This window comes from Spermophilus citellus (assembly GCF_964194105.1).
Source record: "Spermophilus citellus genome assembly, chromosome: 3".
Taxonomy (NCBI): Eukaryota; Metazoa; Chordata; class Mammalia; order Rodentia; family Sciuridae; genus Spermophilus; species Spermophilus citellus.
Window position 1 is genome coordinate 30,713,108 of NC_138184.1, and position 72,089 is coordinate 30,785,196.

General features: G+C 43.3%; 1 protein-coding gene across 2 annotated transcripts; it reads right to left on the bottom strand.

Moving 5' to 3' along the window:
- Positions 1 to 5,935: 5,935 nt before the first annotated feature.
- On the bottom strand, positions 5,936 to 56,431 carry GPD1L (glycerol-3-phosphate dehydrogenase 1 like). Of its 2 annotated transcripts, none has more exons than XM_081284011.1 (8): positions 56,234 to 56,431; positions 37,719 to 37,896; positions 27,423 to 27,563; positions 25,673 to 25,811; positions 18,599 to 18,711; positions 8,784 to 9,017; positions 8,432 to 8,538; positions 5,936 to 6,224 (listed from the first exon to the last, which is right to left on the bottom strand). In XM_081284011.1, exons 1-8 carry the CDS (start codon positions 56,278 to 56,280, stop codon positions 6,128 to 6,130), a joined length of 1,056 nt encoding a protein of 351 aa, XP_081140137.1. In that variant the 5' UTR covers positions 56,281 to 56,431; the 3' UTR covers positions 5,936 to 6,127. The 2 variants fall into 2 exon arrangements, with proteins under 2 accessions (XP_081140137.1, XP_081140138.1); XM_081284012.1 differs by lacking the exon at positions 56,234 to 56,431 and adding an exon at positions 39,570 to 39,676.
- Between the last annotated feature and the right edge of the window lie 15,658 nt (positions 56,432 to 72,089).

Here is a 72,089-nt window from a genome sequence, read left to right on the forward strand (position 1 = left end):
GTTTGCTGATCCTTATTATCCAATCCTCTACTTACCTCTTAAATTCTAAATATTTTCTTTGCTACTTTATTAACACCTTCACATCCATTTGTCAGTTTGCTAATTCCATCTCTACCTCCAACAGACCCATGTTTTTAATTTATTTACCCAGCGATTTTTTTAAAACCCAACTGATTATTTAATTCCTACATGTTCTAATTGGTTCTTTTCCAAATCTGTCTGATTAGGTTTCCCCCTCCACAGTATTTTGCTGTATGCACGTATGCATTTATATTAAAACTCTTATTTTAAAATCTCATTTTAACCAACAAGAAAAAACTATACATATTAATGAGGTATCATGTGATGTATATACCGTGTAATGTTCAAATAAGAGTAGAAATAGCTATCTCCTCAAACATTGATCATTTATGGTGAAAACATTCAAAACCCTTTCTTCAGGCTTTCAAAAAACATTATAATCTTCAGCCAGCCTGCTGTGTAATATGACACAGGAACCTCTTTCCCCTATAATTTAGTACCTGCAAATTCACCTCTCTCCAACTGCCCCCACTGTCCCCATCATCTACTAGTTACCATTCTAGTCTGTTTTTTATAAGATCCAATTTTTTAGATTCTACATACAAATGAGGTCATATGGTATTTGTATTTCTTTCCCTTATTTCACTTTAACATAATGACCTCCAGTTGTATACGTGTTATTAAAAATTACAGGATTTCATTCTGTTTTGTAGCCAAATAGTACTTCACAGTGTGTGGTGCATTTTCTTTATCCATCTATCAGACAATGGACACTTAGGTTGTTTCCATTTCTTGGCTATTGTGAATAGTGCTGCAATCAACACGAGAGTGCAGAGCTGGGGATATAGCTCAGTGTGCTTGCCTAGCATGCACAAGGCCCTGGGTTAAATCCCCAGCACCACAAACAAAAAAACGAGAATGCAGAAGATATCTCTTCCATATACTGGGTTTGGGAATGGTATCATAGTTTGGATGTGAAGTGTCCCCAAAACACTCATTAATGCAGGAGTATGCAGAGGGAAAGGAATTGGATTGTGAGAAACTGTAACCTAATCAGTGCATCCTAGTCTGAATGGACTAACTGTGGCCACATTGGCTTCTTAACTCCTTCAAGAGCTAAGTGGCTTTCTGACACTCAACCCTTCCTCACTGATGTCCTGCCTCACTTTGAGCCCAAAACAATGGAGTTGGCCATCTACAGGCTAAGACTTCTGAAACCATGATAAACTTTTCCACCTTTAAGTTGTGCTTGTTGGGTGGGTTGATCACAAAACACAAAAGTTAACTCAAAACACAAAAGTTAACTATATGATGATTGCTCTATAGTAGATTCATTTTATATTTTTTAGAAACCTCCATATTGTTTTCCATAATAGCTGAACTAATAATTCACATTCCCAACACCATGGAAGGCTTCCATTTTCTCTACCTCCTCCCCAGCACTTGTTATCTTTTTGATAACAGCCATTCTTACTGGAGTGAGGTGATATCTCATGGTTTGATTTGCATGTTTCCTGTGATTAGTGATGTTGTACCGTTTTTTCATACCTGTATGGAAAAATCTGTATGTTTCCATTGAAGAAAGGTCTATTTAGATGTACTGCCCATTTTTCAATTGGGCTATGTTTCTTTGCTATCAAGTTTTCTGAGTTTCTTACATCTTCTGGATAGCAATCCTTTGTATTGTCTCTTCATTCTGTCATTGAGATTACAGATGCACACCATGGTATCTGGCTCTATATGAATCTTAGGACTGTTTTTCTAGTTTTGTCAATAATGTCTTTGGTATTTTAATAGGGATTACATTGAATCTGCAGATCATTTTCAGTAGCAGGGACATTTTAACAATATTGATTTCTTCATTAATATTTTTAAATCTTTATGTCTTTAGTTTAAAAAATACCTTCCAAAGCATCTATCATGTTATTAAATTATCTGAAACCCTAGGAGTCTAAGTCTTTTGTTTTAGAACATAGACTGACTTTCACTCACAAAGAATTACTGTGTCATTATTTTACAATTTATTGGGGATTTTATTTATGGGAAACCCAGGCAGCCTGGATGGGGAGTAGATTTCCACAGTGGTCTGTGCTTGCTTTTTCCAGGTACCTACTGGGATTACGACTCAAGTTCTAATTTCTACGCAATCTTTTGCTTATGGTTTCCTAGTTTTAAAAATTCAAACCCCAATCATGATTGTTGTGCTGTATTCCTGATTAAAATTTTTCAGCAGAAACATTTTTCTCCTCCTGAAGCTCAGCTTGTTTGTGTCTAGAGTTTGTGTTTCTTAGTCCATTCACTGGCAGCATGGCCTTTGGAGGATTCCATTGCCAGCAAAAGATCTGCAACTCAAGCCTCAGGACTCTATTAGCCCTTGTTTGCTTCAGGCTCCTGAACTTCCCTCACATTTTTGTGAGATTGGCCAGGTGCGGTGGGGCATGCTTGCAATCTCAGTTGCTCAGGAGGCTGAGGCAGGAGGATGGTGCGTTCAAAGGCAGCCTTAGCAACAGTGAGACACCAAGCTACTCAGTGAGATCCTGTCTCTAAATAAAATACAAAAATAGGGCTGGGGATGTGGCTCAGTGGTTGAGTGCCCATGAGTTCAATCCTCAGTACCTCCCTGCCCCACCCCCCACCCCCCCAAAAAGAAGATACTTGTTACATCTTGCTAGTTTTTCTAGGTATTTGGGGTGGAGAGGATGGAATTTCAAGTTCATCCATTCACTGTGTAACCAGAACTAAAAGGTCTCTGCCCAGAACTGTAAGTATGTAAAAACATCAGCAAGTTTACACCTGTAAACCCAGCTACCTGGGAGATTGAGGCAAGAGAATCACTCGAGCCCACAAGTTTGAGGCAAGTGTAGGCAACCTGCCTCAACCTGCCTCAAACAAACAAACAAACAAACAAAAATCAGCAAGCAATGAAAACTGAGATCAGAGATGAAGCCTCTGAATAATGATAATGCAGCAAAATTCTGATTTTAGCAAAAAGCTGACCTACATAAATCTATGAACTCCGATGACAAAAAAGAATAACAGAACCCATAACACAAGTTTGGAGGGGTTAAATGTTTATTAAACCAAGCTTTAAATCATACATCCACCTACTGTCTGTAAACAAATACAGTCCACGTGTAAGTAAATGGGCAGCAGATCAGAACCAGTGGGAATACTCAAGTTCCCTTTGCACACTAGCACCTCCCCAGAACACCCTCCGCAGGCCGACCCCTCAGGTAAGGGCGAGAGAAAAGGACCAGAGAGGGAGCTCCACTCCATCCCGAGGGTGAGGGTCAAGAGAGGCATCTGTTCCACACCAGGCAGGGTGGACCACAGCAAGGCCACAGGGTAGTTTTTACATTCACAGATTGGCTGAAATAGTACAAATGAACTTTCCTCATCTCGGTGTCTCCCTTCCTATCACCATCATTAGTAAGAAGTGTGAATTAAAATAAAGGACGGACCACAGGTGGTTACAAAAATAGATGATTCGTAGAGTAATAAATATCTATAAGTAGCAGAGCATAAACTTATATAAAATTTACCTTTTCCCATAATGTGCAGATTATCATAAGTATGTTCGAGAGGTATGGTCAGCAGAATTCAGAGCGGTAAGAAGGGATTTTTTTTTTTTGATACCAGGGAGTATATCCAGAGGCACTTAACCACTGAGCCACATCCCCAGCCCTTTTTATACATTTTATTTAGAGACAGGGTCTTGCTAAGTTGCTTAGGGCCTTGCTAAGTGCTGAGGCTGGCTTTGAACTCATGACTCTCCTGCCTCAGCCTCCCAAGCCGCAGGGATGATAGGCATGTGCCACAATGCCCAGCTCCAGTAAGAGGGGATTTGGAAAGAAAAAAAACATTCAGGTTCAAAACCCAGAGGAGGCCGGATGCAGATGGGAAAACACAAAATCCCAAATCTTCCCAGCACATGATCCTACTTAGTAGACACCACAATTAGCTTACAGCCCTTTTTATATCTTAAAAAGTAACTCTTTGTTACCTATGTACAAACTTTAAAAAAGATTTATCAGGAGACCCCAAAATTGATTTAACAGCGGCATTAAAACTGCTGAAACCTGTAGCATTGTGTGCGCTTCCATGTACTTCTGTGTATGAGGCTGAAAAAGGCCCCAGAAGTGTTTTAGATAGCTTTTAGAATTCCCACAGAAATCAATTCTACAATCATTTCAGTTATAGAAGAACAAAAGGAAGAAGGGAAAAATAACCCCTCAAACTAGGGTTGGGGTTGGGTGGGGTGGGGCAAAAAAAAAAAATCTCACAAAGTAACTAAAAATTCATGAATATATAAATGACATTCATAGGTTCTTTTAATACTTATGGAATGCTATATAAGGTAACTGTGGAATGGTATTCTGAAACCAATCTCATTTTGAGGGGTACAGTCATTCCATTCTAATTCTAAAATTAAAAGCACTTATCCCACATGATGTGCGTTTCAGCGAGGCTGACAAGTAGACTTGGTTGTACTCGACAGTGTCACCTTAAAGCTCCATAAAAGATTCATGGCTGACCTGAACTGCAAAAGTTCAGAACTCACAATTCCACAGGTAGATAGCTATTCATGCTCATTGCTTGCAGAGAGCAAAGGATCCACTCGAGCTGTCCTAAAGTCACCTCAGCCTATAACAGTGTTCCCTGGAAACTTTGGCTAGTTTCCTTTGCTAAAGCATCTCCCTAAGCCTAACGTGTTTGGGACTCGCCGGGATAAGCCGGGATAAGCAAACAGCTTCCCCTGACACTAACATACATTCTACACCTTCAAGAGGGATGGACGTATGCAGCTTCCCCCAGGTCTCCTGTACTCCTGGAACAACCCTTGGAGTCCAGGATGCTTGCTTCCTGTGGAACACAATGTGTGACAGGCCAGGATGAAATAAATTTTTGAAAGTAGTGGTTCTCAAATTAGAGTAAGCATCAGAAACACACAGAGGTGTACTGAAGCAGAGACAGCACTCAGGGGTCCAGGGCAGGGCCTGGGAAACTGGATTCCAAAGAGTGAAGCAGATACTATCCGACCGTGGACCATACCTGGTGTGGCAATCATCAAGACCCTGACCCCCACACATCTCAGTGTCAGGATGTCCTCCTGTGACCTCAGGAAAGGTTGCATGGGACACTTGCCACAACCAAGTAGCTGGAGGCCAGAAAAGCCTAGTAATATCTTAAAAGGTCCCACATGTTGGCAGGTAGAGAGTGCCGCACTCCATTCCTGGCTCTGTTCCCACACACCCAGATGACCAGGTATAGCAACTGCATCTTACAAGAGGAATAATAGCAGCACCCTCTCAGAGGATCTGGGGGGACTTAAGAAATGTTTGCAAAAAAGCACCACCTAGCACAGAGTAGGTAGTGTCTGTTAATCAGAAGAATGTCAGTCACGGCAGGAAAATCCTGATGAATTTTCTGTCTTCTCCCACTGCTGAAATCTTTACAAAAGCACATTCTGGCAGCCAACAAAGAGAAAGAAGGCTAAAAATTCAGAAAACTGCAGCAAGAGGGGAAGTATATAAGTGGATTATGTAATTGAAAGTACCTAATTGTAAAAAAAAAAAAAAACCACCACCAACCCACAATCAAAGTAAGTTAATTATGCTGGTTTGAGATAGTGTTTAAATGTTAAATACGGTGATCTTTGAACACATTCCCTTCCTCATCCTACCAACCATTTTAATGCTGGTTAAATTTATCATCAAAAGAAGGAGAAAAAAAAATAATTCATCCACTCAAATACATATGAAGTACATCTAAAAAATTTAGCTGAGATAGTCCCAATCTTATAGAGTACCACAGTGGGGAAATTTCAAATGTGATCTTTAAAAAGGATGTATAATATTGATTAGTAGAAACACCCACACAATGAGAAATGAACACACATGCCCACATGTGTGTTTAGTTGTTGCCCTGTACAGTTGAGCCAACGAACTGCCTCTCGTAATTCAAAAACGAACCTGTAACAATTCATACATGTCCATGTTGGGAGCATGATCGGGCAAATCTCTTGTTGCCAAGTGTTGGTTTCCACAAGAACCCAAAAGACTGATGGGAGAGGCAGGACTTTCCCCAGCCCCTTATGTGATTCCCATTAGATGTGCTCTGGATGGCTCTGGAGACAGGACAGCATCTCTGAGACAGGTCGGCCTTCGTAGCAGATCTGATACACGGCAGTAAACAATGGGAACCTGAGTAAGAGGAAATGTGGAAAGGCAAGCTTAGGCCGTCTGGTTTACCTCCTAGAACAAATTTGTTTTTCTGTCCTGCTTACTAGCCTGCAGATCGATATGCCATTCTGGAAAACACAGTCCTCACTTTCCACATTGCTTTATTCTTTGGTCTCAAGAATGCAGAGCCCCTGCACTGCAGCTACAAGATCTCAGGACCATGAGACTTTTCTCTGCCTAACAAGCTGGGTTGTACTGTTGATAAGCAACTCACGTGGTTATCCTCCTGGGGTAAATGGTGGTCATTTACAGAAAAGAGTTGTAGCTCAGGATCTTGGCCCACATCTGGAGTGAGTCCAAGTTCCTGTCACTGTTTAAAGTTTATTCTCCAATCTTTTCAAATTGCAAGGAGATATTGTTCTCCCTTCTCCCCAAAGGATCATCCCAAGATGACAATGAGGCTGCCCACACATCACCATAAATAAATCAGGCCTGGAACACTCCTGCAAGAATCCAAGTGAGGACCCACAATTAGCCAAGCCCCGATCTCATGCTGGAAGCTTGATTTATTTTGCTGTTTCCTCCAAGATGTGAACACATATAAGTGAAAGTATGAAATGGATGAGGGCATAAAGGAGCAACCTAATAATCCTGTGGAAAAACTGGTTCTATTTACTTAAGAAAAGGTAACATGGGGCTGGGGATGTGGCTCAAGCGGTAGCGCGCTCGCCTGGCATGCGTGCGGCCCGGGTTCGATCCTCAGCACCACATACAAAGTTGTTGTGTCCGCCGAGAACTAAAAAAATAAATATTAAAAAATTCTCTCTCTCTCTCTCTCTCTCTCTCTCTCTCTCTCTCTCTCTCTCTCTCTCTCTCCTCTCTCTTAAAAAAAAAAAGAAAAGGTAACATCATCTCAGGGTGTGCATACGCATGCGCGCTCGCACACACACTCTCAGCTTCAAGTGAGCTTAACAGAATCAATAGAGTTTTAAAGGCCATTCTGAAAATTACCTGGCTAGAATCCTATAATGGCAATATTTAATTTAAGAAGAGCAAACAGTACTGGGGCATCACAGGTCCTTATGAGAGTCATTACTGTAGGTTTTGGAAGGTATGGAAGCCTGCGCTATTTTTTTGGAGTCAGGTAAACTTTGTCAAATCTGACTCTATAGCCTATGGACTCTGGGCAAGTTTCACAAACCCTGACTCAGTTTGCTCATCTGTAAAATGGAGCTGGAGACATAGGCCTATTGTAAGAATCAGGTGAGTTATTCACTGATGAATAAAGTGTTGTAGTTGGTGTCATAATTACAGGGAAGCACAGTAACTCAGCGAGATAAAGAGCTGTATGGCCAGTGGGGCCAGGCAGTGGTCCTGGAGAGGCTGGGCAGCTTATGTGCTACAGGACTTCCTCCCTCAGTCAGGTGGCCAATCAGCTGACCCTAGCTCAACCTTAACACAGGTCTGGCTGGAAGGGGAGGGGAGGAGGGAAGCAGGCAACCAGTCACAAGACAAGGACACTGCAAGGCTGTGCATGCACTTTCACATGGGTCCTTTCTGGTGGCACAATGCTGGGACAACTTGTCCTTCCATTTTTTCTGAATTCTTTGATATTTTATTCATATGACTGTATCTATCTTTGTCTATCTATATCCCATGATTATATTGATCTGTATCTATATATATAGTTGTTTTTTTTGTACTGGGGATTGAACCCAGTACAAATGGCTTAACCACTGAGCCATCTCCAGCCCTTTTTATATTTTAGTTAGAGACAGGGTCTTACTGAGTTGCTTAGGGCCTCCCTAAGTTGCTGAGTCTGGCTTTGAACTCACAATCCTCCGGCCTCAGGAGGATTGTGAGTTCAATTCCTGAGCTACTGCGATTACAGGCATGCACCACTACAACCAACTATCTATTTATTTTTTAAAACAAGTAATCATTGTTGAAAAATTTAAAACTTACGGCAGGCAGTTCTTTCTGATCACCCTGCAGGACAAACCAGAATCTAAACCTTCCTATTCTGTCCTATGCCTTATAGAATTGAGGTCTCGTGGAAGTTGAGTTGGTTTTGTGCGAACACTCATTTTGGGGGCAGGTAGGTGTTTCCTGCCCCCACACAAAGGACTAACTAATCCAGTACAGTCCTGGGTTCACTTGTCAAATGGGCTCATCTGCCAGGGGCTGGCTGTCATGAGAGCTAGTGTCACAGACCATGGGAGACTTACTTATCCATGAGTCCCTTCTGTTTGAGGATGCGGTATACTTCAGCAGAGGTCTGAGGTCCTTGGAGCTTCTGCCCATTCAGCATCTCCTTCTCCAATTCTTCAATGGTCTTAAAAGCAAAGGATTAAAAAAAAAAAAAAAAAAAAAAACTATGGCAAAGACTAGAGAGAATTAATTTCAAGAGGAGAGTGCGGAGGAGAGTTATCATCCCCTGCTGTAAGCCCAGAGAGACTCTCTTGGCTACAGGTGTCAAGTGACAGTGGCCAGGGCACACAGAATGCAGCAGGGGCTGACACAGCTTTCTGCAGGGTGGTGCGGGGAACCAGTGGGAGTGGGAGGACATGGAGGGGCTACCTTCCCGGTTCTGGCGAATGCCTCTGCCACCCTGCGGTTCCGCCCTCCGTAGCAGGTGGTTATCAGGTCGGCCACCCCGCAGCTCTCCAGGAAGGTGGCTGTGGACACCTGGCCCTTGCAGAAGATCCTGGCGAAAGCAATCATTTCCATGAGGCCGAGGCGGATGACGGCGGCTTTGGTGTTGTCTCCACAGAGAAGGCCATCGCAGAACCCAGCTCCCACGGCGACAATGTTCTGCAAAGGACACAACAAAGCCAGGCTGCTGTTAGTATATCCCTGCAGATGAGGCTGCACAGGGGGACAGTGGAGACCCTGGATCCACCTCAAAATGCTCAGCCCTGCTTCTCCTGCACAAAGGGTGAGGGGAGGGTGAAGGAGGAAACAGCAGCTTCTATATCCCCCTTACAGGACAAGGAGCCCACAGGTGGGGACGAAGCGCAGTCAGTAGTATCCATCAGGCAGAAATCAGAATGGTTGAGAGCAGTCTGTGCTTAAAGTCTGTTTGACAAACTACTTGGCCTTTTGAGTTCTTTTTATTAAAACTGAATGCTTTATCCAATTATCACACACAGAAAAGTGTACAAATCCTATGTGTATAATTTGACGAATTTTCACAAACTGGACACACCATCTAGCCAGACCCTGATCCAGAATCAGTGCAACCTGAGCCATAGAGAGAGCCCTCTGCCAGCTCTCCTCCACTCTTACTTCTCACAGCATTGACTCCTGTTACCTGTCTTTTTATTCTATGAGCTGGGTATAGTAGTGAACACGGGTAACCCCAGTGGCTAGGGAGGCTGAGGCAGGAGGAGCCCAAGTTCAGAGCCAGCCTTAGCAACTTAGCAAGGCCCTAAGCAACTTATCCAGACTCGGTCTCAAAATGTTTAAAAAAGGGCTGGGATGTGGCTCAGTGGTTAAGCACCCCTGGTACCAATAAAAAAATAAATAAGTTTAAAACTGTTCTATGAATGGAATCATATAGAATCCAGTCTTGTACATCTGGATTCATTGTCTCAATTCCGCACCACGGTTGTGAAATTCATTCATATTTTCACATAGCATACTTATCTTAATTGTTACATCACATTCCATTGTTTGAGAGTACTGTAATTTATTCTTTCTTCTGTCAGTGGGCACTGGAGTAAGTTGCAGCTTGGGGCCATTACAAGTGTTGCCACTAGGGACACACACTGTGGTACGCATCCTTTGGTAGCTACACACAGGAATTCTCTTGGTATGGCATGGAAATCGACCAGGTCCACATAAGTGGAGCTGGAGTTTCGGTGTTTTGTTTCATTTAATAATCTCTAAACAAAGACTCATGTAACATTCGATCTCTGCATGCCTGACAGACACAGGACAAATCAGACACAAGCCCTCCTCTTCCAAAGTTGATAATCTGGTTTGGGGGTTGGCAACCTAAGAGCCAACTGCTAGTGTTTTGTTTTTGTTTTAAGTTTTTCAATTTTTTTTTTTAGTTGTAGATGGACAAAATACCTTTATTTTATTTTTATGTGGTGCTGAGGATCCAACCCAGTGCCTCACATATGCAAGGCAAACACTCTGCCATAGAGCTACAACCCCAGCCCTAACTGCTAGTGTTTGCAAACACTGATCCCCAGGCAACACAGTCACCCCCCTCATCCACACACTGCCTGTGGTTGTTTGTGCTGCCAGAGCACATGCGAAGTCACGACAGAGCCCCAGAGACCAAGGTCCACAACGCTTAGACATCTTCTATCTGGCCCTTATGGAAAATGTTTGCCAACCCTTGACAACACAGGAAAAATACCGCATGTGCAAAGTCTCGCTCCCTGGCTCCCAGCCCCACCCACTTTCCTACTTCCTTTTTCCTTGCCAGGAAAAGACAAGCATTTTTGACTCTATCTAACTGCACTCGTGTTTCTCAGTAATTCCTCATGATTATTTAGGTATTTGTGCCTTAGGAGATCTTAAAATATAAGGCAAGCTGGGTGTTCAGTGGTGCTGTCTGCAATCGCTGCTACTCAGGAGGCTAAAGCAAGAGAACTGTAAGTTTGAGGTCAGCCGCAGCAATTTATCGAGAGACCCTATCTCAAAATGAAAAGGGTTGGGGATATAGCTCAGTGGTAGGGCAGTTGCCCAGCATGCGGGCACCCAGTACTGCAGACAAAACGAATCAACCGAAAACAAAAACTACGAAGTAAGTTGCTAACTAAAGGAAAATAAATAAAAATGTGTGCTTTTTTTTCCTTCAAAGAACCTATATTTTATTAACAAAAGAATACTTTTTTTTTTTTTTAATTTGGGGATTGAACCCAGGAGGTGCTTTACCCGTGAACTACATCCCTGGCCCTTTTTATTTTTTATTTTGGGATAGAGTCTTGCTAAGTTCCTTGGGACCTTGATAAGTTGCTGAGGCTGGCCTCGAACTTGCAATGCTTTTGCCTCAGCCTCTGAATTTACTGGGATTACAGGTGTGTGCCACTGGACCTGGTAAAAATAACATTTTCTTAAACACGTGACCCATTGATTCTGAGTGATGAGGTGAAAAATGGGGAGAACTAAAGCACTTGTAGCCTACCCCGGGGCTGCAGGCAGTGGGAGAACACTGGAGCAATGAGGTGACACTAGGACAGGCAGGGGCACTCACAGCAGAAGCTCCAAGGCCAGTGTGGATAGGCAGGCCCAATGGCTTTATTAAAGTTATCAAGGCAATGGGCTGAGGCTTAGGATAGGGGTAGTTAGCCTAGTGGTTAGACCACAGAAACTATTCTGAGATGCTTCCTGCACCACATCTCAATCACTGGAACCCATTCTGTCACGGATATCTGACAAACCCACCCTAGGAAACATTGATGGGCTGAATGGAAGGTAGGAGAGACTTCATCTAACCCAGGGCTCCTGCAGACAGGAGGGCAGGGGAATTATTTATGGAGTGCCTACAGCGAGCTGCACCGGGCCCTTTGCCTGCAGTCTCATCTTAACTTCCCTGATGACTCTGAAGTGTGTACCTATCCTCCTCCCATTTCCTGTCTGCCACAACCCAGGCTCAGAGAGGCTCCCTAGCTTGCCCAGAATACCTCCCTGGCAAGAGAAGGAGTCAGAGCACGCTCCAGGGACCTGGTCCACTCTGTCCCCTCTGCCTCACTGCTTCCACAGCGTGGGACACTCCCTCCTTCCAGGGTCAGAGAGACCTTTCTCCCCCTCTGCACTTCCGTGTCTAGGGGGAGTTGCCCCCGCACCCTGCTTAGGACACCTCAGGAGAAAAGACCAGGAAAAACAGAAAGAATGGCAACTGCTAACCTTACTGACGTGTTAGAGCTTCCCACATTATTAACCCCTCTAAATCTAACAGCCCTGCAAGACAGGTCCTATTATCATGCTCAGTGAGAGCTGAAGCAACTGAGGCCCATGGCAAGCAGCTATCAGGAGGAGACACAGGAGATGCCCTGCCCAGGAGCCAGTGAGTGAAAGGAACAGAGAGGCCACCTAGGAGTTCAGGTAAGAACTTTCTAACAGGAAGAGCTGGCCCACTCAACCGAAAAGACTTGGCAGGAGTCTCCATCACTGGGAGAGCTCTTTCCAAGCAGCATTGTATGGGCAGACGCTGAGCCCAACCAGTCTAACCGCACTAGGAGAACAAGCAGATGAGGGGACCTGGGGGCCTGCAGCCCCTCTGTGACCCCTTCACCACAGGGCACATGGGTCTGGACCATCTAGAAGATTCCACTAGATAACTAACCTTCCCATCAAGGGAAGCAGGGGACCTGGGCTCCCACCCACTTTAATTGCTTTATGAGGCCTCTTGAAATCTTTGCCCTCTCCCTCCACCACTTATCACAAGAAAAATAAACACACTGAACCAGTGAGAGCAGGTGTTTGAATAGCATGAGAGCAGATGTCCTCCAAGATCGTTCAGCTGTGAAAGTTATCATTACCCACTGTGCATTTAAATCTGCTTTAAACTATCGGCTGCTAAAAATACCAGGACTTTCAGAAGACAGACGGGCTGAAGCCCGTCTCTGTTTCCTGGGTTTTGGCAGAACTCGGGCAATCATTCACCTTGAAGTGCAGTTTTTGCAATTCTGAATTGGGGTAGGTTGGACAGGCCCTGGGCTCTCTTCCATGGCCATCGTCCCACAAAAAAAAATGGAAAACCAGAGAGCTGGTCAGATGCCTGCAGCTTTGCAGACACTCTCCCACCTAGGAAGAATCACACCACGGAAAGCCGGATCAGTATCCACTATTTTCTGTAAGTCCAACAATCCATCTGATTCTTCCTGAGGCTAGTTCCTGAAGCACTTGACCTCCGGAGGACCCCACTGGCAGAGTGTGGGCTTATTAAACGCAAGCTGCTTTCAGGTTGGGCCCTGTATAAGGCAGCCAGGCCAAGGTGTCAAGGAAGGCCAAGGTTAGCCCCATGCTTAGCCAGGGCCAAGGCAAGCATCCTGAGATGAAGCTGCCTTAGCTAGAGAAGCAGTGTCCAAGAGAAGTTTCAGCAATGACATCACGTTTTATATCTGCTCTACCCAATACAGTCACCACTAGCCACGCGGGGCCACTGAGCCTTTTAAGTGGAGGAATGAGGATGGTGAGCCGCTGTTGGAGTTCTGAGTGCAGTGCACCCCCACAGAAGGAAGGCCAGAGATATAGTTGCAACTCACAGAGACTTGTGCCCAGTCTAAGGTGGCTGGAGAAGTTCCAGGGCACCTCATTAGCTGCAGCTCCTGGGCTGAGTAGAGATCATCTCCCAGAGAAGGAATGTTATGGGGTTGGCTATCAACATCAGGCCTTCCATGCTCGGTGGGGCACGGACTGATGTGGACGAGACCTATGTTTGGGAGACATGGGCCATGGCATCGCCTCAGAACAGGTCCTGTGGTGCTCGTATGCACACTCTGCCGTGAACAGCTCTGTAATGCGGACAGGAAGTTCAAATCCCTGCCAAGCACCTGCACCTGGAGCTCGTTCAAGCTGTCTTGCCACTGTACCCTGAGAATTCAGAGGAGTTGTAGCTGATGACAACCCAGGTCACGCAGAAGGGCTTCACCTGTAACATGGTGCTGGACCCCCCCACAGCGCCAAAGCAGAAGGTTCTACCGCTGCCTATTTCTGGGCCTTCACCCTTTCTGCCCGAGGAGCTGAATGGAGATGGAGGCCAGGGGAGGATGGCAGGCAGTGGGTGGTGAAAAGGAGTCCAGAGTAGGTGCTAGACAGGGAACTCCAAGGCAAGGAAGGCACACCTGACAGCTGTCAGCCACCAGCAAAAGCCCTGCTGCAAGGCAGTACCCGGGCCAGAGGGACCGCTGACCACACAGCTGTGACCCCTGCCATCCAGCCCAGGAACTCGCCTCTGGGTAGTTTTCTATACCGAATGCTTACTTCCTCAGCTGACAAAATAATATTTTACCACTAGGCAAGTGCATCTTAATTACTTGTTAAAATTTTATTTTGCAACAGGGTCTTGCTAAGTTCCCCAGGTTGCTCTCCAGCCTCAGTTTCCTCAGTTAGCTGGGAATATAGGTATGCATCCATATGCCTTGCCAAAAGCACTTTCTTCACCAAAAAAATAAAAAAGAAAAGCTACGACAGCATCTTTATTTGTTCTAAAAGCAACAAATAAGTTGCTTTCTGTGGAAAGAATTATTACTACTTAATTTGAATATAAACCTAAATCTCCACATACGGCTAGCAGCCACGCTGTTGAACTGTGCAGATTTTGCTCATTCACACAAAGGCCTGGCTGGGTCTAGAGGGCCCTGACTGGAGACCAGGCACAAGGCCGAGGACGGTGCGTCATGGCCAGTGCCCTGGAGCAACCTCCATGCCCCACAGTCAGAACCACAGAAGAGCCACAAGGAGGAACCCACGAATCCGTGGCACAGTTGGCTGGCTTATCCCAATCTATTCTCTTCTTCCAGAGTAACAGAGTCACCCTTTTAGAACATGAAGACAAAGGCCATACGCCAGGGAGGCTGAAAGAGCCTGGGTCCCTTAGGATTCTATGGAGAGAGCTGGTCATGTGAATTCTAGATGTTTATATTAAGAAAGAAAGAAAACCTTCTACCTTGCTCAGCCACTATTATTTTGCGTCTTTTATAAGTTTCATCTGCGTCCTGATAAAGCGGCTACACACTTTGAGTTTTGTACTTCTCTGTATTAGTACTTCTTATAATTTACACCCCACGAAAAGAAGAAGAATAAATACTGTATGACTCAATTTATAAAAATTCTAGAAAATGTAAAACTATAGTGTATAAAAGCAGATTAGTGGTGCCTGGCGGGAAGTGTGGCAGTGGGAACTACACATGGTATTGTCTGGGGTGAATGGAAATGCTCTGTTGTGTACAAATCTAACATAAAAATAGTCAGGAGAGGCCATGGTTTTGGACTGATCTCCTGCACTAGGTCCCCAAAGACCAGAGCAAACCTAAACAGAGTCACTCATGCTAAATGCCACTTCATCAAACTGAAACAAAAAGTTTCCCCCCTGAAAACAGGGGATTTCTCAGCTTTAACTTTTTTCTGGGGGGGGGGTGTGGTAACCAGGGATTGAACCCAGAGGCATTTAACCATTGAACCACATCCCCGGCCCTTTTTACATTTTTAATTTTTTTTTTTATTTTGAGACAGGGTCTCACTAAGTTGCTTAGAGCCTCATTAAGTTGCAAGGGTTGGTTTTGAACCTGTGATCCTCCTGCCTCAGCCTCCCAAGCCGTTGGGATTACAGGCATGTGCCATCATACCTGGCCTCTGCTTTGACTCTTAAGAAACCTGAAGTCACCTGATGTTAACCAATCAGGTTTCTCTCTGTTGATCTATTTTTTTTTTTTTGACCTATAAAACGCACTGTCCTGCCTCTGGAATCTCTCATGGTATTTTGTCGAATGGAGGCTGCCCATATTCATGAATCACAAAAGAAAGCCAATTAGACCTATAACTAAATTTGTTGTCATTTTGTCTTTTGATAATATTTACTGTCAAAACAAATGCCATTTATATAAAGTTAATTAAAACAAAAAAAGAATATGTTCTGGGGCTGGGGTTGTGGCTCAGCGGTAGAGCACTTGCCTCTCATGTGTGAGACTCTGGGTTTGATCCTCAGCACCACATAAAAATAAACAAAATAAAGATATTGTATAACTAAAAAAATTTTAAAAAAGAATATGTTCTTTTCTGATTAAAAGATTAACATAGCTCAGAGGTGAAAGATATTCTGAAGGTAGTAAGATGCATTGGTATAAAATGATTATGCATAACCCCCTTGAACTTTCTTTTCATTTTATCCACATAGGGAGTGCTTTTAACGTTTCTATTTTTATTTTTCAGTAAGTTAAATGACCTCAAGGTTTTGTGTACAAAAATGATTAGGTACTGCCGGGTCCAATGGTACACATATGTAATTCCAGCTACTCAGAAGACTGAAGCAGGGGGATTTCAACTTTCTTCTCTCTACCTATCTGTTGTATGAGACAGAATGAATACGACTACTTTCATCATCAGGAAAACCCAAGAGAACTATTTGCACAATAAGAGCAACACATGGTCATCATTTTGCTTTGGCACGTTCTGATGGAGGAGGGCTTCATTTTATTTACAGTCCTTAGATACGAATCAGAAAAGTCAAGTTGTACATAGTAACCAGAGAACACAGGACTACGGTTCTCAAAACCTATGTTGACTCCAACTGTGCCAATATTTGCCACCCTCCAGTCATTCACTCCTTGGATCTTGATCTCCTTATCTGTATGACACAATGGTTAGACGCAATAACTGCCAGAGGATCTATTTTTCATTAAAAAAAAAAAAAACAAACAACTTTAATGTAGGACCATAGGAATGAGGGTAGCTAATCTCCTTTCAAAGAGTACGACAGGAACACCAGTAAGTGGCCCTCAAGCTCTGCCTGCCTCCACCCCATCAATCACCTTCTGTCATGGTAACAAGAACAAATCCACTTATAGGCTTCCTGCCAGGAAAAATGAAAAGGCATTCTAAGTTCACACACAAGGCCAGCAAGGCCTCCCATTAGCAGAAGCTTTTCCAGAACCCTCAATCTAGAATCTTTTCATCCAGCACTCTTTGTACTGATTAGGATTTCACAGCTTCTCCATTGACCACCAAAAACATCCAGTCACTCAAAAACAGCTCTGGAACTCTGGCCAGTGCTGAGTAATTAGGCATTCACGATGCCCCCTGCTGCTGTCAAGTGGTCATTAGCTTAATGGGGGACTATTAAAAACACATAAAAATCCCAAGCAACAAAAATAAACAAAGCATCTGAAGCCAGCATCTTAAATGCATAACAGGGACTGCACATAATGGGAAGAATATCCACACATTCATTTAGAAATATGGACACATTTAGAAATGTGTAAGTGTGCTGCCTGGGAGCCCAAGTCTGTAATTGGTTTTAATGTTTTAAATGCTCATTGGATATCATGACGATGCAGACACACACAATATTCATTCTAGAAAGAAAGAGACGACTTGGAAGCAAGCTGGGCATGGTAGTGCACACCTCTAATCCCAGCAACCAGGGAGGCTGAGGCATGAGAATGGCAAGTTTGAGTCCAGCCTCAGCAACCTGGGGAGACCCATGTGTCCAAAAAATAAAAAAGAAAGAAAAAATCCTGGAAGGATTGGTGATGTAGCTCGGTGGTAGAGTGACCTCTGGGTTCAATCAATTACCAGTACTGCAAGAAAAAGAAAAAAAAAAAGTGAACCAAATAGGGTTCATACTGAGAACTCTTTTTTTTTTTTTTTTCCTTTTTCTTTTGGTATAACCTGAAGTGTTAGCTGACTCCTAGCTGTTTCCTAAGGTCAGGACAGAGAGAGATCATGACCTAGGTTTCAAAGGCAGTAGTGGGCTAGTCGGGAGCCCAGGTGTGGACATTTTTTCCTTTACCTTTTTTTACTTAAAAATTATTGTGGACTGAACTTCTGCACTAGGCCCCACAGACCAGGCCAAACTAAAATGGAAATCCTGTTTCACAACAAAAAGGGCTGGGGATGTGTTAAATGCCACATCAAACTGAAACTTGAAGGAGAGAGATCCCAAAACAGACCCATTTTTCTCCCACTGAAAATACGAGGAAGCCATCTCTGTTTTAAAACTTACAAAAAGAAACCTAAAGTAACCTGATGTTGTTCAACCTAACTTTTTTCCTATTGTTCTGTATCCACCTTACAAAAGCCCACTGTTCCACCGTGGCTCCGTGGGAGCACTTGCTATTTTGTAGAATATTGTTGGCTGCCCCAATGCATGACTCAAACATAACCCCATGGGTCTATCACTGAATTTGTTGTAATTTTTGTCTCTAACACTCCCTAGTCACTGGCCAATTGAGGTTGTTTCTTTAACCGGGATCTTTTCTCTCGCAAGAGCAATGATAAAACTATTCTGAGAAAAAAACTTCTCAATAGCAGACTATTTTTTTCTCCCTTGGAAAAGAACAACCAGCCAAACCACCAAACCAGTAGAGCCCAGAATTCAGGGGAGCAAGTTCCATTTCCTGCTTAAGGTAACAGGCAAAACAGAGGAATGAATAGAATCACCTGCTCCTGGGTGAGACCCCAGGAAAGCCAAAGGGGAATTCAACCAACCCAAACAATAAAGCATCCCAATTCCCCATATACACAAGTAAAAGAAAACCCTGAATAAGTGAGGAACAGGAACAGCAAAACAGGAAGTTATAAACAAGGCTCTCAATTCACCATTCTTCACCGAAGAATGCACAAACACAGAGCCCTTTCTTCAGGGTGAGATTCCATAATGCAAACCTGGGCAAATAACTCCCTCTCCTTGGGGTGAATGACAAGGCTGACTTTACCTTAAGAGCACCACAAAGTTCAACCGTGTCTGCATCATCAACCACAGTTATTCGGAAATTGGGGGTTTGCAGAAGTTCTTTGAAGAGAAGGCCATTCTCCATGATTTTGCTGCCTATTGAAAAGTTGGGGAAAAAAATAAATTAGGAACAATCTCCAATCTTCATCTTCACACCTGATAGTGGTTAAAACCCTGTTAATATAAAAGCAACATGTTGATCACAAAACAATTTAGAAAATGCATAGGAGCAGAAATAGAAAATAGACATTCCATAATTCCCCAGCATCATTTACAATTTGACATACAACTTTAATTTATTGAATGTGAATAGAGTTTTTCTCAAAATTGGGTATGTAGCTGGGCAGAGTGGCGCATGTCTGTAATCCCAGTGGATTGGGAAGCTGAGGCAGGAGGATTGTGAGTTCAAAGCCAGCCTCAGCAAAAAAGTGAGGTGCTAAGCAACTCAGTAAAACCTCATCTCTAAATAAAATACAAAATAGGGCTGGGAAGGTGTCTCAGTGGTTGAGTGCCCCTGAGCTCAATCCCCAGTACTGTCCCCCAATCCTCCCCCCCAAAAAAAATTGGGTTTGAAACATTTATGGGTTTTAAAATCTGCTTTCCCTGCTGGATATGGTGGCGCATGCCAGAGATTTGGGAGACTGAGGCAGGAGGATGGAAATTTGGAGGACAATCTCAGCAATTTAGAGAAATCTTGTCTCACAACAAAAAGGGCTGGGGATGTAGCTCAGTGATAAAGCACCCCTGGGTTCAATTCTTAGTATCAAATGAGGGTACATGCGTATGTGCGCGCACACACACATACAAATGCTTCCCCTAAATTTTGGATGATGGGAATGCAGTCAAAGAGTACTTGTTTTTGTTCCTGCTATACTCTCTTCCTTTGGGATAGTTCCTGGACCATGCAGAAAGTTCAGTGGTTTTCATATACTTATCTTTATTTACTTGTTTTGGAGACCCATGAGTAAAAAGCAAAACAAAACTAAAATCTTACACCTAAAGCTTCATGTGAAACCTGTTCTGGCTGGTGGGGTGCAGGTGGGACTCACTAAATCCACCCTCCCCTGGGCTCTGAAATCAGGATCAAAAGACTTGCCAATCAAGTTCCAGTTCCCAAGTCAAAGACTCCACACAGTTGGCAGAAAGCATGCTGAGGACTTGGGCTCTGCCTGCCTCCAGCCAGGAGCCCAGCAGTTCCCAAGCTTGCTTGCACATTATAGTCACCTGGGGATCTTTAATAACTCCAGCACCCAGGCCACATCTTAGACCAATTAAATCACAATCTCTGGGGCTGGAGATGTGGCTCAAGCGGTAGCGCGCTCGCCTGGCATGCGTGCGGCCCGGGTTCGATCCTCAGCACCACATACAAACAAAGATGTTGTGTCCGCCAATAACTAAAAAAAATAAATAAATATTAAAAAATTCTCTCTCACTCTCTCTTTAAAAAAAAAAAAATCACAATCTCTGGAGTGGAGCAGGCATCCATAATTTTTGAGGCTCCCTAGATAATTCCAATAGGAAAACAAGTTTGCAAACCTTTGATCTAGCCTCTTCTAGCTTCAGTTTCCTCGTGAGTAAAAATGCTATGGCACTCTCAGGATGGTGGCGAAGAATCACATATGAAAACTGCCATGGTTGTAACAACACTCAAAGATCACATAAGATGATTATGGAGTCAGCTGACTTTGCATGGTTATGATTATGCTCTTCTACATTGACAGACAGGGAAACAAAGGCCCAAAGGGGGTTTACCAACTTGCCATGGTCACCCAGCTAATAGGAGACAGCCTAAATTCTAACCCATATGCTGCTTCAGTTCCGGGGCCCAAGCTCCAACTCTATGCTATGCCACATCTGAGGTGTGGGAAGAGAGAAGATGAGCGACAAACACCACAATCAGATTTCTACACCTCCAAGGCAGGAAAAAAAAAAAAAAAGCAGGTGTCAAACAATTAAAATTACAGTCAGAAGGGATACAATGTAAAAATCATCCAGGGGAGGTAGAAAGAGAGGATAGGATGTAGATGAAATAAGACTGGCCAGGAATCAATCATTTTGAAGATGAGTGATGGGTACATTGGGTTCATGGTATTGTTCTTCCTATTTTTTTTAATGTTCCATAATAAAACATTTAAAATGCCGACATCTAATAGATGGAAATCCATTTCCTATTCTACAGGCATTACAGTTATCGATTATTCAGCCAGTTTTACCTTTTTCATATATTGTCACTGTGCCAGTTTGAGCAAGCTGTCCTCTTCCTCTTTTTGGACAGTCCACCAGGCCTTGTAGATGATTCTGTGCAACACTATTTCATTATGTGGTTGGTAAACCAACCCTGGCACCATAGCACATTACCTCCGTACCATACCTCTCCACCACCTCACCATACACCTCTGCTCAATGGGAGGGATGCTCATGAGCACCACAGATGAGCCCTTCTCAAGTCACTTTCATCCAGCTCTCTGCAGCTGGAAGCCTGAGTTGCGGCTGAGAGCAACCTGAGGAATGGGCAGAAAGAAGTGAGCTCTCTGTTTGCCATGCATATGGGCAGGGGCTGTGGGCTCCTCTGTGGCTATGGGTAAAGGTATCTATCAGAGATGGGCTTGACTTACGGCACCCTCACATTTTCTCAAATGTACATTTTAAAATTTATTATTTTAATTGTGAATAAGGGAGCACTAACTTTATTATTATTACCAGTCACATGTGGCAAGCAGGGACCCAGGCCACCTACACGGTACAGGCAGTACCCAAGAGCCATGTGAGGGGCTGCCCCAAAATTGAACATAAACCAAAAGACAGGAAAATCCTCGGTCACACCAAGTTGTAGAGATCATCCACTGATTTAATAAAACTCCCTCCAAACCCTCATTTCTGCCTACAATTTCAGGTTTGTTTGCTGGGAAGTTCCTGTTTCCTGGATATATTCCTGGGCCTGATACATAATAGGCTTTGAAAAACCTTTGTGGAATGAGAAGTATCAAATTTTAAAGGTAAACCCCCAAGAGCAAAGGGAGCTCTTACCACAAGGGGGCACCATCACTCACCACGACAGAACATCTAAAACTAAAAGACACTCAAAATCGTGCCATTTGTCTTCTTCCTGATAGAAGACACAGTGGGTCAAGATTTCTGAATCTACCATATTTAAAAATTAGCTGGTCCCAAAGGTCATCAAGAAAGGATATCTGGAGAATCACAGTGCAATTATCAGGTACGTGGAAGTCACTGTTGATACGATACTATCTAATCCGAATTCAAGTCTCACCAACCACTCAGTGCTTTTTCTTTTTTTCTTTTGGTACCAGGAGTTGAACCTAGAGGCACTTAACCACTGAGCCACATCCCCCCTTTTTTATATTTTATTTTGAGGCAGGGTCTCGCTGAGTAGCTTAGGGCCTCACTTAATTGCTGGGGCTGGCTTTGAATGGATGATCCTCCTGCCTTAGTCTCCTGGGCTGCTGGGATTACAGGTGTGTGCCACCGCACCCAGTGCTGTCTTTTTATTTTTTTAATTTAAATGTTTATTTTTTAGTTGTAGTTAGACACAATACCTTTATCTTATTTATTTTTATGTGGTGCTGAGGATCAAACCCAGGGCCTCACACATACTAGGTGAACGCTCTACCACTGAGCCACAACCCCAGCCCCACCAGTGCTATTTTTTAAAGCAACCATCCCTCCCAGCCCAGGGTCCCACTCAGGATCCTGCACTGCAGCTAGTGGTTGTCATGGCTCTCTAGTGTCTTAATCTGGGACACTCCATTAGCTCTTCATTGTCTTTGATGACATTGACATTTTTAAAATTAATTAATTAATTTTAATTAGGTATATATGACAGCAGAATGCATTTTTAATTCATTGTACAAAATTGTACTAAACTTTTCATTTCTCTGGTTGTACATGGTGTAGCATCACACCATATGTACAGCCATACATGGACCTTGAGTAACGATGTCCATCTCATCACCATCTTTCCTGCTCCCATGTCCCACCATCCCTCCCTTTTGCCCAAAATTCCTCCATTTTTCCCATCCCCACCCCACCCCCCATTATAGATTAGCATCCACTTATCAGAAAGAGCATTCAGCCTTTGGTTTTTGGGATTGACTTACTTTGCTTAGCATGATATTCTCCATCCATTTACCTGCAATATTGACATTATTTTTATACCTTTATTTATTTTCTGTGGTTCTGAGGATCGAACCCAGTGCCTCACACATGCTAGGCAAGCGCTCTGCCACTGAGCTACAGTCCCAGTCTCGACACTGACATTTTGAACAGTGTGGGCTGGTTGTTTTGTAACTCATCGCTTACTTTGGGCTTGTCTGATATTTCCTCATTTTAAAATCTAGGTTATATAAAGCAATTTTTTAAATATCACCTTCCTGTTCTACCTCACTGCCAACGTTTTGCTTAGCTGAGCTCAGACTGGTTGGTAACTGGGTCACTAGTGTCAGGCACAGTCTAACCCGCAGGGAAGACAGAAGCCTTAGGCAAATAAAAAACAAAGGCAAAGAGATGTGACTTCTGAGCATTTGTCTGTCTTGACAAACCAAAAGTCCTCATGCACCCAGCCAGAAACTTTCCTCCAGCTGACAGGGGGAGCTGGGGAAGGTGAACATCCTGCCAAAATATGCAGGTGGATACAAGGTTTAAATCAGGGACTGTAAATGAATTCCCAGGCTTATAGGAAAATCGAATAATCAGTCATTTCCAACCAACTGGGAAAGGTTTATTGGCAAATAGGATTGAGTTGGAACAGCCAGTTTTCTTTTTTTGGGGGAAAAAAGTAATTACATCATTTCACAGGCTATATTAAATTTGCAGATGGATAATAGAATTAACTATGAAAGAATAAACCACACATACATATACTAGTTCAGTATATGGACAGTGAATTATGCTAGTAGGTACTAGTGTACATGTATAAGTAAATTATTTTCTGGAAGGATATTTAGAAACTGCTAAGTGATTCCCTTTGGGAAGAGGGTGTTTGATGGGAAATTAAAATCTTAGTTCTTATTTTCCATTTTCTCATACTGTTTGAATTTTTCTTTTTTTTTAAAACCTGTGTCTATATACCTACACAGGTAAATAGGCCATTCTTGGCTTCTTCTGTTGGGGTTTAGAAAATGATACCCCCAAACTACGCCATTTTGGACTTAAAAGTTAAGAGACCTGGGGATCAATGACACAGGGAAGGGCTTCCCTAAATTCCCTCATCAATCCAAAGACAGGATCTGCCAAAGAGGAACACAGTTGCTTTGAAATCTCCTTACTGAAATGCCATTAACCACGGAAGATTAAGCTTATATCACAGAGGAGGAGACAGAAAATCAAACTCTACACCCACAGCCCAGGGGAACTTTATCCCAGGCCTCTGTTGGTTCTCTGGGCTCAGTCTCTCCCCTAAAAATCACCTACTCCCCCTCTAAAATTGGAACACCACCCTCCTCCCCTACAAAGAGGGTATTTAAGCCTCAACCATCTGGCCCTTCTTTTGAGTTTTATATTTTGTATGTGCTGTTCAATGCATCCACATCCTTTTTCTTATGTTAATTTATTGCCAGTATGTTTCAGCAGACTAGATTAGCAAACCTTCAGAGGGAAAGTTTCAATTTCCCTGAACTTCTTCATCTGTTCAGTTACCTCTGCTCTTCAAAAAATGTTGCTCAAAAAACTTTTAAATATCCAAATATGAAATTGTTGATGAAATATGATGTGGCTATGAAGATGTATATTAACAGGCTTTAAAAACTGTATATTAAGTGAATAAAGCAATTATAAAACAGTATATGACTTAACGATAAACTAATAGTTTGCATGAGTAGAAAAAATAGAGGTAAAATTTTCATATACCAAATGAAAGTTAAACAAAATAAAGAATGGTTTTCTTTCGGTTACCTCTATTTTTCCTAATGATACAGTGAAGTACCTATATTTTAAAAAATAAAGGCGCCGGGGGCGGTGGTGCACGCCTGTAATACAAGCAGCTCGGGAGGCTGAGGCAGGAGGATCGCGAGTTCAAAGCCAGCCTCAGCAAAATCAAGGTGCTAAGCAACTCAGTGAGACCCTGTCTCTAAATAAAATACAAAATAGGGCTGGGGATGTGGCTCAGTGGTCGAGTGCCCCTGAGTTCAATCCCTAGTACTCCCACCATCCCCACCAAAAAAATAAAAGGGAAAATGCCATGAAACTCTAATTGCCCTACCTATGAACACATGTGAGAATCTAAAGCTACACTTTCCCAATGCCCCATCTCATTCAAGAGAGCCCAGCCCCTCTCTCACAGGCTTCCTTTTCTCATGAATCACATTACTAGTGCATGTGACAAGGGTAGAAGCAAGTTCTGTGGTGGCAGGTAAAACTTGAACCTTTATAAGCAAAGCTTCTAAAAATACAATAATATTACTGTTCCAACAATGAATCCTTTAATATGGCCCACAGGCGCTTGAGATCCCACAAAGCCCTCTCTAAAGGAAATGAGAACTTTCACACCAGAGTGTGAATAATAATGTCTCCACTTCCTAATGTGTAAGAATAGAAAAAGCTCACTATTTCAGGATATAGGAGACCCAAATTTGTGCCTGGGTTCTATACTAGCATGTGACCTTGGGGCAGGTTAACTTATTCTCTGAGACTTGGCTTATTCACCCGGAAATGAGGACCATTCCCAATTTATTACTGTTGTTATTCTTATTGGAATCAGCGAGGACCCAGATACTAGCATTTGTGGGCAAAGAAACAACTGGGTTTCAAAGGCCCAAGAGATCTCCACCATGATGGTAGCCATCTGCTTCTTGGTACCAATAATCTTGCATTTCTGCGTCTAAACTTTGGGGTCATATGGCCTGACATACATTCTGGAAGTTGTTGAAAGACTTCAGTTCTACAGAATGTCTTCCTTCCATAAAACCCCCTCCAATGAATGTCCAGCATAGAGATAAGAGGGGCAGAGAAGAGTCCACTATAGAAAACACCAGAAGTGGAAATGGACATGCTCAAGCACCAAATGCCTGGCTCCTGGGGCCCTTCCTCGGGCAGCCCTTACCAATGGTGGTCTCACAGAACTTCTCCGCAGCCACCTCGCTGGCAATGTTGGCGCCCATCAGCACACTGATGTCAATGCCCATCTTCTCCCGGATGATGTCAGAAATGAGTTTCAGTCCCTCGGGGCCCTCATCTATGCCCTATGAGGATGTCAAGAAGTTAGTAGGGGAACCACCAAATCAAAGAGGCTTGAGTCATTGCTTTATAAGTCATCTAGATTTAGATTACCAACGGTATGCATGACTTGAAAAATCTCTCTTAATTACAAGGGAAAATGTACCGACTGCATAAGTACTGCTTAAAGAATAGTAAGCTGAAGGGAGTAACACAAACCTGTCTTCACCACTCAGGTTAAGAAATAGAACATGATCAACTCCAAGCACCACAAAAAAAAAAAAAAAAAAAAAAAAAGAAGAAGAAAAAAAGAAAGAATAGAACATGACCAAAAATCCCAGAAGTTCCCTTTGTCTCTGCCTTCACCCTCCCCTCCCCTAGACTGAACCACTACCCTGAATGTAGTAGGCATTGCCCTTGCTTTTCCTCATCACTTTGTCACACATAACTTCCCTAAGCAATTTTAAGCCCTTATGCCTCCTTTCAAAAGTCTATATAAATGGAATTGCACGGTTCACCTGGGATATGCTGTTTTGTGCAACATTCTTATTTTAGAGATTTACCCAGGTGGCTACATGAAGGTTCTGGTTCACTTCTGTTCACTGCTACATAGTATTCCAAAATGAATAGTTCACAATTCATTTATCCACTCTATTGCTGATTGACATGTAGGCTATTCCAGTTTACTTTCATAAACATTCACCTATGAACATTCTGGTACAGTCGCTTTAGGGAGTTCATGAGTTTTTTTAATGTCCTGGACTCCACCTCTAGTGGTGTGGTGAAATTTACAAGCTCATCTTTAAAATTTCCCATGCATAAAAACAAAATATATAAGATTACCTAGGAAGCCAATCATATTAAGATAGTTATCAAAATTTTTTGTGAAACTCCAAATTTGCGATCAAGTAATATATGCACTGTTTTATGAACGTACCTAGAAAAAGATGTCATGACAGGTCTCATAATTATTATAATTTTCAAGAAGCAACAAGTGTAAATGGCATCTAGAGAGATTTGAAACTGTTGTAAAGTGATGTGATATGAAAGTCCCTTCAACGGACAACAGAATCATAGGTCCTGCGAACATATTGTTATTGAAACACTGGCTGTGTTTCTAAATATCCATTTCAGTTAGAGGTTAAAGTGAATAAAAATACAAGGTTTTCTTTCCACCATTAAATGCATGAAGCTCTGAGGGTGGTTTGAGAACTTCTGGTTGTTAAAAAAAAAAAACACCTTCTTTAGGACATATACCCAGGAATGGTATTTCCCATTCAATTCAGTTTCCCAGCTAATGCGAAGTGGTGACTCCAAGATGCAGGCTGAGCCCCAGAGTGGGCTACAGGTTGACAGCAGGGCTCATCAGGGCAGCCATCCTCTTGTCACTCCGCTGCTCACCTGCTACCATAGAAAAGCAGCCTTGCACTTGAAGTTGGCCTAAACTAGGCTTCGGACGTTTGCTTTATTTTTTAAAATCACCTTTTTAGGCATCTTTTAAAATGCAAACAAAAAAACTAAAAACTGCCACCACCCTCCCTCCAGCTCCACATCTCAAGCACATCAAAGAGGGAAAGGGACCTCCAGGGAACCAATGTCTAGCCGCGAGTTTCCTGCCCGGTGTGCTCACCAGTTACCTTGATGAGGGTGATCCCCAGTGCTTTCTTGGGTACTCTGCCAGTGATCTCATCGCAGATTTTGTGAATGAACTGGTGGGGGATGACAAACACCAGCAGGTCTGCATCCTGCACAGCCTCGCTGAGATTGGAGACGGCGACCTGCAGCGATGAGGAGGAACAGTTACTCCTCTGCCTACCCGGCAAGATTTCTTTCCCTATTCCTTTAGCAGATATGGAGGACTGAGACATTGCCTTTCTTTCTAGGAAAAGTGCCCCTAAATTTCCTTTTAAAAGCTGCTCGTCACATTTTATTTTATTTTATTTATTTATTTTTGGTATTGGGGATTGTACTCATGGATGCTGTACCACCAAGATACACCCGCAGCCCTCTTTTTATTTTTTGAGACAAGGTCTTGCAAAGTTTCCCAGGCTGGCTTTGAACTTGTGATCCTCATGCCTCAGCCTCCCGAGTCACTGGGATTACAGGGACTTGCCTAGCTGCTGCTTACATTTTAATGTGAAAGTTTGGTGAATTTGGCCCCTCCCTCACTCCAGGGAGGGTCCTAAACCGTGGTCAAGCCAATTAAACAGAGGCAACAAGAAGCCAGCAGATGCTTGCTGGGGCTGGTGGGGAAGAGCTGCTTCCTTCCTCTTCTGAGCTGGCTAAGGGTCTTTTCCTGGAACAGTGTGGGATGCTGTTGTGAAGACTGGAATGAATGCAATCATTTTAGAAATAGGAGAACCCAGGCCAAGAGGCTCCCAGGGGGATGAAGGCAACTCTGTGGAAGGCAGAGGAGAAAACAGGGCCTTGCTGGTATTTTTTAAGCCAATGCACCTGAAACCAGCCCTACCTGGATTTTTTTAGTTGCGAGAACCCAAACATTCTGTCTTAGCTTAAGCTGGTTTGAACAGCAACATAAAGGATCAACTGCCCACAGAGCACATCACAGCCCAAGGCTTAGCACTTTAAGCTTTCCTGGTTTGCTCACAGGCAGGGAAGGCCTTTCTTCTTCAAAGGCGTTGTCCAGACTGGTAATTTAGGCTGGGCAGCCACAAGTGATCAGGATTGATTACCAATGCTGGGGTTCAGAAAATGATCCCCACCAAGTGAAGGTCTTAGAAGCAGCCTCAAAAGCAAAGTTTTTCCCTGATCTTTTCCTTTCCTCTTATATCTCACCCTTCATCTCACCACCCATCCCCAGGAAAGCCAAGAAAACTAGAATTTCTTTTCACCCAGATTACCTAGAGTGGACAGGTACCCCAGGAGACTGAGGCTAGAGGAGGATCTCTGGAGCCCAGGAGTTCAGAGTCAGCCTGGGCAATATGGTGAGACCCTGTCTCTTAAAAACAAAACAGAACAACAACAACCTCTTCCCCAAAGCCAGTCAAAGAAACCAGAATCCCTTTTCCCCAAAGTCATTCATAAGACCTTAAAAATACTACTCTAGCTCCCCACTTCTTGCTGGACAGGAAGAAATTCTTTGACTTACCTTATGACAGTAGGTCTGGCTGGATCTCATGCTCTCCCATTATTAGACTGCACCCCCCTTTTTTGGCCCAATCTTCCCCACTACCCAGGACTGGAGAACAAACCCAGGGGCACTCAACCACTTTTATTTTGAGGCAGGGTTTTGCTAAGTTGACCAAGCTGGCCTTAAATTTGTGACCCTCCTGCCTCAGCCTCCTGAGTAGCTAGGATTACAGGTGTGCACCCTGGTATCCAGCTCCTATCATATGGACATGACGGTCCATGCTTTACTGAACTTAAGATTGAAAATGCATAGTTTACCATGGCACTTCTGGTCTTCAATCTAAAAGGTCTGTGTCATATAAAATGATACAGAATAAATTTGTTACACTTTTCTCTTGTTAGCCTGTCTAATGTTAAAAAGGTGTCAGCCATGACTCTCCATGGTGAGCAGGAAAAGGGTCACCTCTCTTCATGTCCCTACAGCAGCAATCCATCTGCTTTTATCAGTTCCCTTGGACCTGGAATTTCTACTCCTACCACAAAGCCCTCAAAGGCAAAGCTCATGCCCTTGCCTGTACCCCTCCACAGCCTCTGCCATGAGTCTGATTCCTCATTTCCCCTTGAGTTACTACCCTTGGTTAGGTGGAGGTTTATGCTCCCTACTCTTGCTTCTCATATGGAACCACCTGATGGTCTGAATTTTAATTAAACATTCCTACTTCTCTGGACCTACTGTTTCTTTAACTTCCCATCCTCTTCTAACACACACACAATCCTCCCTTTCCTCCTTTTAGGGGTATTTTCAACATGACAAAATGGGAAAGCCCCCATCAAAGAGAAAGGAGGTGGGTTGGAAGTTCTGAGTCACATGCCTACAATCGACCAGCTGTGTAACCTCTGGCAATGACTTAGCTCCACTGACCTTGGTTACTTCCTATGTAAAATAGGGATAGGAATTCCCTTTGCCACCTACTGCCAGCTATTTCAAAATAGGTTATATAAATGACAGTGTTTTAAAACTACAAAGACCTGAACAAACAAAAGGGATCCGTTAGGCTGGGCATGGTGGTGCACACCTGCAACCCCGGCAGCTTGGGAGGCTAAGGCAGTGGGGTTTGCAAGTTCGAGGTCAGCCTCAGCATCTTAGTGAGACCCTGTCTCAAAATAAAAAAATTTTAAAAAGAGCTGGAGAGGTGGCTCAGTAGTAGAGTGCCTCTGGGTTCAATCCCTCGTACTACAAAAAAAAAAAAAAAGAAAAAGAAAAGAAAAGAGAGAGAGAGAGAGAGAGAGAGAGAGAGAGAGAGAGATATCATTGATCAGAAAAATGTGCTTGCTTCCTATAAATCTGCAACTTTTAAGAAGTCAGCCTGTTCCCATACCCCTTATTCAAAATTTTTCAAGGAAGCTGCTTGAGAAATCAGGATTTCCTCCTCTTTTATTTCCCTCTTAAATAAATCAAATATGAACCTGCAGGAGGAAGAACCTTCAGGACAATACAACTGGGGCTCAGCAGCATGTGAAGATGTCCTTCTGTTCCCCTTGGTGGGACAATTGGGGTTGAACCTATAGAAGCCATAAGCAACACAAGCTGCATTTGTGTGGCCTGCCCGGCACACTCACACAACACTATTGTTCTCCTCACAGCCTCACAACCAGCGCTCTTCAGCTAACAAAGTAGTTTGAATCTCATCTTTCTATTACTAAGCCTGCCTCCTGCCTCCTGCTCTGAACATCCTCAAGCTGCTGCTTTAGAAAAGCTGACTGAGTTTGTGAGCCTCCTGCCAAAAATTTTTCTAAGGAGGTCCATTGTTAAAGACCCTGAAATATATTAGGAGAGACAACCCAGAACCACAGAGCTTGCCTGTCAGTGGCAAGCAGGACAAATACATCAGAACAAAGGCATCAGAGCTGGTTGTTTAACGCCTGGATTTTCAGGAGTCCAGTGCTCTCCATCCAAGTTAATAAAAACACAACTATGGGGCTGAGGCTGAGGCTCAGTGGTAGAGCGCTTGCCTTGGATGTATGAGGCACTGGGTTTGATCCTCAGCACCACATAAAAATAAAGAAAGATATTGTGTGTCCACCTACAACTAGAAAGATATTTTTTAAAAAAACAAAAAAACTATGAACAAAAATCACTGAAAACAAACTAGGCATAGTGGTACACACCTATAATCCCACTACTTGGGAGGCTGATGCAGGAGGATCATGAGTTCAAGGGCAGCCTCAGCAACTAAGCCAGGTCCTAAGCAACTTTGTAAGATCCTGTCTCAAAATAAAAAATAAAAAGGGCTGGGGGAATGTAGCTCAGTGGTAAAGCAACCCTGAGTTCAATCCTGGGTATTAAAAAAGAAAAAGAAGAAAAAAAAAAAAAAGGGCTGGGTGTAATAAAATGCCCCTTGGTTCAATCTCTAGTTTAAAAAAATAATAATGGAAAACAAACTGATAAAGTCTGTGCGGACAAATCTGACATTTCTTTTATATCCTCTGGAGGAGTTACACTGTGCATTGTGTGCTAATAAGCTCCTACACATTGTCAACATGTTATGTGCAGCTACCAGAGCCATACCCGCTTCTTATCCTAGCAGATGAACCTTCCGACCCTCCCTTGATGCCATTTTATGGACTTTAAAGCTAACTGAGATTAAAAGCCTCTCCATTCATTTATAACTATAAACAGATACACTGGATCAAATTTGGGGGGGCAGGGGAGTATATGTAGAAAAATAAGAACTATTTGCAATCCCAGAAACTAGAAATAATCACCATCAATATTTTGGTACATTGCTGTCCAGGACTTTCTGAGCCTATGGAAATATCTGACAATGGTTGGGTGCCATGGCACACGCCTGTAATCCCAGGGGCTCCAGAGGCTGAGACAGGAGGATCGCAAGTTCAAAGCCAGCCTCCGTAATGGTGAGGTGCTAAGTAATTTATTGAGACTCTGTCTCTAAATAAAATACAAAAAAGGGCTGAGATGTGGCTCAGTGGTTAAGTGCCCCTGAGCGCAATCCCCAGTCGTCCCCCCCCAACCAAAGAAAGAAAGAAATATCTGAAAATGTAGAAGTGAAGTGATAGCCTTACATATTTTTAAATATAGTATTATGAGATTTCTGCTATCATTCAAATGAACATTTTCCCCCCAAATCCATGAACCTTCTCATATCAGTATGATCATAATGATAATAATGATAATCCAAAGAAGAGATACCAACACTGTCATCATTTTTATCTGATCTCTTAGAACCATTAAAATTATTTCGAGCTCAAGTCTGTATGAATCTACCTGCAGACTCAGTTTTGAAAACTAACAAAAGTGGAACACAGTTAAGATAGTCTGACTGCTGTGGACTAGGTGGCCCGGATCTGTCACCAGTTTGCTGACTGGACACAAGAACAAACTCACCCACATCCTCTGGGAAACAGGTATTCAGATTAAACACAGTACTGTGAGTCAAACATAGCAGAGTAGTGCCTGGGGCATGGCGGAGGCTCAAAATACTGTCATTTCCTTCTGTTCTCCTAACCTCACTTTCAGCTAGACCTCAGGTAAAATTCATGTCCTCAGCTCTACATGCAGAAAATTGATCCTTGGGCACAGGCAACTTCATCTGATGATTTTTATAAAAACATGCCACTGTTGGTAAGTGAGGCTGGTTCTGGAAAAACAGCTATAAGCTACCTGGATTCCACAGTACCACACCAAGAGTGCCAACTTGTTATGTATACCTCTGGTTCTCAACATACGACCCCTAGACCATCTGGAACTCAGATTTGCAAATTCATGGGTCTGACACCCAGTGGACCAGAAACTCTAGGAATGGGCTCAGGAAACCCTGTTAAGCTATCCAGGTGATTCTGATGAACACTAAAATTTGAATAACACTACTAAGGACTGCGACTCTAGTGAAAATAAAATAAAAAAGTTAAAACCCAGGGAGGAAAACGGTTAACACCATGCCTTTCCACTGAACTAATACTCCAATTCTCAGAAGCTTTCCAGTTAAAATTAACAGATATTATGCCAACCCCATGACCCATAAATAAATGGTCATTAAAAAAAAAAAAGGGTCTTGGGCTGGGTTTGTGGCTCAGTGGCAGAGCACTCGCCTCACACATGTGAGGCACTGGGTTCCATCCTCAGCACCACCTACAAACAAAATAAAGATATTGTGTCCACATATGACTAAAAAATTAAAAAAAAATAAAAATTAAAAAAGGTCTTAGAATAACAATTTCCCGTGAGATACCACCTAAAACATCAAAACAAAACTCTTCATGCTGGTTTGTACTTCTTCACCATTTCCACTATGCCTGGCATTTAGTCAGATGACAAATAATGCCAGGACTATTCTAGGTGCTAAGGAAACATCAGTGAATGTGAACCTTTGCAAGAAAGTGTGAACAGGACAGAAAAAAAGTGTCAGTGGGACTTCAAAATTAAAAACTTTCATGCTTCAAAGGATACCATCAAGCAAGTGACAAGACAGCTCACAGAAGAGAAAAAGTACTGTGAATCATATCTAAAAAGGGACTTTGTACCTAGAATATATGAAGATGACATACAACTCAATAATAAGAAGCCAATGCATTTTAAGCCAGGCATGCTGGTGTATGCCTGTAATCCTAGCAGTTTAGGAGGCTGAGGCAGGAGGATTGCAAGTTCAAAGCCAGCCTCAGCAACTTAGCAAGACCTTATCACAAAATAAAAACTAAAAAGGGATGGAGATATAGCTAAGCGGTTAGGCACCCCTGGGTTCCATTCCTGATTTAAAAAAAAAACAACAAAAAAAGACAATCCAATTTTATACAGAGGCAAAGGATCTGAATCCACACTACTCTAAAGGTACACCAACAGTCAATAAGCACATGGAAAGATGCTCAATACTGTCAGCCATCAGGTAAGTGAAAACCAAAACTATTAATGAGAAACCATGTTACACCCACCAGGATAGCTAGGATTAAAAGGCCAGATAATAACACATGCTGGCGAGGATGTACAGAAACAAGAACTCTTGTATATCACTGAGGTCATATAAAATATGGTGGTGCTACTTGGTAAAACCGTCTGGCAGTTTCTTAGAAAATTAAAGGCAGCCAGGCACAGTGGCTCACACCTGTAATCCTAATTGCTCAGGAGACTGAGGCAGGAGGATCTCAAGTTCAAAGCCAGCCTTAGCAATGGCAAGGCACTTTTAGCAATTCAGCGAGACCCTGTCTCTAAATAAAATACAAAAATAGGGCTGGGATGTGGCTCACCAGTTGAGAGGCCCTGAGTTTAATATCTGAGACTAAAAAAAAAAAAAAAAAAAAAGCTAAATGTAGAACAGCTATATGACCTCAAAACTCCTAGGTATATGCTCAAAATAACTGAAAACATATGTTTCCACAAAATATTGTACATAAAGGTTCACAACAGCATTATTCATAATAGCCAATAACTGGAAACTACCCAAAGGTCTGTCAACTAATGAATAGATAAACAAAATATGGTACTGTCATGGTTTGAGTGCTTGTACCCCAGAATGCATGTGTTGGAAGCTAGACTCCCAATGTACTGGTGTTGGGAGTTGGGCCTAGTGAGAGGTACCGGGGCCGCGGGGACAGAGCCCTCACAAACAGATTAATATTGTTACCATGGGAGTGGGTTAGTTCCTGCAAAAGAGGGTGGCTGTACAGTGAGTCTGCCCGCGTGTTTTGTCTCTTGCACACACTCACTGGTCCTTTTGCTTTCTGACATGTTATAAAGGCATAACATGAAGACGCTCACCAGATGCTGCTCTTGGACTTCCCAGAACCAAGAGCTAAAAACTTCTTTCCTTTATAAATTATCTTGTCTGTAGTATTCTGTTATAACAATCCAAAATGGAACTAAGACACATACCATAGGACAGTATTCACACTTAAAAAAGGAATCAAGTACTGAGTGACAACATGCCACAGAACAGGTGAACCTTGAAAACAGGCTAAGTGAAAGAAGCCAGTCACAGAAGGCCACATATTGCATGATGTCATTGATAGGAAATGTGAAGACTAAGCAAATGAGTCTGGGGATGTAGCTCAGTGGTAGAGCGCTGGCTTAGCATATGTGAGGCCTGGGTTCAATTCCCAGCATTGCCAAAAAAAAAAAAAAAAAATCTCTAGTGATAGAAAGTAGTTTAGCAGTTACTCAGGGCTGGGGAGCCATAGGAATCCATTGGCGGTGACTACTAAAAGGTACAGGTCTCTTTTCAGTGTGATGAAAATGTTTAAAAATTGACTATGTCAATGGTTGATCAACAATGTGAATATATTAGAAACCACTGAATTGTATGGCCTGTGGATTGCATCTCAGCAGAGCAGTTAAAAAAAAAAAAAAGCTGGCAAAGCTTAGAAGACAAAGATGAGAGGCAATGACTACTATATTTCATAAAGGACACTGTAATCATAAATCCTGGTATCACACTGAGGCGGCTGAAGCCGGAGCATGATGGCAGAAGAGCCCCATACTTGGATGAGCTCTAAACACAGGCTGTGGATGGAGAGCTATAAAATAGATCAACAATTTGTGTCTTGCTGTCACTACAGGAAGTAAGTATGCTCTCCATTCAGGTCTAAAGGGAAATCACACACTCAGACCGGCCCAACTTCCAGGGAGCAGGCAATGCCATGGTGAAGTCACTGTTAGAGAAGATTCCTATGGGGGACAGGGTCACATTATGAAAGTGGACCCGGGAAAGGATGAGGTGGGCAGCATCCTGGGGCTCCAAACTAAAAAGACTCACAATCTCAAGCCAGCTCATTAACTGGCAGACATCATAAATAGCAACCCTGTGTTGATGAAAACGCACGTCTCATTCATCCTTCAATTTGCAAGAACAAAAAGGTTAAAAACAAGCCTTTTGGGGAGTAAAGGACTGTGCATTCCCTGTGACCCTGGGATTCTGCAACTAGGCATGTTCACAGTCCTAGGGGGGATCCTTCCTCCCTGTACTTGCAAGGAAATGCTGGTTCACCCTAGTTCAGTGACAGAGGAGAGAGTTGTCATTGCCTAGAAGATCAGCAGGCTCAGCAGTGAGTCCTCTGGGAAGCAGATCCAAAGTGGCCCTGGCTCACAACCTTGGGCAAGTTCATCTGCCCAAGTCTTGGTTTCTTCGCCTCCACAACCGTAATCATCAGCACAACAGGAATAAAGTAACAGCACCCACCAAAGAGGGCCCTTAAGAAAATTAACAAGACAGTCTATGCTCAGCACAGCGCTTGACACCAACCAACACTATATAGTTAAAAGCCAAATAAAAATCTTCAGTAAGCTAGGCCTGGGCACCTCCAACTCCCCGACAGTTATTAGTTTACAAATTGGTCTCCCTGATCAATTCCTTGAGGAGAGGAATGTCATCCTTTTCCCCTTTCTGGGCCCACAACCAACCCTGCTCTGCATGCACTGGACATGTTCATGAAGGATTGTGAAGACACAGCAAAGGGGACTTCGTTAACCTAGGAGATGGCCTCTCAGGTAAGTCATAGGAATCAGGCAGCTACAGCAGTCTGGTTTTCAGGAAGCTGCTGAGGGGTGAATCTGACCACAGAAGTTCATAAACTCCCTCCAGCAGGCAGCAGGGTGGGCACCCTCCTTTCCACTCCCCATGTTCATTTTTTGCTTCCTCTGCAAACCAAAGGAACGAGGACAGGAAATAACCTGTACTTTTCTCTTCTAGACCTAATAAGCTTGAATTTTAAACTATCAACCTTACACTTTCTCATTTGCTTCTATCTTCATCTGTAATTTGGGCCTCGACCCTGGTTTTAATTAGATGCCCCCGCAAGCTGAGCAAAATCACATGCACTTAGGGAGGGTCATCAAGAGCTATAGGAGACACCAACAGCCACAGGCAAGGCTGTGACTCCAGCTCTGATGTGACCGTACTTTGAACACCAAGGAAGAAGTTTATTATGGACTACACTATGGAACCCTGCAAACTCATATGTTGACATTCCAAACCCCACCTGGTACCTCAGAATGTGCCTGGAAACAGTGTCTTTAAGGAGGTAATGGACTCCAACTGTTGTCCGCATGGTAAGCCATTATCTAATAGGACTGCTGTCCTCATAGGAAGAGGCAGTCATGACATGGACAGTCAGAAGACAGCCATCTACAAGGAGACACCTAGGAAAAAACCAACCCTGCTCACACTGTGATCTCAGATTTCAAACTGCCAGTATTGTAAGAAAATAAATTTCAGCCAGGTGTGGTGGTGCCTGCCTGTAATCCCAGTGGCTCAGGAGGCTGAGGCAAGAGGATTACAAGTTTAAAGCCAGTCTCAGCAAATTATGAGGCCCTAAGCAATTTAGTGAGAACCTGTCTTTAAATAAAATATTTTAAAAGGGCTGGGGATGTGGCTCAATAGTTAAATGCCCCTGGGTTCAATCCCTAGTACCAAAATAAAAAAATAAAATTAGCAGGTTGTGGTGGTGCACACCTGTAATCCCAGAGGCTCAGGAGGTTCCGAGTTCAAATCCAGCCTCAGCAACAGTGAATCACTAAGCAACTCAGTGAGACCCTGTCTCTAAATAAAATACAAAATAGGGCTGGGGATGTCTCTCAGTAGCTGAGTGCACCCCAAAATTTAAAATTAATTAGTTAATTAATTAATTTCAGTCTGTGGCACTTCATTATGGCAGCCAGAGAAAACTAATACAAAACCCATTTTCAGAGACAAGAAAACCAATACTAACCAAGTCACTGGTAGTAGAACACAACGGGAAAATGGAAAGTAGCTTTCCCACGTCTAGGTCTGGAGTGCTACTCAGTCGGACAGAACCTGCAGAATCAACCAAATGTACTTTTCACCCCAAGGTCTTACCACATTTTCTGGCAGCTTGTGTCCAGGGAGATATTTGACATTTTCATGGTCATTATTTATGATGTCTGTCAGTTTTCTCCCATTCACTGTTTCCTCAAAGACCCACATCTTGACTGTGGAGGCAAACTTCTGTAGTTTCTTGACATTATTACCAATTATTTTTGCAACAGCTGAACCCCTACAAAAGAAACCGTGGAGAAATAAAATAAATTCATTGGACAGAAGACACAAAGCACTCAATCAAAATTCAGAAGACCTGTGTTTTGATTCTGACTCAAGCCCTGAGCTTGTTTGTGCAAGACTGGATGTGTATTGGCCACAAGCCACTTGGAACTTAGCTATTCTCACCTGGAAAGATCACCATGGGGATCATCAGGAGAGCCCCAGAATTTGGTACAAGGTCAAAAAGTACCACCCCTTGAAACCAGTAAGAACCAAACTATCTTGGATCAGTGTCACAAGTGGAAGAGAAATACACCTTTAAGTATGAACTTGACACTGCAGGGTTTGTGGAGGAGCCTCCAAGGAAAACAAGGCTATATTTCAAACTCATCAAAGAGATTAAAATGTGGCCACTGTGAAGTAAACTGTGTTCTCATGAACTGCAGCAGGCCCAAGGTAGAACCATAATGGCATGACAAGAACCTGAGTGGATTCCAGAAAAGGATCAAAGTAAGAATGCAGAGCCCTGATTCCCAAGTAGTATGACCCCTCCACCTCACCTCTCACCACCCCCCACCCCTCCCCCAGGCATCCAGGCAGCCTTCAGCACCCAAGCTCCTTTCTTTCTGCTTCTCTGTTCAGCTCTAATGATGGATAGCCTCTGCACAGGACATAGGGAAGTGAAGGAACCTATCTAGTCAACACCAGTTCTTAAGACAGCTGTGGCTGCAGGCAGAGGGGGCCAGGCAGGCAGGCACCTGTGCCCCGCAGCTGGTAGAATCGTATGACCGGGTAGATGGGCACCTGATTCCAGCTGAACCGATCAACTTCCATCTGTAGCTTAAGAAAGGGCTTGTTTCTTAGGCAGCCTTCCCAGTGTGAAGAGTAAATGGAAGAAGGTTGTAAAGAGCAACTGGCAAATTCAAGTGTTAGGGCATTTATTATTTTTTCTAACAATTATTATGGAATAAGGAGTGATAATAATGGGGGGGTTGGCAAGCTTAGCTGATGTGGAAGAATATACTGGAGACGTTTATCCTTACTATCCCCCATAAGTCTATTATTCTAACTCAGCCCTAATTCATCTTAGGGGAGAAAGAGAGAGGGGGGGGGGGGTTGGGCATGGGGGTCTGGGGATTGTTGGATCCAGGGGGCACTGTACAACTGGGCCACATCTTCAGCTCTTTGTATTTTTTGTTTGACACAGAGTCTACTAAGTTGCCCAGGCTGTCCTTGAACTTGAGACCCGCCTGCCTCAGCCTTCCAAGTCATGGAAATTCCAGGTATGTGCCACCACCCCCTGGCATCCCAGCATTTTGATCTCTGTGCTTTAAGAAACACAAAAATTCTAGTAATTCTAACACAGATTATAATTATTTTCCCTTTCCTGAGACAGAATACATAAACTAAACCACAGGGCCTCGACTTTGGCTACCCACTAGAATTACCAGGAGACTTAAAAATCCTGGGTCCCAGGCCACACCCCAGAGCAGTGAAACTGGCACCTCCAGGATGTGGTTTCTCAAGCTCCCTGGTGACTCAACGTACAGCCAGGGCTGAGAATCGCTGTTCTGCACAACGATTTAGAACTCCAATGCCCTCCTCCTTCTCAAAAGGAAGGCTGTAAATGTCAAGGCTAGGCAGCAGTACCTTATTCTATGCCGGCAGGATGGCTCATTAGATAAATACCTGTTAATTCAATTATCCTCCTGACACTTTGCAGAAAGGAGCCAGGAATCTCTCCACCAGCACTGTCGCCTCCATGCTAATCTTGGAAACTGCTGCTTACTATTCAGGGAGACAACAGCTCAGTGCATAGTGTTCCCTGGCGTCAAGGAACTTCCACAAGGTCAAAGAGAACACGTGGGACTGTGGGAACCTGGTGGGTTACCTCTTCTGACCGATGGGAAGGAAAGGCGTCACTTTCCTTATGGGTCAAATAGAGCCATGGGAGTGTTTGGGAGGAAACTGAGTCTATTTCTATGTAATATACACTCTTCTAAAAGTATTTTACTGGGGCTGGAGCTCAGTGGTACAGAACTTGCCAACAGTATGTAAGGCTCTGGGTTCAACGGCAAGGACCACACTTAAAAAAAAAAAAAAAAATCAAAGCTCAGTCCACAAAGGTGGCTTGTGAGTGAATTGTTGTGTGTGTGGGGGGGGGGGGCCGCCATGAACAGGAGCTGAGCACGTACCCTGAGCCTTGACTGATGGAGGTATGGAACTGGCTTCCATGGTGCAAAAGCAAGCTCAGCAAGGAATTAGAGCTCTGGGAGTGGGTGTCACCCAATGGGACTGGACTACACCCCCTGAAGCCCAATCTCTGGCCTCATTTGGGTGGAACTTTCTTGAGTATCTTCCCCCCAATAAATAGGGTATCAGGCGTGCCCCCTCCCCCTCCCTCCCTTCCCTTCCCTTCCCTTCCCTTCCCTTCCCTTCCCTTCCCTCTCCCTCTCTCTCTCTCTCTCTCTCTCTCTCTCTCTCTCTCTCTCTCTCTCTCTCTCTCTCTCTCTCTCTCTCTCTCTCTGCAAATAGCCATGGCTGGGGTTCAGGCATGATGGATCCATCCCTGGGTCATGGGTGTGAGCAGCCAATTCTACACCTGGCCCAGCTCATTCAAAGCACCAAATGACAGGCAGAGCGGGGACGGTCCCCTCCAGGTCTTTGATTGAATCCAGTGTTTTACAAAGTGAGAAATGGGAATCATAGCCCCACAGGCTGAATGCTACCCGGATGACACTCACTCACTTGCCTGTATCAAGGCTCACGGTCCTCCTGGGAGTGCACAGCCTGTCTCAATCTGAGTGCTAGAGATGTGCTACCACCTCTCTGGCATGAACCCACCTCTTCCCAACCTCCTTTCTTCACAAAGCCTGAAGAGGCCTGGGTCTGAGCCTTGGCAGGTGGTACTATCTGGCACAATATTAGTAACACGTTTGTTTTCATGCTACCAGGGTTTTTTGCTTGCTGTTACCTTCTACTTGCAGTATTTACTACAGTGCCCTAAAGTATTCTTTTAAAGTAAGCTTGCAAGAAAGTATATATTAAGCAAATAACATTATGGAAGTTTATTCCAACTGAACCCACTTACTCTGATCTTGCCTCATATCACATAAGCAGGTGTTGCCCCCAGATGGGCCTCACCTGGGGAAAGAGTGGAAAAGCCTTGTAGGAAGGCCTCTGGAGCAAAGATTGGTAGCCAGGGAGTAGCAGAACTACAAGAGACTCAAGTCTGGGGCTGGGGTTGTGGCTCAGTGGTAGAACACTTGCCTAGTATGTGTGAGGCACAGGGTTCAATTCTCAACACCGCATATAGACATAGGTCCATTAATAACTAATAAAAATATTTTAAAAAAAGAGAATCAAGTCTGCTGATAGCCAGTCCTGGGTCTTTACACAGAGCCATGAAACCACATTACGTATGACAGCATGAATTACCTCAAACCCCAACGTATACCCTAATTCATAACTTCTATAATGCTATGCAAATGAAGCTTAAAAGCATCTTGCAAAAGTGTGTATTTGATATAAGATTTTATTTCAGCTAGGCATGATAGTGCATGCCTGTCATCCCAGCAATTCAGAAGTCTGAGGCAGAAGGATCACAAGATCAAGGCCAGCTTGGAAAAATTTTGTGAGACCCAGTCTCCAAAATTTAAAAAAAAAAAAAATATGGCTGTAGATATAGCTCAGTGGCAGGGATCCCTGGGTCCAATCCCTAGTGTTGCAAATTAAAAAAAAAAAATAGTTCTTCTTTATCACAATCCACAAGGGAAATGAACATCTTGCCTATTTTACAGATGAAGAAACTGAGGCTCAGAGAGCAATAATAAGTTACCCAAAGTCATGCTGTCTCCCTACAGACTCTGAACTCTGTTTCCAAAGTCCACACTTCCTAATTCATATTTGCCCTGATGTAGAGTCATTTATTGATGCAGTCTGGATACCCTGAAGGGGCAGGAATTCAAGGGAAGAAAAGCAGACAAGTGTCCACCCTCAGGAAGCTTGGAGACTGATAAATGGAGATTGATGATATTCCAGCACAGTGACCAATGTGACCAATAAGCGGGTGACATGGTGACACTTGTCAGGCCATTCAGAGGAAGCTGGGAGAGAGCGCAGCTAAGGCTGAACTCTGAAGGTGGGCCTCACCTGGGGAGGCCAGAGCAAAGGTCCAGCAGGAGAAGGCTGGGGCTTATCTTCTGCTGCGACTAACAACAGCAATTACTTTCACCTAGAGCCAACTCCTCCAGGGTGGAGGGGAAGGGAGGAGGGGCAGAAAGGAAGGAATAGAAGGAGGAGCCATCAGAAGGAGAAAGGGAAGGTTAAGGACCCTAGGAGAGGGAGGAGGAGTCAGAAACAGGGGGACAGGGAAGGACAGGCCGGAGGAAGGAAACAGAGAGGGGAAGAGCAGGTGGGATTGCAAGAGGAGGGAGAGGGAGGTGAAGGAAAGGGCAAGGAGCTGGTAAGAGTGAGAAAGGGACAGGGTGGGCAGACCCAGCATTGACCAGGCATCCACTAGGGATCATGCACTATTCCAAACGCTTCACCCAGCTGTTCTGTTAGCATAGTGATGAGTACTCCGCCACTTTACCCATCTATCCACATTCTCTGTTTCACACCTCACCTCCACTGAGGCAGGTACTGTTATTACCCCCCCCCCTGCCCTGAAGAAAAGGAAGCAAGGAGACCACACAGGTGGTTCACGGAAGAAGAGATTCACACCCCAAAGTGGGTCTCCACTGCTTCCTTCTTCCACCCTGGGTCCCAACTACAAGGACACCAGGCCCTAATCTCCAGCTTGACAAAGCCCCAGCTGACCCCTTGGCCATTCACTCTGTCCTTATTCTTCCCTCCCACTCCTAAAAAGGTATATTTCAGGGGCTGGGGTTGTGGCTCAGTAGTAGAGTGCTTTGCCTAGCATGCATGAAGCACTGGGTTGCATCCCCAGCACCATATAAAAAAAATACTAAATAAAGGTATAGTGTCCATCAACAACTTAAAAAATGTTAAAGAAAAGGGGGGGGGTATATTTCAATCAGGCTAAAGATCCACTCATTAGCCAAAGAATGGCCACTTAATCCAGACAAAATAGAATTTCAGTGGCCTGGCGGGGCATGGAGATCCCCGTGACTCTGGAGGCTGAGACAGGAAGATTGCAAGTTGAGACCAACCTCGGCAACTTAGCAAAGCACTAGGCAGCTTAGGGAGACTCTCAACTAAAAAAAAATAATAATAATAAAAAGGGCTGTGGATGTAACTCAGTGATAGAGCACCCCTAATTCAATCCCCAGTACAAAACACAAGAAAGAATTTGGTGGCCCATGCACTTTCGGGGGTGCAGAATCTTTTTTTTTTTAATAATATTCTTTTTTTTTTTTTTAAAGAGAGAGTGAGAGAGGAGAGAGAGTGAGAGAGAGAAGTTTTAATATTTATTTTTTAGTTCTCGGTGGACACAACATCTTTGTATGTGGTGCTGAGGATCGAACCCGGGCCGCACGCATGCCAGGCGAGCGCGCTACCGCATGAGCCACATCCCCAGCCCAGTGCAGAATCTTTTGAGGCCAGAAAGGACTCTCCTTTTACTTAACAGGAAATAAAGGACCAGAGAGCTGAATCAGTAAGGGCTCACACATTCCATGCCTTTGTCTCTCCCAGAGTTGATCAGAGGGATGGTTCCCTGGGCAAGAGGGTGGTCAATTTTGGTTTAAGTAACATCTACTCTTTCACTCCTATGAGCAATGCATGAAAGAAGAAAAGAGAATTATGAATAACCTCACCACCAAGGCAGAACCACTGTTAACATTTTGTGTAACTCTTTAAAGTTAAAGGGCTTTTAAAGTACAATCAAATGCCAGAGTCTCTGATGCAAATGTAAAAAAAATGAAATATTAAAAATAGGTTCGCTTGGGGAATGTTTATTTGATCTCCAGATAGGGAAGCTTTCTAAGCTTGGAATCAAAAGAAGAAACCACAGAGAAAAAAAGATCAATGAACAACTTCACTGACAGAAAAGCAGGGAGACAAAAAAGAAGGCCTTCTATCTACCAAAATTCAAACTGCAGAGGAAAGTGCTTCCCATAGAAAGATACATTTAGCAAAAAAAGCAAGACGCAAAATTTGTACAAGCCATGTGATCATTTGCAATTAATAAATACATCACCTCCTACTCATTAGACTGGCTACTATCAAAAATAGAAAAAAAAAAACAAGTTTGGATGAGGATGTGGAAAAATCAGAATCCTCATGCACTTCACTGCTGATAAAACTGTGCAGTGCTGCAGCTGCCGTAGGCAACCGCATGATAAATCCTCAAAAGATTAAAAATAGGGCTGGACGCAGTGGCACATTCCTGTAATCCCAGCTGATCAGGAGGCTGAGGCAGGAGGATACCAAGCTCAAAGTCAGCCTCGGCAACTTAACAAGGTCCTAAGCAACTCAGAGAGACCCTGTCTCTAAATAAAATACAAAAAAAAAAAAAAAAAGCGGGGGTGGGGGAGGGTTGGGGATGTGGCTCAATTCTTAAGCACCCCTGGGTTCAATCCCCAGTACATTAAAAAAAAAAAAAAAAGAATTAAAAATAGAATCACCACATTACCCAGTCCTCCTACTTCTGGGAATAGACTCAAGAGAACTGAAAGCAGATACTCAGATATTTGATACCATGTTCATGGCAGAATTATTCACAACAGCCAAAAGGTAGAAGCAATCCAAGTAAGTGTCCATCAACTGATAAATGGACAGACAAAATGTGGCATATAGGGTGTATAAATGGCACATTATTCAATCTTAAAAAGGAAATTGTGACACATGCTAAATATATATGAGCCGTGAATACATTATGCTAAGTGAGATAAGCCAGGCACAGAAGAGCAAGGAATTTAATTTAAGGATTCTACTTACAGGACCGCTTGTTTGAGTACTAGAATGGTCAAATCACAAGGACAAAGTTTCAGGGCAGTTGCCCAGTGCTGGAGGGAGAGTGGCAGGAGGAACTGTTGTTTAATGAATATCCAGTTTTAGTTCTGCAAGATGAGGAGAGTTCTACAGGTGGGTTGTGTAACAGTGTGAACGTACTGAACTAGACACTCAAAGCACAGTTAAGATGGGAAACTTTATATTGTGTATACCACAATTTAAAAACTCACATTAAAGGGACTTCAAGAAAACACACAAGAACTAGCATAGAACCTGGTCTGTAGTGAGGCTCTACTCAAAGTGTAGTTCATGGACCAGCAGCAAAAGCATCCCTAGGAGATTGTTAGAAATGTCACTCAAGATCTGCCTCTTTGGTTGGACATGGTGTTACATGCCTTTAAATCCAGAGGCTGAGACAGGAGGATCGAAAGTTTGAGGCCAGCCTTAACCACTGAGTGAGACCCTGTCTCAAAATAAAAAAATAAAACCAGCTAGGGATGTGGCTCAGTGGTTAAGTACTTCTGGGTTCAATCTCCCTGGGTCCAATTTAAAATATCAGACAGAGTCCATCACTCCATATTATCCATAATACCTTCCTAATACTTGCTTATTACAAAGCAAAAAATTAAATAAGAAAAAAAAATAAGATCTGCCACTTCAGAATCTCTACCACAGACCCATCTTCAAGAGACCCACATGCATATTAAAGTTGGAAAAGTGCAGAGGGAGCATATCACCTTCCTGTTCGTGATATCACCTTCCTGCTTGTACCTAGTACAAGCCAATGTTATCTTCTCACTTTTATTTACTTTTCCAATATAGACAGCTATCATTGAAGTTTGCTAACCTGGTAATTATAAGTCATTCTTGTCTTTTGGATGTTTTAACAGAACCCTCCCCCACCCCGCCCCAATCCAAAGCAGATGAGTTTCAGCAGGTCCCAAGGTCTGTTAGCCAATCCAAAAAAACAAACAAACAAAAAATGCAAGCTAGAGGAGGCATTGAAATCCAGATACCTTCTAAGTCTCACTTTAGCAAATATTTATTTCCATGTTTCCTTCAGAACACTTTTGGATGGGCCATACCTCGATCAGCTTGTTCTAAAACACCTACCATGACCTGTTCAGCCGTGCTATCAACTCCACATACCATGGAGAAAATGGTCACCCGAGACATTGCAATTGTCAGGTGAATTCATATTAGAACCACAGGCACAGGTAGCCTGAGACTCTCCCCCCCACCACCACCACCAAGAGCAACCCACAGCACCGTGGGGAAAATCTAAGTCATGGTCTCATGAACTGGCTCTAGGGTCCCACTCTTAAGCATGGATGGCAGAGAATCACCTTGTCTCCAGGGCTCTAGACAAGCAGATTCTACAGCTTTGCCCAAGGTTTGTGGATAAGCACAGTCCGCAGGCCCATCTATTGATCATGGAAAAGAACCACACAGTGTAAATTCTAACAGCCACCTGGCACCTGCTCCCTGTTGACACAATAACCAGATGACAGACTGCATGCCCCTGCTCTCAGAGAATCACTAGAGACTGTTTCCAAGGCACACACTGGAGTTTCAGTGATGCAAAACAGAAGAGCAAGGAATTTAATTTAAGGATTAAATTAATTTTAAACCTGAGCCCTATTCCACATGTGCTGGGTAATCCAGAGCAAATCAACCTCTTTTCTGCATATATTTCTAATCCCTCTGCAGCTAGGATGCCTCCCTCTATCTTCCTAATACTTGCTTATTACAAAGCGAAAAATTAAATAAGATATCACCACATTAAATCATTTTTCATGTGTTTCTAATAGTTCTGGTTCTTCCCGCTATCTTTACAGATATAAGAGTATAAGGTGATTCACTGCACAACTGTTAAAAACAATACCCAAATGTCCAAATCAGGAGAATGGTTAAACAAAGGAGTAGCCATACCTGGGAATATAATATAACTATGAAAAAAAGAATGAGAGCCGGGCACAGTGGTGCACACCTGTAATCCCAGCTACTCAGGATGCTGAAGCAGGAGGATCTAAAGTTCAAGGTCAAACTGGGCAACTTGGCAAAACCCTCTCTCAAAATTAAAAATTTTTTAAAAGGGCTGTAGACATAGGATAGAACACTTTCCTAGCATACAGGAGGCTCTGGGTTCAATCCCCAGCACAGATTAAAAAAAAAAAAAAAAAGAATGAGATGTTCTCTGTGTACAGATATGGAAAGATCTTCAGGATAGTTAAATGTAAAATCAAAGAGAAAAGCAGTGTGTGGAGCTCTGTGGTCCAATGTATTAGCTACATGGATTATTGAAACTTTAATTTAAATATTAATTTTCATAATTAAACATTTAAATTTAGTCCCCATAGTCACATTTCAAGTAGGCGAAGAAGGGCAGAGAAGTTTCAACTACTCCACCACTTTGTAGCTGTAAGTCCTGGACATGACCTCTGCATACATCAGAATCCTCATCTAAACAAGGATGGTAACAATACTCGCTATTGTGAGCATTAACTTAGATAATACACAATGAGGTTGGAACTCCTGGCCAATGGAAAGGGCTCAACAGTCCTGATCACTGAGTCTGACACTTGCACCACTGTGGGCCAAAGCTTAAGTTTGAACTAGTTGTGTTAGAGTCTCCAGATGGGTTCTACTTTGGTAAAAGTAATTTAATCCAAGTGTTATTAAATGTTAGTAGTAAAAATTTTGGTAGTAGTAAATTTGTCCAAGCTAATTTAGCATGGATGCAGCCCATCCCCACCCCAAGCCCACCTCTAAGCTTGCTCTCTGAGAATTCTTCTCCATGCTGAAGTGTATGGGGCCACCACCCACCAACTACAGCCAGCACTTGAGATGAAATACAGAGATTGGAAGTCCTGAAATCTCAAGCACTACCATTGCTAGTCTTGGCTCTGAAGAACACCATCAAGTTACCCCAACGCATAGCAGTTCATTATGAGCAGGTTACTATAAGATTTATTATTTAAGTTGGATGTAAGAGCATGCCTGTAGATCTATCGACTGGGGAATAAAGTCCCCAGTCTTTGTTCCCCATAATAAAGGAGGATCCTAAGCTCTCCATCAGTCTCAGCAACGTAGCAAGACCCTCAACAACTTAACAAGAATTTGTCTAAAAAAAAAATAAGATCAGATGCCTTAAAAAAAAAAAATAAGTAGTAAGCCAGGTGTGGTGATGCACACCTGAAGTCCCTGTCAATCAGGAGGCTGAGGCAGGAAGATAGCAACTTCAAGGGCAGCCTGAGCAACTTAGCTGTCTCAAAATAAAAAGTAAAAAGGGCTGAGATGTAGCTCAGTGGTAAAGTACCCCTGGGCTCAATCCCTGATATAAAAAAAAAAAAAAAATTAGACCAGTACAAATGTGAATCATTGTTCCAGGTAGAATATAAATGCATGGTTACCTGCCTACATGATAATGCAAACTTATCCATAATAATTTCTAAAATTTATATTAGTATTTGTCAACAACCTACAAGGGTAAGAACCAAGGAGACTGGTCTATGCAAGATACTTCCTACCAATGGGCAAATCTACTAAAGAAACCCAAGTACAAAGGTTCAAATAATCTTAGACAAAAGGCTCTAGATGCTTGAGGATATTTTCCCATCATGCTGGGGGTAGCTAAGTGAATGACTCATTTCGTCTGGGGATATTTCTGTACAGATAGCCACTGATCAAGCCATTAGGTCAGAGCTTTCCAGGGATGGAGAAACAAATTCTAGGGGCCTTTGGTTCTTTTTTGCTTGTAACCCATGCAAACCACTTCCTCTTCTCAGCACTGGGAAAACCAGGCAGAAACAATCAGATGTGGAGAACATGGTTTTCTGGGGGACATACCCATGCAGCTGTGGAGGTACTCTGGCTGTGATGATGGGAAAGAAACTATTTTTCTACCTAAGACAGTATTTCTCAAAGTGGGTTATGCAGGTTCTAAAAATGAAAGAAACACAGGAAAAAAATGAAAATATCATAGTCCATCACCCCAGGAACCTCTGTTATTGTGAAACATGTTTCCTGTAATATGTGAAGTGTTCTGGGTCATGGTGTAAATTGTATGTCAGTTCGTGGTACCATGAATCTCCTAAATGAAGACCGGGAAAGCACCTGGCCTAATTGTGGCAAAAGCTTAAAAAGTATTCTTGCTCTTGCTGAAAGCCAGTCATCACCTGGAGAAGCCAGAATTAACCTGCTGAAGGATGAGGCAGGTGGCTCGCCTCGGTGGCTCCTGTCATTCTGGCTGAAACCTGTCCACTGCCAGACACATGGTGGAGGTCATCTAGGACTAATGGTTCCAGCTAACCCATTTGTGACCCTGACCATTATGAGTGAGCCCAACCTAGATTAGATCCTTCCCTGGTTAGTGAGTCAGAATTGTTGACCACCCAAATTACGAGCTAATTAGTGGTTGCTGTGGGAAGCCACTAGCTTTTGGAATGGTAGACAGCAATCGAGAATTCATTCAGTTCCCTGCTCCCAGTTGTGAAAAGAATCAAGCCAAAGTTGAATGACAGCAAAATGCTACCAGTACAACTCTGTGGGAGCAAAGGGTGGCCTGGACAGCACTAACCACAGAAACCTCTGCCCCCTTGCAACTTCAAGAGACTTGGGGACAGCACTGGACCCCCCATAGACATGATTTATTTATTGGACACATGACTTTTCTACCCAAAGGCATATGTCTTAGAAAAGAGGCTCACTCAGGTGCTGCTGAGATAAACAGGTAAAAGTTGGAGGTTAACTCAAAGGTTAAGATTGTTCTAAACCAAGAACTGTGGCACATGCCTGTAATCCCAGCAGTTTCAGAGGCTAGAGCAGGAGAATTGCAAGTTCCAGACTAGCCTCAGCAATTTAGTGAGACCCCGAAGCAACTTAGTGACACCCTGTCTCAAAATAAAAAATAAAAAGGGCTGAGGATGTGGCTCAGTGGTAAAGCACTCCTGGGTTCAATCCCAGGTACCAAAAAAGAAAAAAAAAATTTTTTTCCCAACAGTTATGCCCCTCTCTATTCATAGACTGGGAATAAATTGTCCTATTGGAAAAAATATCAAGTCCTCTGGAATAACTTGGAAAAGACTTTTTATTCTGTATGTGTGGTTCATTCACCTTTCTAAATATCATTTTGATGTCTGTTTCACTCATGATTATCTTATTGTTAATAAACAATAGCACTCAATAAACCTCATTCAAAATTTAAACAAACAAACAACAACAACAACAAAACAAAAAACCAGCCACGTGTAGTGTTGTGTGCCTGTAATCCCAGAATCTCAAGAGGCTACAACAGGAGTTCCCAAACTCAAAGCCAGCATTAGCAACCTGGACCATCTCAAAATAAAAAAAAATTAAAAAGGACTGGGGATGTGGTGCAGTGGTTAAGTGCTCTGTGGGGGTCAATCCCCAGTACAGAGAGAAAGAAAGAAAGAAGAAGGAAGAAAGAGAAGGAGGAAGGAAAAGAAGAAGGAGAAGGGGGTAGAGGAGGGGAAGAAGTAGGAGAAGGAGGAGGAGGAAGAGGTAGTCAACTGCCTTTAAAATAAATAGTAACCCAGGTGGTGGGGCACACCTATAATCCCAGTGACTCAAGAGGCTGGGGAAGGAGGATTGATTGTAAGTTCAAGGACAGTTTGGACAAACTAGTGAGACCCTGTCTCAAAATAAAAATAAATAGGGCTGGGATGTAGCTCAGTGGTAGAGTACCCCTGGGTTCAATGCCCAGTACCACCATCACTCACACACACACACACACACACACACACACACACAAAAAAAAAAAAAAAAAAAAAAAGTAAACTATGATCATCTTTTGGGATCTACAGAAGAATGGGTACCTGCTTTGGAGGGAAACTGACCCATTTTAAGGCTTCATTCAGTTTTACTTCTCATAAATGGAATATTCGTTAGATTAGACTTACATTAGAAAGGTAGGTGCTCAACATTTTTATGACAAGGAGATCTGTCCTCAGGTTTAAGTATGTCTTTCACTGAAAATGTCGGGAATTTATAGAAACGGAGTTTCTGGAGCAAGAAGGACCTTGCATTTGAACTTTACCTTATTAAGTGTTGACCTTGAGCAAGTTTTTTCTAACCTGTTTTTAATCTACCAGGTTTAAAATGAAGTAATCTACATACCTGATAAACAGAAAATTATTATGATTCCTGTTAACGGAGAGGAGGAAATGGAAGAGAAGAATGAAGAAACATGTGGGGGTTAAGAAAACAGAGCACTTCTACTTCTAGAGTAGTCCTTGTGATTTTTATGTTAGAATAGGTTGGGGAAGTGATAGAAACAGGTCATTAAGTGCCACTTCTTTTGTTTGTTTTTGTATTAGAGTTTGAACCCAGGGCTGCTTTATCACTGAGCTATATATATCCCCTGTTTTTTATTTTGAGACAGGGTCTTGCCAAGTTGCTGAGTCTGGCCTCAAACTTGTGATCCTCCAGGTTTGGCCTCCTGAATTGCTGGGATTACAGCTATACAGTTGCCACCACAGCCTGGCTTCGTCAATTCCTTTTTTAAATTATGCTGTATGTGTATGAATGTTCTTGCCCCAGACCAGGAGGGGACCCTGAATATCCTCACAGCTCTAACCTACCCTGTCATCAAACTCCCTCCAGCTCCCAAAGCAGAAGAGAGTCAGTGTGGCCTGTTGACAGGGAAGGACGCAATTACTTCTGACCACAGAGGAGCTAAATTAGTTGCTCAGACTGTTTCTTAGATCTCTGGGTAGCATGCATCATGGCAGAAATGGAGTAGCACAGGCAAAGGGGTGGCAGAGGTGAATGATGAGCTCAGGTGGTGCATTTTGTAGGTTCTAGCAGAGTTAAGTCCTGCTTCCGGCATCAGTGCAAAGAGGGCCAGCACTCACCCTGACCTTTCAGCCTGAGGAAGATGTCAGGCTGGGGGCTGATGTGAAAACAAGGTCACTCCTGGGGAAACTCCTCCATCTGTGTAGCAGTCACTCTTCTTGTCCCCTCTCCCAGCCTCGGCCTATACTACTTGGCCAGATTCCAATCTGGTCCATTTTGTGACTTAATGTTGGGATGGCTCCGGTCAAGAATGATGAAACTAATAACAGTAATAGCAGCGGATACTGAATGAGCTCTAGCCACCATTTACTCTCCCTGGATCATCTCATGTAATCCTGTAACAAGGTTTCACTTGACGTGTTGGCTCTATCTCTTGTGGCTTTGAAACTTCATGTTTCTTTTTCGTTTTCCCAACCTTCTCCTCCCTGAGCTTCTTTTCCCTAACCTTCTTCTTCCTAATTTCCTCCCTGATCTTCTTTGCTTTTAGCAACAATTCTAAACATAATCCTAGACAGCAGGTACCAATAGTATAAGCAATCATTCATAGAAGCCAATTGCCAAGGCCTTGAAGCTGTCAAACAGGGGATTAGGGTGGAAATCTGGGCCCCTCACCCTACTGCACGACCCTGCCTTACAAAAGAGGCTGGGGATATGTCTTTGGACATATGCTCCCATTACAGAGGTTTGGCAGTAAATATAACTCAGGTTTCAATTCTAGAACCATGGTTTGCACTGTATCTGGGTGATCTTCACAGGGGCTGAGAAAGAAACTGTAACATCTTTGGAAGAATCTGCCAAGCTTTTGTTTTTGCCAAGTTACAAGTCACAGGGCCATGGAAAGTCAGGCAGGTTAAGTGACCCTTCCCTGTCCCTCACAATGAGTGGGACCAAAGGGCTCAGCCAGATACACCAGCCTTCTGTCCCTGAATTATCTGGAGGAAAAGGCTGACCAAAGGACAGGACAAGGCCATCTTACACAACTGGCTTTACCTTCCCACCTTCCCACCCAGTTCCTTCCTCCTTGAAGGGCCTTGGCAAGCCAACTGGATTCCCTGCCACAGATGACAGGTGACCTGGGGGAGTCTCCATGTGAGTTACAGCTGCCTTTCAACTATGAGCTTATAAGTAAACAACACCTTTATTTATATAAGCAGAGGGATCTACTCCAAAGTCCCCAGGGTAAATATTGCTCAAGGAACATTTAGGTTCCTGAGACAGGGACCAGATCTGGATGGGTAAATCCAGCTTCTAGAGATATATTTTATTAAGGAAAGGCTAAAGTCCCTTAGGGAAAAAAATCCTTCCTACCCTTAGGGAATATGATTCAGCAAATCTGATTTCAGTGGTAATACAGGTGCAAGTGGTCTTCAGAAAATGCACTCTTTAAGAAATACTATTTAAAATGTAACGTTTAACCTTGTGACAAATCTCCATTCCACATTATATTTCTCTTGATCTTATCTTCCAAGCCCTGAAGGTAAGTTTCCTACTGGCAGGGACTCTGTCTAGTGTACTGCTGTAAAGAATACAGTAACTACTTGGGAAAAACACTCCAATATCTACTGAACCAGAACTGAACACTCCATGTACCCTTTGGGGGCTCTATGGCTTGAACTCAGCTCCTAAGTCCCTGAATTTCTCTGGGGAGGCTGTGATCTCTATCTAGGACTAGAGTGGCTCTGTACCCAACCAAGGCAATGGCAGAGATGCCAACATCTGTTCCCGTCTGATCCTGTGATTAATGAAGCCAGGCACCCAGCCCAAACTATGGGCTTCTTTCTCAATGGCTCTGCTACAGAGTCACTGGCCAAGTTCTAGTCCATTTCCCCAGGCTGGAGTGGGCCAAGAAAACAGTCAAGTACATCAGAATGAGGAAGCCAGGGGCTTGCAGCCAAATCTCAGTGGAGGGTAAGGAGCTTCGCTTCACTACTATCACTCGGGCTCAAATCCAGCATGGCAAAGCTGTGCCACTTTTACCTGCACCTTCTAAATTAGGAAAGAGGGCTGTCATCCGTGGAATTTTATAGGAGAGGAAACTAATTTTAAAAGAACATGTGCTAAATGGGTGCTTTTCCAGTGGCATGTCCAACAGGGCAGCTGACACCTTATTGAAGTGACCTTGAGACCCAAATTGGCAAAGTCAAGCTGAAACCTCCGAATGAAGCTCTGCACTGGATAGGTACTGACTCCATGAAATGTGCACGACTTTCTGTTGTTGGTTGAAAAGAAAAAGTGCCCAGTACTCTTGATTTGTAGAATAAAGGGAGAAAAGAACACATATAAACATGTCACTTGTGTCTGACAGAATTCCTCCCGAAAGGTCAGAAGAGATCAACACTGATTTTCCTTCAGAAGGTTCCTGGGGGACAAAAGTGGATGGGAGATGTTTCACTGTACCTTTTAGTTTATAAAAAAACTGTAATTCCTGTAAAGAGGCTGAGGCAGGAGGATCACAAGTTCAAGGCCAGCCTCAGCCACTTAACAACGCCCTGGCTCAAAAAAAAAAAGGGGTCTGGGGTGGGGGGCTGGGGTTGTGGCTCAGCGGGTAGAGCACTCACCTCGCACTTGGGTTCAGGATTGAGACCCTGGGTTCAATCCTCAGCACCGCATACAAAAATAAACAAGTGAATTAAAGGTGTTGTGTCCAACTACAACTAAAAAACAAATATAAAAAATAAGATCTGGGGTAGAGTGCTTGCGTACTATGTGTGAAGCTGTGGGTTTGATCCCCAGCACTATACACACATACACAAAAAAAGTAAATGAGCTCCTAATCAAATACAATACGAGGTTTAAAATTACTTTTGGGGATGGGGTATAACTCAAAGGTACAATATGTGCTTAGCATGGGATAGGCCCTGAGTTTATCTCCAGCACCAAAAATAAAAATTAAAAAGTAGTTTTCAGGGCTGGGGATATATAGTTTAGTTGGTAGAGTGCTTGCCTTGCATGCACAAGGCCCTGGGCTTCATCCCCAGCACCAAAAATAAATAAAATAAATAAATAAATAGTTTTCAGACATTGATTTAGCATTTACTTAGCATTTTGGAGGGCACTAAGGTAGATGTTAGCCTTGAGCTGGGCAGGGAAGCTTGGTGGCACTGGCCTATAATCCTAGCTACTCGGGAAGCTGAGGTAGGAAGATCACACGTTCAAGTTTGAGGCCAGCCTCCCAACTTAGCAAGATTCTGCCTCTAAATAATTAAATAGGGGGCTGGGGATGTGGCTCAAGCGGTAGCACGCTCGCCTGGCATGCGTGCGGCCCGGGGTTCGATCCTCAGCACCACATACCAACAAAGATGTTGTGTCTTTTTTTAATAAAATTTTAATTTTATTAAAAATTCTCTCTCTCTCTCTCCCCCCCCTCCTCTCTCACTCTCTCTTTAAAAAAAAATTAATTAATTAAATAAATAGGAACGGGGATGTAGCTCTGTGGGAGAACACCCCTGAGTTCAATCTCAAGTGGGGGAGGAAGGAGTAGAAACCAATAATTAAATCATTTCAGTGCATGGACAGAGATCAGCAATAGGGGTTCAGAGAAAGTTCATCCTTTGATGGGATGGAAAAGTGGAAAACCAGGTTCAGGTTTCTTCAGAGAAGTATTTTTGTCTGTCTTAAAAAAGTAAGTCAGAGACCAAATACCATGTGCCCATGTCTGCAGCACTTCTAGAAGGCTGAACGGGGATGTGAGTCAGGCCACAGAAACACAGGTAAACAAACGCACTGAAAGGGAAAGGGCACAGTGACTCCAAATGATTCTGTACCACTCCCTCAGAAGTGGGAAGAGAAGTGAAGCAAAGATAAAGAGCTTGAAAATGCCAAGGCTATATTCTGCCTCCTTTCCTCCCCATGCTCCTCTGCATTCACCCAAATACACCAAAGAATCACACCGTGTGAGTTCGATAAAGGCTGCTACCAAGGAGCTGACACGTGTAAAGTAAGTGCAAGAGCGCCTTGCACATAGTGCTTTATAAAGGTTAAAGTCAAATCAAGCCCTGGAAATGCAAAGCTTTGCAAACATCTCCCCATAGAAGAACTCTCAAGGTCCCCAGGAAACAAGGCCCGTTGGAACTTGGATCTTCTTCCTGATGCCACGCTACTAAGATACTGGACGTTATCAGAAGCGGAGATGAGAACCATACCTTAATGGGCAGAGCTTGCCCCGCCAGAGACCCGAATAGCAAGCCCTCTGTGCTTCGGTTTGCCCAACATCAAAACTACACTAATTCTTGGGCCTCCTTCAATTCCTGGACCCAGGCGATCGGTAGGGAGAATTGAGAACGACCTCAGAATATTGCGCAAAACATCAGGGCGTGGTGAGCAGGTGGTTTCTGTGCGCTCGCCGCGCGGATAACTAGGCGCGGACAGGTGCCCATGGGCGCGCGGTGCCCTCGGTCTGCGTTGCCCCCGCGGGCACAAGGGCCCAGAGATTCCCAGGCTAGGACCTCGGTGCGGCCTCCCCTGGCGTGCAGTGCCCAGCCTGGCCCCGAGGTCGCCCACCCCGCCTCCCTGCGCGCGGTGCCCGGTGCCCACGCTGCTGCGGGGAGCTCAGCTCTAGACCGCCAGGGAAAGGGGCTTCCTGGAGGCGGAGCCCGCGCCGCCAGCCCGCCTCCGCTCACCAGTTCCCCGAGCCCACGATGCACACTTTCAGAGGTGCCGCTGCCATGGCCAGACCGGTATGCAGCAGCCCAGACTGTGCCTCCCCGACCCGCTGCCGGCCTCCACCCGCTCAGCCTCGCCCGCAGCAGCTCGCGGCGACCCGCCCTGCCTGCCTCTCCGCCAATAGACACGGCCACCCCTGCCCGAGCGCCGGGGGCCACAGATGACAGCCGGGGAAGACCCGCCCCGCCACTCCCAACAACCACTGCGCACGCCTGGCCCTGGCCTCCCAGCCCCGCTCCTGTGCTAGCGCACCCCTGCCCGAGGCATGTCGGGACTTGTAGTCCACACCACCGACCACTGCGTGCCCCAAAACCGCCGCCCCCACCGCGCCACGTGCAGACTTGGGTCTTGGCGCAGAGACTTGCATGCCCAACTCTGGAGGCTGCCCTGCGTCCCCTGCACGCTCCTTTCTGCCTACTCGGGAACAGCTGCCACTCTGCGATTTGGACTCCAGAGAGACTGTTAGGTTGACTCTAAGGTTAACCCACGTGGACCAGAACTCGAAGTGCTCACCTTTGCCTCACTTGTATACACAATGCACAGTTAGACCCCCCTGAACTTCTCAGCGAACTTGGATTATTGGGGGGGGGGGGCCTAGGCCCTTGGCTGGCCGGGTGGGGTGGGGGAGTGCCCTAACCCACTTTAGAAGCAGGACTTGACCCCCTCATTGCTTTACCAGGACCTGACTGGTCCTTGTTTGTGGGTGAAACCACACTTCTCTCCTCCCTGACAAATAGAATGTTATTCAATCTGACCAAAGATTACAATTACACCTATATGGAGAATGCTAAACACTGTCAGAGGAGGACCAAGTAGTTTATTTATTTTTTTTTAAAGAGAGAGAAGTAGAGAGAGAGAGAGAATTTTTTTAATATTTAATATTTATTATTTAGTTATCGGCGGGTACAGCATCTTTGTTTGTATGTGGTGCCGCAAGCATGCCAGGAGAGCACGCTACCGCTTGAGCCACATCCCCAGCCCCAAGGACCAAGTAGTTTAAACCAGAGGTTCTTAAACTTTGCTGCAATAAATCCAAGAGCTTTAACAAATCCCCACACCTAGGCACCACCCCAGACTGATGAAAATGGGATGTGGGCTTTCAAAAAAAAATTGGGGCAGGGGGTAGGTACTCTGGATTAAACCCAGGGGTGCTTAACCACGAAACCACAAACACACACACATACACACACACACACACCCCCTTTTATGTTTTAGTTTGAGACAGGGCCTAAGTTGCTGAGGCTGGCTGTGCACTTGGGATCATCCTCAGCCTCTGAGTTGCTGGGATTACAGATGCGGGCCACTGTACCCAGCCCATATTACAGTTCAAAAACAGATTGAAAACAGCCCAGCAAGGTGGCGTGCTGAGGGCCATTGCCAAGTAGGAATGACGCCTCAAAATTTCCTTGCCAGCGTACCCCATGTTGCTTAGAGGACATTCACTGTGACATTGCATGTATGCTTTAGTAAGGTGACCTTGCTCAAGGACCAGGGCGGATCCAGGTTTAGAGCTGATCAGATTTTAGGGAGTATCCCGTCCTTGGGTTTAAGGCAGTTCCAGGTTTAAGATTATTGCTGCTGGGAATAGGGCGTATCCTGCTGCCTGAGTTCCCAGTTGCGCTCTCGTGGAATTGAGAAAGTATTTGGGACGTGAATTGTGCGGCAGAACTTGGATTTCCCCAGAATGTGTGTGTAGAGGCCGGTGTGAGTTTGGGAATAAAGAATTGCTGTTTGAATCTACAAAGCTGTGAGTGGCTCGTGATTCTGTGCCCAGCCAAGACTGCGGCAGTGGCGCATGCCTGTAATCCCAGCGGCTAGGGAGGCAGAGGCAGGAGGATTGCGAGTTCAAAGCCATCCTCAGCAACTCAGTGAGACCCTGTCTCTAATAAAATACAAAATAGGGATAGAATGTGACTCAGTGGCTGAGAGAGCGGGAGAGCAGAAATTGAAAATAGCAACAGTGATAGAGAACTTAAGAATAAAAGTATCAGTAGACACTGGCTATAGAAACTAATATTGCAGCACCTAGGAAAATACTAGGCCTTGGGGCTGCAGTTGTGGCTCAGCGGAAGAGTGCTCGCCTAGCACACGTGAGACCCTGGGTTTGATCCTCAGCACTACATAAAAATAAATAAAATAAAGGTATTGTGTCCAACTATAACTAAAAAATAAATATTGAAAAAAGAAAAATACTATGCCTATTTGTTTCCCAGAGGATTCACTGTCATTTTGTTTTCATCTTTACTTTACTCTGTGACTCTACCAAAAGACTGAGGCAGGAGGACTGCAAGTTCAAGGCCAGCCTCAGCAACTTAATGAGACCTTGTCTCAAAAAATAAAAAGGGCTGGGAATATAGCTGTGTGGTAGAGTGCCCTAAATTCAATCCCTAGTACCAGAAGGAAGAAAAAAAGGAAGGAAAGAATTATGTGTGTTGTTTATGCTATTTGTTTAAGAAAATAAAGGGAGCAGGTAAGACAGAGCATTCTCTCCACTTCTTTCTGATAGTTTGTTTTCTATCATTTGCAATAATGCAAAGACATATAGGGATGATGGGAAAGATGGACTAGTTAAGCTTTATTCCCTTTGTATTTGTGTTACAAAACACACTTGTCAAATTAATGAAGTCATGCATTTGAGTAGTATAGTTATAGTTGCAAAGATTTACACCTAATTGTTTATTTTTAACCTTTGCCTAAAAGTTTTATACCTTATATGGTAACTCTTACTCACAAACGTTACAATTACACCTATTTGAGAATGAGCAACCTGGTTATTCTGTGAACACATTCTGCCCAGCATAGACCTACAGTGTTTACTGATCACTTGATATGTACAACACTTTGTGCCAGAATAGGTATGGTAGGTCATTTGTTTTATAGATTAGTTACAGAGACTGGGGCTGGGAGTTTAGCTCAGTGGCAGAGTACTCCTGGTTTCAATACCCAGTACCCCCACCAAAAAAAAAAAAAAAAGTTACAGAAATCAAGATGAAAGGGAGTTTCGGTTTCCTTCCAGGTGCGGCTTTTGCACTGGGAGTTCTCTCCCTACGGTGCACTTCTGTTTTCTACAAGTAAGCATCCCAAGAGAAATGAAACGAAAATTGTCAGATTCTTAAGATTGAAGCTCCAAAATTGCCAAAACATTTTTGTCATGCTCTTTGGGTCAAGAGATTACAAAGCCCAGTTTATAAGGGAGGAGACGTAGGCCCTACTTCTCGGTAGGAAAAACGTCAAAGTACTTTGGGACCATGTTTTCAAATCGTCATACTCTGTAGCTCCATATTACATAGTGAGATTAAAATATGACTTTCCAAAAGTCCAGTGGGGAGTCAGGACCAAGATTTTTGGATTTCATATCCTACATTCTTCCAACTATTTATTCATTTATTCAACATTTATTTTTTGAACACTTACTGTGTGCCAGTTACTATGCTAGGTCCCAGAGAAAGGCAAGATCTCTGCCTTCTTAAATGCTTACATTTAGAGGGAGACAGACCGGTTAACAGGAACTTACCCAAGACTGTGATAAATGCTGTTGTCTTGCACTGGCAACACAAAAGAGACCTTTGCCCAGATTTGAAGTTGCTCAAGGAAGGCAACTTGGATAAAGTAAGATCTGTTGATGCCTGAAGGAAAGAATGTTGCTATTTTGATAGTACCCTTTTTGCAAGTTCATATGAAAGCATTAGTGTGGGCTAGCCTCAGCCCCGGTGGTTGCGTTGCTGATCCTGGAGAGAGGAGGTGAATATCAGTTTGGGGGCAGGTCATAATAAACTCAGTTTGTAGGTGAAGGGGTGGAGGAGCAGCAAAGGTCTGTTCCAGCAGAGGCAAGGTAAAGTCCAGAGACTACAAGAGAAAAGGAACTAAAAGGAGCTCAGTAAGTGGGGAGGGAAGAATGGAAGAGTGAAAGAGAATGAAGGAAAGGAGGAGAGAAATGAAAGCAGAGGGCTGGGGTTGTGGCTCAGCGGTAGAGCGCTTGCCTTGAAAGGGTAAAGTTTCTAAGCTGGAAAGCTTGAATTAATAATTAAGTTCCTCGATTACACCCAGAACCTGAAATTCCTGAGATAGTTTAAATAACTCCCTACTGGCCATTTAGCCTAGGGCCCTGTGCAGTTTGTCACAGGGCCCGAACCAATCAGTTTGAATGTGTACCCTGCTTAGGAATGACCAATCACCCCCGCCCGACCTGTTCCCGCCAATGAATGTGCTAATCACGTCTCAGAGTTGTTGTTCAATTTTCCCGCGCCTCATGATGATTTGTTCTGATGTATGCAAAGCTCCCGCCCTCCCCAAAAAGTGTACTTAAGCTCTGTTTGACCTCTGCTCTGGGCTCTGGGCCCTTCTCCCTTTCTGAGTGAGCCTTGAGCCTCAGCGCACTGAATTAGGATCCTCTTCAATAAACTCCCTCCTGCCCATTGCATAAAGCTGGTCTCTTGTGGTCTCTTTCTCCAACGATTCGCCGTATCTTTACAGCCTCGCACGTGCGGGACCCTGGATTTGATCCTCAGCACCACATTTAAAATAAATAAATAAATAAGTGAAATAAAGGTATTGTGTCCAACTACAACTAAAAAATAAATATTTTTTAAAAGAAGAAATGAAAGCAGAAAAGTAGAAAGAGATGCCTAGTCATGATTCTCCTTATAAACCATAGTGAAGAATCAGAATTTAATTCTTCTTCTCCTCCTCCTCCTCCATCTTCTTTCTCGTCTTCCTCCTCTTCTCCTTCTTCTTCTTCCTCTTCCTCTTCTTTTTCTCCTCCTCCTCCTCCTCCTCCTTCTTTTTGCACCACTGGAGATGGAACCCAAGGCCTCGTGCATACAAGGGAAGTAGGGAAATTCTCTCAACCACTAAGCTGCATCCCCAGCCCTTAAATTCTGAGAGCCAAGGAACCATAGGGAGCTGGATGGACATCATCTGTCTTTTGTCATGGGAAGAGTCCCCTGGATGAGTGCCTGGGCAGAAAGCCAGGAGGCAGTGAGAACTAGGAGCCTTCTATAAGAGAGAGGATGATAACAGCTTAGACTGCAGTGGAGACCGCAGTGGTGGGGACAGTGATGGGAAGGAGTGAGTGAAGCTTGGACATAGGTAGGAAGCAGAGAGATAAGACTTCTTTCTTTCTTGTTGGGAGAGAAGGGTATGGGATGACTCCAGCTTTCAGGTGCAGGCAATTATTTGTGCTTGATTTGCTAGAACAGGAAAACCCAGGAAGAGGAATAGATCTGGAGAGGAGAATAATGAGCTCAGTTCTCAACAATTAAAGTTGGAGGTATCCAAGGTCAAGTTCAAGGAGGCAGTTGTATACATCACTCTGGGTGGGACACATTTGTAATTCATGAAGGCGTGTACTTAGAAATTGCAAGTGGTCAGTGCCTAAAGCAATGCCTGACAGAGAGGGCACAAGTAAATGTTGAATGAAAGTGATTGACATCATTCAGAGAGATGAATTAAGTAACAAAGGAGGACAAACCCAACAGGACTCTGAAATGAAATAAATATTAAAGAAGAAGAGCCTGAAGGAATGAGAAAGGAGCAAGGCTCTGGGAGGGGGCACCCACCCAGCCTCAAGAATTTGTGGTGTGATATCACAGTTGCCAAAGGAAGACAGGAATTCAGGAAGTAGGAGTGGTCACAATATATCCTTCAGGATAGCTGGAAGGAGGCACCTGATGGAGTCCCCACACATGGTTGTAGGCACCATGCACACTGAGGACATTGAAGATGGGTATGCTCCAGATGACTGTTTTCTGACAGATGCAACGGTCATTTTTCAAGTTCATACAAAAGTGTTAGTATGGGCTAGCCTCAGTCCTGAATGTTGCTGATCTTGGAGAGAGGAGGTAAATTTCAGTTGGGGACGGGGCATATTAAACTCAGTTTTCCCTGGTTAGAAATATAAATGGAAAGGGCTGGGGATGTGGCTCAAGCGGTAGCGCGCTCGCCTGGCATGCGTGCGGCCTGGGTTCGATCCTCAGCACCACATACCAACAAAGATGTTGTGTCCGCCGAGAACTAAAAAATAAATATTAAAAATTCCCTCCCTCCCTCCCTCCCTCCCTCTCTCTCTCTCTCTCTCTCTCTCTCTCTCTCTCTCTCTCTCTCTCCCCCCTCTCTCTTTAAAAAAAAAAAAAAAGAAATATAAATGGAAGGCAAATAAATGGAGCTTGAGACAGTATGGACATCATAGTCTGTGCTGCTATAACCAAATACCTGATGCTGGGTAATTTAAAAAGACAAGAAACTTATTTCACATAGTTCTGGAAGCTGTGATGTATCAAGTGTCCAAGATCAAGGCCCCGACACTCTGTGTCTTATGAGGGCCTTCTTGCTGCGATTGAAAAAGGGAAGGATTCCCACTAGCCAAATTCAACTCGAAGCAAGTACCAAAATAAGTAACGAAAGTATTAGGTTTAAAACCCTTTGAATAAAATGAAAGTCTATGAATATATGCTGGTTTGAAGAAATAAGTGAACAAAAATGGAAAGAAAGAAAGAAAAAGAAATAAATGAACAACAGAGGTGGAAGGGAAAATCTCTTTCTTGCAGTAGAATACCAACTAATAAATAAGGAGGAATGCTGGCACCAGAAGGTCATCAACAGATGCTGGAAAAAGTGGTGGAAGCTGACTCTGGGAGAAGACACTCACCCAGCCTCAAAACCTCCATACAAATCATCCCCAAGGATAGAGAGTGACTTTACAATGAAGAAACTGGCTGAACCACCTCGACCTAGTGATCAAAATCAATATCTCCTTGTAATCCCAGCGGCTCAGGAGGCTGAGGCAGGAGGATCATGAGTTCAAAGCCAGCCTCAGCAAAAGTGAGGCACTAAGCAACTCAGTGAGACCCACATCTCTAAATAAAATACAAAAAAGGGCTGGGGGTGTGGCTCAGTGGGTTCAATCCCCGTTACTGCCCCTTGCCCCCCAAATGTCAACATCCCAGTGATGGGACACATCAATGCTTTTGCTTTCTTTAACTGGAATGGCAATGCATTCATTTAAGACTGGCTTGTTGAAAAAAAAAAACATACTTTATTTGTTTATTTATTCGCAGTGCTGGGGATGGAACCCAGGGCCTCTAGCATGCTGCATACGTGCTCTATTACTGAGCTACACCCCCAGCCAAAACCAATTTTCAAAATAACTCTCAGACTTGGGGATTTATAGGTTAAAAATAGGCTTTATTGTTCTTGTTTGTTTGTTTGTTTTGGTACCAGGGATTGAACCCAGGGATGCTTAGCCACTGAGCCCTATCCCCAGCCCTTTTTGTATTTTATCTAGAGACAGGGTCTCCCTGAGTTGCTTGGGGGCCTTGCTAAATTGCTGAGGCTGGCTTTGAACTCATGATTCTCCTGCCTCAGCCTCTCAAGCTGCTGGGATTACAGGTGTGCACCACTGTGCCTTGTTCTGTTTGATTGTTTCGATGTCTGACAGAGTACTGCCATTTTTTTTTCCAGCTCAGAGCATAAACTACGGTGTTGTCATCCTCTATTGTCATTTCATCTGATTTTACTGTAATTGACCTTATTTTGATTAATTAATATATTTTCTGAATAATTAATTTGTCCACATGGTGCAAAACTCAAAAGAACTGAAAGAGTGTATAGTGAAATTCTCTCTCCTCTCTATTCCAGTAGCCGCCCAGTTCCCTCCCCTGAGGAAACCATAATTATGACTTTCTTGTGTATCTTTCCAAGAATATTCTACACATCTACAAACATATTTTTTATTTCCTCCTCTTTTTAATAAGTATATTATATACTTTTTTTCTGTGTTTTTCCACTTGACATCATTTCCTATTTAAAATGTCAATCAACATCAAGGAATCTTCCTGTAATGAAAATTTAAAAGAATAAACCTGGAGGGCTGGGGATATAGCTCAGCTGGTAGAGTGCTTGCCTTGCATGCACAAGACTTTGGGTTCAATCCCCAGCACCACAAAAAAGTAAAAATCAAATAAACTTGAATAATTTGAACCTCCTCCCAAAGTCTTTATTTTTTAATATATCTATATTAGATATATATATAACTAATATATATATATAATATATATTCGTTACAGTTGGACACAATACCTTTATTTTATTTGTTTATTTTTATGTGGTGCTGAGGATTGAACCCAGGGCCTCACAAGTGCTAGGCAAGTGCTCTACCACTGAGCCACAACCCCAGGCCCTAAAAGTCTTTTTATTTATTTATTTATTTATTTATTTATTTATTTATTTATTTATTTACTGGTACTGGGGATTGAACCCAGGGGCACTTACTTAACCACTGAGCTACATTACCAACCTTTTTTCTTTTCTTTTCTTTTCTTTTTTTTTTTTTTTTTTTTGAGGCAGTCTAAGTTGCTTAGGGCCTTGCTAAGTTGCTGAGGCTGGCTTTGAACTTGCAATCCTGCCTCAGCCTCCCAAACTTACTGAGATTACATGTGCCATCATGACCAGTTTATTTTTCTCTGTGGCACAGAAACCTTTTTTACAGGATGATATGTGCCGCAGTCTCGGCTGGGCACAGAATCACGAGCCACCACACAGCTTTGTAGATTCAAACAGCAATTCTTTATTCCCGAACTCACACCGGCCTCCAACACGTTCTGGGGCAATCCCAGTTCAGCTGCCACCCAATTCACCTCCTCCACGAGGCTTTCTTCCCAAAATGCTCTCTGAATCTCACGAGAACTCAACGGGAGCTCAGGCAGGAGGAACGCCCTGATTCCAGCAGCAATAATCCTCAACATCGAACTTCCCTAAAACCCAAGGTCTTAAACTGGGAACGCCCTTAACCCAAGGAGCGGGATACTTCCTCAAACTGCAGGACACACCCTAATCCTGGATCCTCCCTGGTCGTTGAGCAGGGTCACCTTTCTCAAACACACATGCAAGGTCAACAGCGAAATTAACATGGGGTACGCTGGCAAGGAAATTTCGATGCGTCATTCCTACTTGGTAATGGCCCTCAGCAGATATGGGTTAAATCCATTCTTCTAATTCCACATAAGATGCACACTGGGGCCACCATAGAGAAATGTTTTATCTGCTCCTTCCTCTATTACATCTGCCAATACTTTCTTCCTAATTATACACTACACAATCTCTGGGGGTGACATTTGTTCCTGGTACAGCTGGCTCCAAGTGAAATCACCCATCTTCAGTATTGCTATTGACAGTCCAATGAGAAATCACAGATTTTTGGCTCAGGAAAACAATGCCTCAGTCTGGAAACTTCTAAGGGCTTTTATCTCACTTCCTTAGGGAACAGAGACATAATGGGTAAAAGGCAGATTTGGCTTCTTTTTTTTTTTAATAAGAAACATCCCTGAGACTAAGGCTTCTTTTTTTTTTTTTTTTAAAGTTTATTTGAGGGCTCACGGTTGGTTTCAGAGGTCTTTTTTTTTTTTTTTAAGAGAGAGTGAAAGAAGAGAGAGAGAGAGAATTTTTAATATTTATTTTTTAGTTCTCGGCGGACACAACATCTATGTTTGTATGTGGTGCTGAGGATCGAACCCGGGCCGCACGCATGCCAGGCGAGCGCGCTACCGCTTGAGCCACATCCCCAAGCCCCCAGATTTGGTTTCTTGCAAGCACCAAATAGAGCCCCAGATACTTAGCAATAGCAGGTGTCAGTTGTAATTTGTTCATATCAAAGTTTATTAAGTTATCAAAAGAGTCTGTATGCCAGGTTTTATTCAGCAACTCCCTTATATTGGGATAGTTTGAGAATCTGTTGCTTTCATTTTATATTTCTTTGATTTTAGTTTGTTGTTGTCTTGTAGTGCTGGGAATCAAACACAGAGCCGCACACATGCCAGGCAAGTGTTCTACCACTGAGCTACACCCCAGTTGTTTCTTTTTTTAGGGAAAAAAAAAAACCCACACTATTATAATTTACCTTTATTCAAAAGCCAGCTTTCAGCCAGACCCAAGGTATTATTCTAGATTATCTCTGGGCTGCCAGCCAGCTTGGGTCGCTGGGAGAACTTGGGAGTATTCAAAATGAAATTACCAGATTTAGCACTGTACCTCAGCACAGAAAGGCAGAGATAATTATTAAGTTTCTACTGGATTAAAAGTCATGTATAGGGCTGGGGATGTGGCTCAAGCGGTGGCGCGCTCGCCTGGCATGCGTGCGGCCCGGGTTCGATCCTCAGCACCACATACCAACAAAGATGTTGTGTCCGCCGAGAACTAAAAAATAAATATTAAAAATTCTCATTCTCTCTCTCTCTCTCTCTCTCTCTCTCTCTCTCTCTCTCTCTCCTCTCTCACTCTCTCTTTAAAAAAAAAAAAAAGTCATGTATATTGGGCTGGGGCTGGAGCTCAGCGGTAGAGCGCTGGCCTAGCATGTGCGAGGCTCTGGGTTCAATCCTCAGCACCACATAAAAATAAATAAACAAACTGCCGCGTCCGGAAAATGGACCGAGTCGGCGGGAGACGTCAGGGTTAACAAATTCACAGGACACCAAGGTTCTTCATCCAGGGAGAGTCTCTCTCTTTATTATCTCAGCTCATACTTATATATTTCTTTCAGACAGAATGGAAAGTTACTGGTAGGCAGAAGCAAGGACGGAGGGGGGCAGGTGGTCCTTGTCGACTCATACTAAGCCTTCAACCAGGAACCTTATCAGACCCAAGCAGGTCAGGACGTTCCCACATGACTGTTATAGGCTGAATATGAAAACAGACACCACAAATCTTTCAAGGCCTTGGGAGCTGGCCTCTTTGGCGTGCACACAAGAAACCAGGGCCGGCACCAAGCCCCGGGGGCCAGGGGGAATCCGAGCCAGCAGTTCCCCCTCTTTTGTTTGTTGCACGCCAAAGGGAATCAAGTAGCCCCTGTCTTAGGTCGTTCACTATCCTTACACTGCTTACCCGTCTTTGGGGAGGCCCCATTCCCCTGTCTTAGGTTGCAGTGCAAGCGTGAAAGTTGCCCGTCTCTGGGTACTACAAGATCAGCTTGTTGTAGTCAAGGCGTTCAGTGGTATCTATTCAGCCAGTCATTATTGGGTTTTTAATTGGTTCTGGTTCGACAAGGCATAGAGTCAGAGGAGAGGAATAAAGAAGAAAAGGAAGGGGGCAAAAGGAGGAAGGCATGAAGCAGGGATCATTGTAGAAAAATCATCTTCGAATCGGTCGGAGACAAACTTCAGCAAAATCATCCTTGGTTTGTAGGCATTGATAATGGACCTGTATTGGCTTAGAAGTCAGAATGTTAATTTGATCTTTAATAAATTGTGTCACTCTCTTAACTAGGCAGGGGCCTACAGCAACTATAAGGAGGAGACCGAAAAGCGGTCCCATTACAGTGGATATCAAAGGAGTTAACCATGGGGTATTTTTAAACCATTGTTCAAACCATCCTTGTTGTGCTTCAAACTCTTTTTGTCTTTTAGCCAATCTTTCCTTGACCTTTTCCATAGTTTCACGGACTACCCCGGTATGATCTAAATAAAGGCAACACTGTTCCTTTAAAGCTACACATAGTCCTCCTTCCCTTAGGAACAATAAATCTAGTCCCCTCCTATTTTGTAACACAACTTCTGAGAGGGAGGTGAGGGACTTTTCCAAGGCGGTAATTGACTTGGCCATGGCTGTTAAATCCTCATTCATAGCCATTTGTAAATTTAGTAATTGACCTCCCTGGACATAGGCGGCTGTCCCGGTTCCTATTCCAGTTGCTATTCCGCCTATGCCCAATAGGAGGGCAATAGTCATAGTTATTGGTTCTCTGGGGAGCCGAGTATGTCCCTCAAGGTGTCCCAGGACATAGTCTGATCCATGATAAGATATCCTCGGCCATAATTGTATCAGCACACAGAAATCAGTAGTTGTATTTAGGACTGCCATGGAAACACAGGGAGTTAACCCAGTAATGCAAGCAAATTAGGACCCTTTGGGACCCCACAAATAATCAGATTGGGATTGATTTATTAGTCGGGTGATGTTGCAGAGATGGCACCTTTCCCAAGCAAACCTCTTGTCCCATGACCTCCGTGATAGTTAACTTATAGCTGGGCAGAGAATAACATTTGGGATCTGCAGTGGTATTAGAGGATAATTTAGACAGTATTGCTACCCCTTCATAATAGGGCGGCCTGGAGGTCAAGCATAGCCAGCAATCTTGGGTCCTGTTAGGATTAGTGGCATTGAGAGCGAAAAAAGCTCCTCGGACCAAATTAAGAAGACGGTCTCCAGTTCCAGGGTATGTGGGCTCAGGGGTATAATTGAAGATTTGATAGCCCATAGTCGTTGTTTGACTGCTGGGGGAAGGTTTTATTGTTGGGGCTATGGGCTGCTTGGGTCTAGATGGGGCCTTTTGGTCTCCAAGCACCTGATTAGGTCCTATTAGACTTCCAGTAGGCTGTTCTATGGTCAATTTGAGCCAAAAAAGCAGGCCAGGATTGTACTGTCCGGGGGTGTAAATACGCAGCCCCCAGAGATATCCTTGAGTCCAATCTGGTTGTTGTTTTCCATTGGAAGTAAACTGAATAGTAATATTTGATTCTCCCTCTATTGTTTGCCAGAAGTGGGCATAGTCATTCCTGGGTGAATTCTTAAGACAATACCCATTACTAAAGGTTTCACATCCCCACGAGGCACAATAATAGGCCTTAGGTCCCTGGCAGCATCTATATATTTCCCCCTCCTTTATTTTTTGTAGATAAATTTTTAAATGTTGATGGGCTCGTTCCACAATTGCTTGTCCCTGGGGGTTATAAGGAATACCTGTTTTGTGTTCAATCTCCCATTGGGTGCAGAACCGTTGAACTGTTTGGCTTATATATGCGGGTCCATTGTCTGTTTTGAGACAACGTGGACTGCCCATGCAAGAGAAAGCTTTTAAGAGATGTCCAATAACATCTTTGGCCTTTTCCCCAGTGTGTAATGTAACAAAGATATAGCCAAAGTATGTATCAATAGAAACATGTACAAAAGACAGCTTACCAAAACTAGGGAAGTGGGTAACATCAGTTTGCCAGGTATCAGTGGGGTGTAAGCCTCTAGGGTTAACACCCAAATTGGGAAAATGAAGAAATGGAGCACATACTGGGCATAGGGAAACAATTTGTAAAGCTTGATCACGCGAGCATCCTGTGCGGAAGCGTAAAGATTGTGCATTTAGATGGAATTTAGCATGGAGTTGTGAGGCCTCATCATACTTGGTTATGGTGTATACTAGGCCCATATTATAAGTGGCGGCATCTGCTTTAGCATTACCCTCCGCCAGAGGCCCAGGGAGCTCTGAGTGTCCTCGGATATGTCCAATGAATAAAGGATCTCGTCTAGCCCAAACAAGGAGCTGAACCGTTTGTAATTGTTCCATGATAGTAGATTGCCTGCCAATATAAGGGGCTGTTTCAATAACTGAGGCTAAATTAGCAACATAGAGACTATCAGTATACACATTAAGTGGGATGGAATTGTATAGTTTAAGGGCCATAATTAGAGCTTCAACTTCTGATCTTTGGGCAGACAGTTTAGGAACAGGGTGTTGAATTACTTGAGATCCATCAAAAACAACAGCAAACCCCCCTTTTGCTCCGTCTGTATAAACAGTCTGAGCTCCCGGGATAGGTTCCCCTTTAATAATTTTAGGAAAAATAATAGGACATTTTTTAAGGTCTACTAGAAGTTTATGTCGGGGAGAGTGATTATCAATTTGACCTTTGAAATTACAGAGAAAAAGACACCAAGGATCATGTTCTTGTTGTAATTTGAAAGTCATATCCTGGGTATAAGGCTGAATGAGAATGTCAGAAGTTTTTCCAAACAGTGCATCACCCAAATATTTGGCTTTCCAGATCAGATTTATCACTAGTTCATAAAAGGGAGTTATCACCCGAGAGTTAGAAGCGGGTAGATGGACCCAATAGATGGGACCTGTTTGCCAAAACACTCCAGTAGGAGTTAATTTTGATGGCAGGATTATAAATGATAGGGGTATAGAATAATCTATCTGGGTAACCTGCATGTCTTGCAGAGCCTTCTCTATTAACCTGAGGGCCTTCAAGGCTTTTGGAGTAGGTTTTCACAGGGAGGTGGGTGAGGGGTCTCCTCTCAAAAGGTCATACAGGGGTTTAAGTTAGTAGTTCAATATACTTAATATTTAATCAACAATGTGAATTTATTTACCAAAATTAATCTTTATCTTAAACAGTAAAAATTATTAGGCAATAAGGATCTTTCTTTAAAGAAATAAACTTACATTTTAATAGGTGTTTATCATATCAAAATATGGACAAAATTTTTGCTCACATTAGTATAGTTAAATTAGGAAAATAACCTGAAATACCCTTAAATTAATTATAGTCAGTTTAGTATATATAAATCTCTTTTTTAATTGTTCTAACTTTTTACATCATCTGTTTAGATACCAATATAAAAATCTTTCTCTCTTTTTTTTTTTTTTTTTTTTTTTTTTTTTTTTTTTTTTTTTTTTTTTTTTGAAAATGAATATAAAGACCTTGTTTTACCCAAAGATGATTTCTTTCTTCTTTTTGGGATCCATGTGTGCTTTTTCTTTGTTGAAGCATCTTTTTCTTTAAAAAAAGAAAATATACTTTGGAACAATTTCTGAAAACCTTAGAATCTATAAACAAATTATTATACTTTGATAAGAAATATCAATGAAAATATAGTTAAAACCCTTAGATATTTTGTAGAAATAATTATAATAATTTATCATTTTATGAGTTTAAACAGTAACTTTGAGAATTAGAAACTACTTGATTGTATTTTCACTTAAAAGTAAATTTATAGTAAACACACTTATCTCAAATATCTGTAACTGAAAAGGCAGAGTATCTTGATAAATGTAAATATAAAACATAAATTATGGGTTTCCTGTTGGAGGAAAACAATTAGGCAAATATATATTAACTAATCAATTAGGCATGTGCTAATTAATTTATGGATTAACAAATATAGGTTATTTAAATATCTAAAAAAAATATATATTTAAGAATAAGAACTTAACTTATAATTGTATTAACTTTATGTAACCACGTGGTCTTAAAATATTTGGATCCATTTTAATTTATTTTTAACTAGGAGTGCACTCTTCTATGTGACGTCACTTGATGTACTGAAATAAGATCCTTGAGTATACATTTTTATTTTTATAGTTAGCAATTAGAATAAGGATTTTTTGGTCATCACAGGAACTTTGCCGGCTTGTTCCTGTGGCAAGCAAATGCATCCTCATAACTTCCAAAATTAAAAGTAAAATATAAAGAAGCATATTTGATATCTCTCATCAATAGAACATTATTTAGTAACACAACTATAAAGAAAAAGTCAGGTTATTTAACTTAGAACTAGCTTAAATTTAGGACTGTAACATAGAAACTTGTAGAATTAAATTTTGTCTGAAAAAGAAATCTTTCGTTAGCATTTACAGGTAGGCATTTTTTTAAAAAATACAGGCTCTGAGCAGCTCCAGTAGAAATCTGAAACACAGCAGTACAGGTTAGTGGCTGGAAGGCGGGACCAGAAGTCCTGTCTGAGTGACTGTGGAAGAACCAATCGGTAGCCCCCAAGAGTGTGGAAGGTGGGACCAGGAAGCCGCTCTTCGGGCCAGGCACCCCATGGTTACCATGGTGATGCAAACAACATGGAGTCCGCTGCTCATTTTGGAGGCAAAAGTTCCCCAAGTTTTCCTAGCCGATTACATTTTGTTTGATTTTGTCTGCATTTTTCCCCGCCTGGCTAAGATCTTACTGCGGTAGCAGCTTGTTCTGTCTCTGTACCGCCCCATACACTCTGGCTTCCAGGCCCGGGGCGGGCCCCTGTTCCCGTTTCCCGACGATATGG

Coding starts and splice junctions, on each gene's coding strand:
- GPD1L (XM_081284011.1), bottom strand. CDS start 56,280: ATGGCAGCGGCACCTCTGAAAGTGTGCATCGTGGGCTCGGGGAACTG. Junction 27,564..37,718: donor ACAAGCTGCCAGAAAATGTG/GTAAGACCTTGG, acceptor TCATCGCTGCAG/GTCGCCGTCTCCAATCTCAG. Junction 9,018..18,598: donor AACTTTGTGGTGCTCTTAAG/GTAAAGTCAGCC, acceptor TGTCCTTTGCAG/AACATTGTCGCCGTGGGAGC.